A 72,089-nucleotide genomic window follows, 5' to 3' on the forward strand; every position below is an offset into this window, starting at 1 on the left:
CTCATAACCTAACTTGCATGATTTCAAATCAGAAAATCGAACAAGCATGTTAATCTAACTCTCATGTTGGTCAAAATTGTTTTAGTAGAAAGTCAAAACAAAAATGGTCAAAATAATGAACTAGGGGCACAGTTGAGTTAGGCTTCCTGCCTTTTTCCCGTTGTCGATATACTTGCCAGAAAGGGCACTCTACTTGTCAGAAAAGGCACTTTACCTGCCAGAAAATGGCACAACTGAAGCTAACAGCAAAGGGTCGAAAGATCTCTCATCCTCCGAGCAGCGAGGTATCAAGTCAAGTGTGAAGCACGAACTAGAAAGGGAGCAGGATATTCCACTTCCTTATCCGAAAAGGTCTAGTCACATCCAAACTGGCCAAGGGCATCATCAATCGATGTCAGCTACAGATTTGCTACACACCCAGTTGAAGCACAACCCTTCTGTGGGAAAGCTCACTGTTGTGAGCGGAAGAAGAAGAATCTAGTTAAATACTAGGGGCAAGAGCCTACAACTTCATATTTATCCATCAATCACCCAAGGGAGGGATAAAAAAAAAGAAGAGAGATTGAAGAATAGAGAGATGTGCGCTGAGAGAAAAAGTGAGAAAAGGTCTTTTCAAAAAAACAGAGCCTGAGGGCCGAGTGATGTGAGAATCGCAAATGAGAAAGGGTGGGAAACAATACCGAGAGAAATAGGCTCCCTGTGCACATTTGAGTCTTGTGTTTTGTTTTGTCTGTCTCGATTCTTGTTTTGAGTTACTTCGAGTGTCAATAGATGTGTTTAGGTTATTTTACCTTTGTTTTCCATTTTTGAGTCGTTTTGGCTGTGGTTAGTTGTAGGCTCAATACCCGGTTGAGAACCCTTTTCTCGATTTCAAAATAAAATCGTTTTGTGCTCAAAGTGCTGTGCCATTCTCCACATTTGTGCAAAACAAGATTTTTTCTTTCATAAAACTGTAGGGTTCAACCCAGGTCATGTGAGAACAGCAGAACAAGGACCTATCTGAAGCTATCAAGGTTCCAGACTGCAAAGCAAAAGAAAAGAGGGAAATGTAGACACCCCATTTTTGACCGACCTTAAGACTCAGACATCACCAGTTGAGCGCTTGGTGATACTGCATATGTGCTCGTTCAGAAGTTTCTGAGTTGCGGCCGTGAGCCCTGCCTCCGGACTTCCGAACCCTCTTTTGTGCTTTGCCTCGGTTTGCGAACCAGGCTCGGTTTTCTTTGTTTCTTTTCCTGAGGGGAGGGAGAGGTCCCGTAGACCATCTCTCAGTGGCCGTGGGATACATTTGGTGGCCGTAGGCCATTTTGCCCATTTCGGAGTCCGGTTCCCGGTTTTCGGGATCGTTGGCCATGTGCCTCCATTCGGGACCGCTTAACCATCTCCATTTGCTCTGATTTTTGGCATACTTCCTATTTTCTCCCTTTTGAGGGACACTGGGGTCTGAGAAACTCACTTCGTGGCCGAATGCCACTTTCGGTGCTTAACAGCCCATTTTCGGGACCTCGAACTGCGCGTTTTGGCCCCCGAACATTCGTTTTGCAACGGTTTTCGTTCATTTTTGGCAGGTACCTCTGTTTTATCACTGGGAAGGTCACTGAAGGGTGGGAGGCCAGTAATTGTTGCAGCAACCAGTTATATATCCTCTGACGCCCTCCGACGCCCGTTTTTCACACTTCCGGGCTAATGTTGAACACCTTGGGGCCATTTTCTTGAACTTTGAACCACATACTTGTGATGTACACACATGGGAGGATCCTAAAAGTTGGTGGCCGGCCACTAATGTTACTTGACCCTTTTGAACCCCTCCTTCCGGGCTGATGTTGAACACCTTGGGGCCACATTCTTGAACTTTCAACCACATATTTGTGATGTACACACTTGGGAGGACCCTAAAAGTTGATGGCCGGCCAGTAATTCCACCTGACCCTTTTGAACCCCTCTTTCCGAGCTAATGTTGAACACCCTTGAGCCACATTCTTGAACTTTCAACCACATATTTGTGATGTACACACATGGGAGGACACCATCATGTGGTGGCCGGCCACTAAACCAGCTTGACCCTTTTGACCCCTAGCCGGCCGGCTAGGGGGTGTGGCCGGCCGGCCACCTGCAACCAAAATACTTGGCCGGCCATGACCCTCACACTGTTCACTTTACAGCTGTATAGCTTTATCCCCCGGAAAATATCTGTATCCGGGGGATATTTTGTGGGGGAAAGTTTGCCTCCTTTTTCCCCCACCTTTACACCTTCTTTTGTTCCATATAACCAAGAGGCAACATTGGTAAGGGGGGTTAGAAAAAAATTGCTTCCAAGTCTTGCATTGCTTCCCCTCTCCTTCTCTCATTCCTACTCTAAAACATTCAAGTCCCACACTTCATTCCTTCATCACCACCAAGCACCACCATCACCACTTCATTTCCAGCAACAAGGAGGGCTTCTCAAAGGCTAAAGGTGCTGCAACTTGGTCTAAGAAGCAACAAAAGACTTGTCTCCAAGGGTGAGTTGCCATTTCTCCTTTTCTTGAGCTTTTCTTTGCAACATTTCTTAGCCATCTATGCTTTTTGCTTTGAGCTCCGGCCATAACTGAAAGTGGCCTTATTTTGAGCTCATTTTCATGTCTCATTAAGGGCTCAACCCTGTTTGAGCCCTCCATCTTGCACTTGCTTCATTATCCCTCTAAAATACCGTTTTCTTGCATGGTTTTTTTAGCTTGTGTGTGATCTGTTTTGGAGTTTTTACAGTTCTGTAAATAGGCTTATTTTGACCCCCTCTTCAACATTGAAGAAGGGATCAACACTGTTTGGGACCTCCATGCTATACTTGCCTTTATACTCCCTTTTTGGTCCCATTTTTGCATGCTTTGGCAGCCTATCATGCTTTTGTTTTTGGCCATTTTACAGTTCTGAAAATAGTCTCATTTTGGTTCATTCTTCATGTTTCATTTAGGGCCTTTCATTGTTTGGGACCTCCATATGCCACTTCATGTTATATCTCTCTTTTGGTCCCCATTCTTCCATGTTTTGTTAGCCTATCGTGATTTTGTTTTTGGCCATTTTAAAGTTCTGAAAATAGTCTTATTTTGGCCCATTCTTCATGTTTCATTAAGGGCCTTTGGCCGTTTGTGGAATATTTTGTATACCTCATGTTATAGCCTCTTTTGAGCCTTATTTTGCATTGCATTTCTATCATGTTTTTATACTGTTTTGGAGTTTTTACAGTTCTGTAAACATGCATATTTTTGCTCCCTCTTCAATGTTGTAGAAGGGAATTTTTCATTTTGGGCTTTTCATATACCACTTGCCTCTTTGGCCACCTTTTGGCCCTTTTTCTTGCATAGGGGTGCAGCCATACCTGTGTTTGTTTTTGGGGTTTTTACAGTTCTGGTAAACATCATATTTTGGGCCCCTCTTCAATGTTGTTGAAGGGTCCTAACTCATTTGGAGTTAGCAGTTGTGAGTTGCTTCATAATCTCATGTTAGGGCCATTTTCGCATGCTAATTTTGCCCTATCTTTGCTTGCTGTTTGGGCATGTTTTGTACCAGTAAAATGCTTATTTTGGGGCTTCCTTGCTTCTGTCTTTACATTCCATGTACCAATTTTGCATGTTTGGTATAGCTATAGGCCATTTCGGGTGCCAAAATTCGTGTTTCGGGACTATTCCGTGCATCGGGTGTATTTTCGCATCATTTTGGGGCTGTTTTCCCCCACATTTCATTGCTGAAAATCCATTAACATGTTTGCATGCCATTTCATGTCATTTGCATTGCGTATGCCATTGCCTCGGTTTGCGTGCCTGTGTGCACGCATTTCGAGGCACTTCATTTTCATCCATCGGCCTCTTATGTGAGTGTGGCTGAGGCTCTCTCATGTTAGTATAAGTCCATGTTGCATTCTACATGCCATTTCATGTCATTTGCATTGCATATGCCATTGCCTCGGTTTGCGTGCCCGTGTGCACGCATTTCGAGGCACTTCATTTTCATTCATCGGCATCCTATGTGAGTGTGGCTGAGGCTCTCTCATGTTGGTATAAGCCCATATCATATTTTCATGTCATTTGCATTGCGTCTGTCATTTTTTCGATTTGCGTGCCCGTGTGCACGCATTTCGAGGCATCTCATTTTTTACAGCATAGTGCATACTAGGTTGTATCATAGATCGCATTCTGTCATTTTCTCGGTTTGCGTGCCCGTATGCACGCATTTCGAGGCATCTCATTTTCATAGCATTGTGTATGTTAGGATTGTATCTTAGTTGCATTTCATGCATGTCATGCATATTGCATGGTGTTCGGAATAGGAGTTAGCCCGGGCACAGGAAACGAGGTACGTTTCGTACTCCGAGTGACGGAACGTGTCTCAATTCCCCAGTCACCGACACTCCGGATTACCCATGATGGAGTTAGGTTTAGTTGTGTTTTCATGTGCATCCATTCTATATTGAGTTGCACATATCGACCCCTTTGCCATCATGCATCGATATGCGTGATTGGTGGCACGAGGATCGAGGTGTGCATATATCTGTGAAAATACATTGCTATGCCCCTTTCCTGCTCTCTGTTGCAGCAAAGTGAAGAATCAGCAATTTTTCGGGACTTGGCGCGTTTTCCAAGGATAACTGCTAAACAGAGGCTAATTGGGGCATCCCGGTGGATTTCCGCACAAGGCAGCCCAAACATACATCATCCATCAGGAGCAAGGCAGTCCCTGGCTTGCACGCCAGTTTTACAGCTTTCTTAGTTAATTTGATTAATTAATTAGGAATTTGTATATTATTTGGACTGTAATATTTGGACTGTAATATTCTTTCAGTCGGGACTGTGTTATTTATTCGAACCCTCTGCGCGGGGGGCACAACTGTAATAAGTGTGCGTGAGTGTGATGTATGTCTTCCAGCCCCACGTCTTTCTCCCTTTTATTTATCCGCTTATGATGGTTAGATTAGGGCATGTTTCAATTAGCATACAGTATGACAGCATGTTTGCATCTTTCATCTGTATTGCATGCACCGGGCTCGGCGCATCATACTAACTGCATTGTACTTTCAATTCCAAATTGAATACATGATAGTTGTAGCATTTCATATGCCATCTTAGAATAGCCGAGCCTGCTATAGTTCGCATTTTTGAATGTGTTGCATTAGGCATTTCTGTATATTTAGGATCATACATGATTTCTAATGTAGTTTTTGTTTTAGCTTGGAGTACCCGGTGAGCTTTATGCTTTAGCATCCTTGCATGCGTGTGAGTGACTGCCATGAATAGCATGTTTAACATGAGGCTATTTGCTTACATGATATAACTGCCTGAATGCCTATGGGTGAAGGTTGGGTTACTTAAATTGGAATAAATCATCAAATGTTTTAAGCCTACCTGCGAGTAGCAAACCACCTTTCAGAAATAAACATGAAATGTTTTGTCCCAATTTGGGCGACCCAGTCTATACTTATATGCTGTGTGCATCACATAGTAACCTAGGCTAATAACCGGAATAAGAACACACAATGTTTTCAAAAATAGATATCATGGTTAGTAGAGGCCGATCTTTGATCGGGCGAGCGGGGGTGCTCACGAAGTGACCTTCCCCAATCGTACCCAAGTTCCCGAGCCGAGGCAACTTTGGTGATGACGGACACGTGGCCTTTGGCACCGAGTCAGGGTTTCCTAAATTTCCCATTAAAAAACATTTAGGTGGCGACTCTGTATCTGGCAAAGCAGTCCATGTTTGGCACTTCTTTCAAAAATCTGTTTTCTCAAAACAATTTGCCGGATTTGGACTCTTTGGTTCAGATTTAGAACCGTGACTACAAATCGAGTCCGAACTGTAGCGAGGTCCCCCCCGCGGACTTGTTACAGTTTCTGGCGACTCTGCTGGGGATTTAGAGAACTTGACTCGAACTCATGATATCTGTTTTTGACTACACTTGTATGTTTCTTTGCATTGCATTTGCATTGGTGCGCCTAGGACACCGTGTTTGCCATCTGCTATTCCTGAACGGTTTGCCGGAGGCTTGTCTTGTCAAGGCATGACCATAAGGCTGACCGGTTGTGGGCTCTGCCAGTATGGGAACACAAACCCCGGTTTTACCGGGGCACCCTCTTTGACCTTTCGACCTTTTGCATATTCGGATCCATAGTGACCATTCCAAATTAGGACAGGTTGCTTACCCGTTTATAGGTTGTTTGAAACCGCTCTGTGCGTAGTGAAACCCTAGTTCCTGACAAAATAGGACAGGGAAACCTTACCCCAACATAGGGGTGTTTTGGCTCTCACTTATCTGTTATGTGCTTTAGAGTGCGTCTCTACAGGAATGCATGTATCAGTATATGAGTTCGGGCATCAGGCCTGCGGGCATCAGTTCAGTATTGTCAGTATCAAGCCTGCGGGCATCAGTTCAGTACATGAGTTCGGGCATCAGGCCTGCGGGCATCAGTTCAGTATTGTCAGTATCAGGCCTGCGGGCATCAGCCAGTATTTGAGAATTAGTTATCTGCGGGTATCAGATTCTGCTTTAGGGGACAGTGATACAGGGATAATAATCAGTGTTTGAGGACAGTGTGTATTCAGCTTATCAACTGTGTGTTGTTATGCCCGGCTGTGTGTCATGCATTTTATTTTAAGCTGTTATGCTGTCCGTTTATCTGTTTATTTATTTCCTTTTCGCTTTATTTATCTTTTACTAGGTCAGTTCTAGCACAATTGCTTCCAACCCAACAGGCATTCCCCAAGCACTTTAGACACGGGGTCGTCGACTCAATCGATCTGAGGATCTAATCGACGGACAGCCAGTGTTCCATTCTCTACCCCCTGTTACCAGAAGAAAGCAGAAAAAGCGCAGTGTATCTGAACAGAGATCACCAGAACAGTGGTTTCCCCCATCAGTGGACAGTCGGATTGAGATCTCCATTGAGACAGATCTGCCAGTAGTTCAGATAGATCAAAACAGTATGGCAACGCCAACAGGAGTTGAGGAGATGGTGCGCCAAATACAAGAATCCATGCGGGCCATGCAGCAGGATGCCGTTCGCCGAGATGAACTCGCCAAGCAGCAAGCCGAGATTATGACCCAGCAGGCTGAGCTAATTACCCGATTGCAACAGCAGAATGCTGCATCTGCTTCACACCAAATTCCTCCTCCGGCAGGGGTTCCATTACCTGAGCAGGCACCTACTGTTCAGAACGCCCCATCAAATGCCCAGAATACCCTGCCGAATGTCCAAAACTTACAAGAGGACACGAATCTTCCAACGGGGCCAGCTCCGCCCCCGCTTCCACCACAACTGTCCAAGGTCCATGCACCCAATCGCCCCGACTCCCCCTTCGAGTTCGAGGTTAATCATATAGCTCTGAAGTTGAGCAAACTTGAGAAGCTCTTCAAGAAATCCCAAGGGGTCAAGGCTATGCCGGATATCGAAGATGGATATACCGAGGAGGCCGTGACACTCCCCGACAGGTTCAAAATGCCATAAATCGACCGCTTTGACGGGTCCGGCGACCCCATGGTCCATCTCCGACTGTTCGCAGACATTTTGCGGCCAATGGGCCTAACACGACCACAGAAGCTTTCACTATTCGGCCGAACCCTGTCGGGTGTGGCCGCCCACTGGTACGCAAAGTTACAAGATGAAGTGAAAAGGAATTGGGATGAAATGGCTGAGGCCTTTGTCGCGCAATATTCGTACAACACTCAGATCGAGATCACAACCCGTGATCTCGAAACGACAAGGCAAGAGCCCATGGAAACTTTCTCGGACTTTGTAATCCGATGGAGGGCGAAGGCGTCAATGATGACTTTAAGGCCCACTGACAAAGATCAAATCCGAATGATTGTGCGCAATCTCCACCCAAAGTTGATGCAGAGAATGATTGTAGTCCCCTTTCCTACTTTCGCAGATTTACATGAGATGGGGGTGCAAATCGAAGATGTAATGAAACAAGGTCTGTTTGACCACGACAGGGAACAACCGAGGAGGACTTTCAACCGTAACAACAATGCGGGCCCGAGTGGCGCTGCAAATACAAGAGCCTCGGAAGTTAGTATGGTCACCACCACTCCCCCTCCCCCTCCAAGGCCCATGGCTGCCACACCCTTCTCCGGTGCGTCCGGAAGCAACACACAAACCAACAGATTCCAACCGCGAGGCCAAAGAACCTTTACCCCACTATATATGCCCCTATCCAAAGCTCTAGGGGTATTGATCAGGAAAAGGCATTTGAAACCTCTAGAGCCAAAGCCACTACCGAATCCACTCCCTCCCTCTCATGACCCAGCAAAGTACTGCGCGTATCACCAACAACACGGTCACGACACCGACCGGTGTTACAGATTGCGTCATGAGATCCAGGATCTTATTGACAAACAGGTGATCGCGCCTCCTGATAAACCCAATGTCACAACCAACCCTCTCCCACCACATAACCAACCTCCCCCTCCCAACAGAATTAATTTTATCCAAACTGGGGTCGCATCTTACGATCCCAGTATCTATATCACCCCGTCCCACCTACCCAAGCCGGAGGTGTTCCTCCCCGATTGCACTGACTTCTTGTGCATGGTGGACATCTCCAAAACCCAACCAGAACCGACGGTGGTGACCGTCGAAGATAGGGCAGGGCAGATTTTGGGAGAGAATGAGACTGTTGAATCTGGGACTGGACAGAGTTTTGCTGGGGGAGCCTATGATCCAAGCGAGAATATCCTATCAACGAGCCGAATTGGGCTAGGTATAGAATTGCCAGAGACAGGAGAGCTATGCATGATCCGGGGGGATGGATCTGGGCTAGGGGCAGATGATCTGGCAGCCGTAGAGAAGGACTTTGCCAACCTACAATTTTTCGACAACCAGGAACCGGGGGATTCGGCAATCAACTGGTTCCACTATGAGGGATCGGCAGAAGCCACTGGATGGCTCGAGGATCAACCAGATGAAGTGGGGGAAGCCCAATCAGAACAGAGCCCGGCAGGGGCAGGAGTATCAGCTGTGGCCGGAATGGCCGAAAGTCAAGTTGTATCGCCGGAGAGCGCCGGTGCTAAGAATTCCGCTCGAGACATGGGTATTATGGATATGGGAATTGTTGAACAAACAGCTGTACTGATGCAGTTGGAACGAGAAAAATTTGAGGAGGCTGAGAGAATTAGGAAAGCTAAAGGCCCTGAGGGGACTGAAAGTGCTGTGTGCACGAAGATGGAGAATGCCGCGAGCATGTGGACAGGGAATACTGCGAGTGCAACTAAACCGGAGCCAGACAGGTGTCTGTTGGTTGCCGACGGAATGTGGTGGGAAGACGATGACTTATGTCTTGCCCACACGGATGAAGACTGGGGAATAATCAACCGGATGACACTTGGTACCTCGATGAGGTTGACCACATGACGAGAAGTGGGCGGTACTTCAAACCCCCACACCTGGACCAACCCGAGGCATCCGGGAAGGATAGAGAAGCGCAGAAACAGCAGGAGAAGCAGATTGAAGATGAAGCTGTGCTGAAACAGTTAAAAAAGATACAAGCAGACATCTCCATCTGGGGACTGCTAATGGCATCACGAGTACATAGGGAAGCTGTCCTATCTGCTATGGACAAGTCCAAACTCTCCATAGACACCACGCTTGAACAACTGGTTGGGCTGGTTTTTCCGGGAGGAGGTTTCCCGGCATTAACCTTTTCGGACAAGGAGCTACCGCCTGAGGGCACAAATCATAACAAACCTCTCTATATTTCTGTGGAATGTAGAGATAAGTGGATACCGGTGGTACTTGTTGATACCGGGTCTGCGATTAATGTCTGCTCGACCAGAACGGCATATGCAATCGGGTTGAAGCCCGTGGACTTCGTCCCAACTACCCAAGTGATCAGAGCATACGACAATACCAGCAGAGAAGTGATGGGGACTGTTAAAATTCAAACCAAGGTTGGTCCAGGACAACACAGCATTGAATTTCATATCTTGGACGTTCCCGCAACCTTTAACCTACTTTTGGGGCGACCGTGGTTGCACCAGGTCAAAGCAGTCTCTTCCACTCTACATCAGATGCTAAAGTACCCTCACGGGAAAGGGGTAGCAATCGTTTTTGGGAATTCATCAATCCATCCGCCGCCGGAAGTGTCCACACCTGTCTTGGAGATCGAGCACGGCACGAAGGATGTGTTTTTATCGGGGTTCACTTTGGCCGAGGCTCAAGTGGTGCAGAATGTCATGGCTGTGAATGAGGGTATGTACGTCAGTGCTCAATCTGTCTACCTCATGAACAAGCTACAACATATCCCCGGGATGGGATTAGGAAGGAGCGGCCGGAAGGGCGTCGCGGTATCGGCCGAAGTGCCACACAACCCTCACACCTTTGGACTGGGTTATCTGCCCACCAAAGAGGACTGGGTGAGGAAAGGGAAAGAAATGGCCGGAAGGGCCAGAGCAAAGAAGGCTGGGAAGCCATTTGAGTTAATGCATAGGCCCATCTGGGGTACCCTAAACGGACGCTTCGTCCGGGAGGGGGAAGACTTTCCATTCTGCGGCTTCCCAGAACCATGGCTGAACGCGGAGAAGAAGCGCGTGCCTGGTTTCGAAATCTTCTTCGATTTACAATTACCTGGGGATGACGTTGCCGAAGCGCAGACAGACCCACCAACTGAGATTGAGCAGTGCAGAGCAGTGGATCCTGAGAGCACAGAGCTTGAAATGGAGGTAGCACTGGCGAGTCTACTTTTAGATCCTCCGATCGACCAAGAGTGCTTGGGGGATAACTCTTCGGTTTCTATGATTGAAGATGAAATAGCTGCGGGCTTTCCAGCGCCAATCTTGGATGCATCTATCGCACCTTCTCTCATCTGGCAATATGAAGAAGGCTTTTTATCTAACAGCTCCGGGTCAGGTAGTGAGCCGGAATCTGATTCCACCGAATCTTGTGCGTCGGAATCAGATTCCAGCTCGACTGAGTCTGAGTCCGGTATTCCTGGGGGTGATAACCCGGATGCCACAGTCCTGTCTAGGTCGTCATTTTCATTTTCTTTTGAGTCTGTTGTAACAGAGGAATCTGACGGCTTGGAAATATCTAATGAGAATGATGTGGATGTGGTTTCTGAGTATTTTTCTGTGCCTTTGATTTATTGCTTAAATCAGGATTTTCAAAATTTTGATGAAAACAACGAGGAAGAGATTCCTCCAGTTTTGCAACGATTAATTGATCAAGAGCAGGAAAGATTTGTTAAACCTTTAATGGATGAAATCACTACTGTGAATGTTGGTACTGAGAAGGACCCGCGGCTGGTCCAGATCGGGTCCACGTTGTCTTCGGAGGAGCGCGAGCGCTTAGTCGCTTTATTAAAAGATTTCAAAGATGTTTTCGCGTGGTCTTACGAAGACATGCCTGGAATCGATCCTGAGATTGTACAGCACCGGATCCCTCTTGATCCCGAGGCCCGCCCTGTCAAACAAAAACTCAGAAGGATTCGCCCGGACTGGGCTCTCAAAATTAAGGAAGAAGTCACCAAGCAAATTGACGCAGGGTTCCTGCCGGTATCTAAATACCCAACTTGGTTGGCTAACATTGTTCCGGTGCCAAAGAAGGACGGCAGAATTCGGGTCTGTGTAGACTTCAGATATTTGAACAGGGCTAGTCCGAAGGACGACTTTCCCTTGCCACACATTGATGAATTGGTGGATTTCACGGCAGGACACGCTTTGCTTTCGTTTATGGATGGTTTCTCAGGCTATAATCAGATAGTAATGGCACCCGTAGACCGGGAGAAGACTGCATTCACTACCCCGTGGGGTACATATTGTTATAGAGTGATGCCATTCAGGTTGAAAAATGCTGGAGCTACTTATCAACGGGCAGCAACTACAATATTGCATGATATGATCCATAAAGAGGTCGAGGTGTATGTGGACGACATGATTGTCAAGTCCAAAGAAAGAGAAGGCCACTACACCGCCTTACAAAAATTCTTTCAAAGGATCAGAGAGTTTCGGCTGCGATTGAATCCCCAGAAGTGCACGTTTGGTGTTACAGCAGGGAAGATGCTAGGGTTTCTGATTACACAAAGGGGCATCGAGGTCGACCCTTCCAAAATCAAGGCCATCTTAGAAATGCCACCACCAAGGACTGAAAAGGAGGTGCGAGGCTTTCTAGGTAAAGTGCAATTCATAAGACGGTTTATCTCTAAATTAACCTTGACTTGTGAACCACTTTTTGGTCTCCTGAAGAAAGGAAAGAAATTCCAATGGGACGGCCGATGTCAAGCCGCTTTTGAGCAGATCAAAGAATATCTACAGAACCCGCCCGTGTTGTCACCACCTGAGCCAGGGAGACCGTTGATATTGTACCTTTCGGTAACTGAGACTACCATGGGCTGCATGCTCGCGCAGGAGTCAGAAGACAAAGTGGAAAGAGCCATCTACTATCTGAGCAAAAAGATGCTGGATTACGAGACCCGCTATACAGCGCTGGAGAAGGCTTGTTTGGCCTTGGTATGGGCAACCAGGAAGCTGCGGCACTACCTGTTAGCTCACTCTGTAATGTTGGTTTCACGATTGGATCCCATCAAATATCTTTTCGAGAAACCAGCACTTACGGGTAGGCTAGCTCGTTGGCTGCTGTTGCTCTCCGAATTTGATTTGAAGTATGTAACGTGCAAGTCAGTAAAAGGAAGAGCGGTAGCAGAGTTCCTTGCCGACCACCCGGTTGAGGGGGATGAAGCGGTTGAGTACCTATTCCGAGATGAAGCCATCCTACACGTCGAAGATGAAACTTGGACGATGTACTTTGATGGAGCGTCAAACCGGTATGGGTATGGGATAGGGGTGTTGCTGATAGCGCCTGACGATTCCCGTATCCCTTTAGCATTCAAGCTCCAGTTCAAAGTCTCGAACAACGAGGCAGAGTATGAGGCATGTATTGCTGGCCTGGAAGCAGCCCTAGAACTAGGGGCAAGACGATTGGACGTCATTGGGGACTCGAACCTTGTTGTGTCTCAAGCAAAAGGAGATTGGAAAGTCAAGGAGGAAAGAATGATAATTTACCACCAAACCTTGGATTTGTTAATTCCTCGGTTTGAGAAGCTAAATTTCACCCACCTCGTAAGGGAGAACAACAGGTTCGCAGATTCACTAGCAACTCTATCTCCTATGATAGACATCCCGTCCGGAGTCCGGATGCGTCCAGTCATTATTGATCAAAAGTTTACGCCAGCATACGAGTCGATTTCCGCCATAGATGAGGCTCAAGACGGCAACCCCTGGTATTACGACTTCTGGAACTTCTTGGAAAAGGAGACATATCCACTAGGGGCAAATGCCAAGGATAAGAGGGCCATCAGAAGAATGGCTGCTCAGTTCATTATCTGCGGGGGTAAGCTGTACAAAAGGGGTCATCTGGGAATGCATAAGCTCTGTGTAGAAGCTGAAGAGTCGAAGCGCCTGATGGAGGCCATCCATGGGGGGGAGTGCGGTGCACATATGAATGGAGTAATGCTGGCCAGAAAGATCCTCAGACAGGGCTACTACTGGTCAACCATGGAGGAGGATTGTATTAGTTTTGTTCGGTGATGCCACAAGTGTCAAATTCATGCAAACCGCATGAACATCCCGCCGTCAAAGCTGTACAACATGACTTCACCATGGCCTTTTTCGGTTTGGGGAATTGATGTGATCGGAGCTGTTACCCCGAAGGGGTCAAACGGGCATGAGTTTATCCTAGTAGCGATAGATTATTTCACAAAGTGGGTCGAGGCCCAATCATACGCGGTGTTGAAGGCGTCGCACGTCGCAAAGTTCATCAGAAACAACATCATCTGTCGCTACGGGGTGCCAAACGAGATAATTTCAGATAATGGTTCCCACTTCAAGAAAGAAGTGATAGACTTGTTGGAAAAATACAATGTGGCTTTCCATAAGTCATCTACATACCGGCCGCAGACCAACGGAGCGGTTGAGGCTGCCAACAAGAATATCAAGCATATACTGCAGAAGATGGTGGGAACCTATCAGGATTGGCCAGACAAGCTGCCATTTGCTCTGTGGGGCTACAGGACTTCAATCAGAACTTCTACTGGAGCAACTCCATATTCATTGGTCTATGGAATGGAGGCTGTTCTACCCATCGAGATTGAGGTTCCATCATTACGAGTATTGGCTGAATGCCAAATAGCCGAAGCAGATTGGCAGCAAAGCAGATTCGAAGAACTCATGCTCTTTGATGAAAGAAGACTGAAAGCACTATACCACATCCAAGGCTATCAACGCAGAATTGCCCGGGCTTTCAACAAGAAGGTTAAGTCCAGGAATCTGAAAGAAGGAGATTTGGTGCTCAAAGACAACCGAGCTCCCATCCACGACCCAAGGGGCAAGTTCAAACCCAATTGGACTGGTCCTTACATCATCAAAGCTATCTGGTCAGGTGGAGCTGTGGTTCTGATGGATCTAGATGGCTTGGAGTTCTCACAACCGATCAATATGGACAAGTTGAAGAAATATTACCCTTGAGAGGCTCGCTAGGCTGAAAACCCGAAAGGGTGACCTAGGCAAAGGTCAGAGCACAAAAAATTAGAAAATATAAAAACTGAGCTCGCAAGGTTGAAAACCCGCAAAGGGCGGCCTTGGCAAAAGTTAGAGCAAAAAAGGAGAGTGAAAATACTCGAGTGAACCTAGGCCTGAACTACGTAAGGCTTGATTCCCATCTTTGGGATACGTAGGCAACTTCACCCTGAAGTTCAGCCATAAACTTTTCCCCGATCAACTTTGTCCATTTTGATCATCTCAGTCATCTTTATCCATCAGCATTTATCGCGATCTCCGGTACAGTGTTGTTCGGACTAGGGGCAACTTTCCGTTGCCGCGACGGTGCAAAGTTACTCAAACTAGGGGCAACTTTCCGTTGCCATGAAGTGCCGCATTGTTCTTCAGACTAGGGGTAACTTTCCAGTTGCAGGGATCTGGGGTTGTGCATCTCAATGACAGATCTTCGACGTGTCCAGTTCTGATCCACATCGAAAATAGTTTTGAAAGGTTTTGATAAAAGTCGACTTTGTTCAAATTAATCTTTTTACGACTAAGACCATTTTTTGACCAAAAGCGAAAAATTTTCAGTACCACAACTTTCAATTTCACTGATTTCAAAACAGAGTTCTCCTGCTCTTGCATTACAATCGAGGTTGCTTTTTAGTACATTCATAAAGAAAACTTGAAAATGCTAAATAAGCAATAAATTTGGGGCATAGTTGAATCAAGTATCTCTGCGTCCCCTCCCAGAGCTGGACGAAGCATCTGATGCCAAGCTAGGCCCAACCTGTGCCTCCTCATTGAGCCAATCCAAGCACTCATCGGACAAAGTGCAACTGAAAGTGGAAGCAGGGGCCAGGAGCTCTCTAGTCCTCCATGCTGTGGCATATCGGGCAAGCTGTGCACCCCGGATCGGGAAAGCGGCTGGGTACTCAATCCCCTCCGGTGGGCAGGTCTGATCATGACCAAACTGGCGCAGGAACCGGAACGGAAAATAGAATATGCAGTGGGTTAGACCAATCAATTGGATCCCAATCAACCGGGACATACTATAGCTCATTGCCGGGAGGTTGAGCCAAGGACAACGCCAAGCAATGCCGTCTGCGAACAAATTGCACATCCAATCGAACCACCACCTTTCGTCAAGAGCATTGACTAGGCGCTGCCGAAAGAAGTAGCCTCGAGCTGAATAGGCCGGGCAAGAGTCCACAACCTGCAACTTGTCCATTAACCATACCTGGGGGAGGGATGGAAAATGAGAGAATAAAGAACAGAGAGATGTACGATGAGAGAAAAGTAAGACAAGGGTTTTGTGAGAAAAACCGAGCCCGAGGGTCGAGTGATGTGAGCAAATATATATGTAAGGTCGGGTGGGAAACATCACCTGCAGCAGCAGTGGACTCCCAGCAAACCTAGTCGCCTCCCGGCGATAGACAGAATCTAAGCCCATCAGTGTCTCGACCAAGGTCATGGCAATACAGCTCTTTCCTTCTCTCAAGCCTTGGGCAACTTCAATCAGGCAAATGCTAGCTCCGCCGAAGCCCGAAGAAAGCAGAAAGTGAGACAACAAACACAAGCAGAGGGCGTGTTGCCGGAAACCCTGCCAATAATGGTTGCTGCGGTCACCGGCGTCGGAAAAACGATGGATCAAGCCGAGGATGTCCAGTTCCCCACTGCAGATCAGAGATCGAGCGTCATGCACCGTGAGCCCACACATCCGCCCTAAAGCCTGAGCATGGCCAAAACGGAGCTGGGGCAAGATCACTTCAGAGCATTCAGACTCCATCAAAACCTGAAAATCTTCGAAAGTGGGACATATCTCTTGGCCGCCGAAGCTAAAAACGTGCGTCACTGGGTTCCAGAACCTTGCCGCGACATGGAGAAAAGGGAGCTGCAGCGAAGTACGGCTCAGCGTGAATAGTGCATTCAAGCCGAAACCCCGGAAGTTTAGCTTTTCCGAGCCATCTAGAGAAGAGATTCAAGATGTGAGATTTTCCGCGAGAAACGCCTCCATCTTTGTGTCAAACTAAGATGAAATGAATGTTCCCGAAGTTGAGGCTTTTATAGAGGGAAAAACACTATTCACGGGGACACGTGTCAAAAACCAGGTGGCTGCAGGAATAAGTGGCCGGCCGGCCACCTTTTCTGGCTGGCCGGCCATTTGCTTTTTACAAAACTGGCCGGCCGGCTCCCTCTCTCCACAAAATTGGCCGGCCGGCTCCCAAAGGTGGCCGGCAATGCTGCAGTGTATCCCCTTGGCCCTGTTTTACCCTTCGAGGGGAAGTTTCAGGCATTTCCATGCAACGGGAGAGTCAAAGGCCTTCATTTCCCTCTGTTTCGGATGCGTTCCGGTGCCCAGATCGTCAGAAGTACACTCTGTTGTTGCCAAGTTTTGTTTATCGAGTTGTTGTTTTGATTATCGAGTTGTTGTTTTGCTTATCGAGTTGTTTGTCGAGCGGACGTGTTTCGTGTTTTTTAGTCATTACGCTCTGTTTAAGCAATCTTTGTTTAAGTCTTGTTTATTTGCGTTGTCAACATTATTGCATTTTGTTTATTGAGTTGTAAGCTTCCTAAGGTTCTGTTATATCTTAGTAAGTTGAGTTGCTTAGTTTGTTGCGTTGGTTCACTACCTGACTTGGTGATTACACAATGCACATTACCATTCTATTTCATTTTTGTGCAAAATAAAATAATGCGATACGATGCTAAAAGTTTAAAATACAAACACCTTTTCAAAAGCTGTTTCATTCCATCATGTTTTACAACGAACAAAGGTACAAGTTTTACGAAAAATAAAACTACCTAACAATGTGCAAAGTGCTACAAACTACTAGCAAAAAGAAAAATAAAGCAGGAAACAGTAGCATCAATGTCCTCGGGAGCGAGAATGAGAAGCACTCCTCATCCTCTTCTGCGGGACAACCTCTGCACCATCATCATCATCTGAGTCGGAGCTGTCATCCTCAGGATCCCCCTCAGCCTCGCCTCTGTTCCCCGAACCAAGACCGGAGCCCCCCTCCTCAGCAGATGTCTCTGACTGACGGTCGGTAGCCTCCTCCTCCTCCTCAACATCCTCCTCCTCCTCATCAGGCTCCGCCTCTACAACGTGAGCCCTGCGTCTGGGGACAGGCCCTCCTCGAGCTCCTCGAAAAGGCCTAGATGGCCCGGCTCCTCGGAAAGGCCGGGATGGCCCAGCCCCCTGAAAAGGCCCGGATGACCCAACTCCGTGAAATGGCCCAGATGGCCCAGCTCCCCAAGGAGGCCCAGGTGGCCTGGCCTGCGACTGACCGGACCATGAAGGTATCTGAAAACAAAGGGTTCAATTCAAATACATCAGTCCAAATATATACATCAGATGCAGATACAGGCAAAGACTACGTGAGGTGGATGCATGTAAATACAGTATACAAGTGGGATGTGTGTCAGATGTGCTCTACACAAGTAGTCTATCGACGTAGTAGAAATCAGCATGTCATCAGAAGTATGATAAATGCCAGAAAACTGAAGGGTACCTGAATGCCCGCGATAGACAACTGTGCCTCCCTCCGCAGGACCATGCCCTCGAGTGTGGCCACCAGTCCAACCACCTCCTCCACGTACCCTCGCGATGGCTGCAAATATGAGCTCATAATCATTAGTGAATGAAAGAGTGTCTAAACGTCTGAATGATGAATGAAAAACAGTGGAGCATACCAGCAGTGAGTCAGGATCAATGGCGTATCGATCACTGGGCATCGGAGGCTCTAGCGGGATCGGAGTCGGAGAGATAGCCCCATACTGCCACGCCATCAACTCAGTTGGCATATCTGGCCATCCAGGATGAGGATAAGTCGGAGGAGTCGGAGGAACCGATCTACCCCTACCTCTAGATGTACCAGCTCTACTAGTAGAAGTGGCATCTGCAGCCCGAGCCCGGGCCTGGCCCGAGGATGACATACCAGCAGGCCTCATCATCGGGGTACGAGCTCCCGTCAATGGAGGCATCAAATATGTATGGCGGTAAGTGCCGTAATCCCCCTCCTCGAGATATAATAAAGCATCGCTACCCAGCATAGCGCCGACTACCTCCGACAAAGAGAGCCTGTCAGCAATCCGCATACTGACTAGGGGTGCTGAGGGAGGATCCTGAGAAAGATACCCCCATACCTGACGCAGAAAGCGTTCCCCCAGAAACCAGGCTCTACCAACAGGTCCTTCGAGCAGGAACCTGTATTGGGAGGTGCCCGATCCTCCGGGATACTGAAATCGGAGACCATCGCCCAAGGGTGTCCATGGCTGCCATGTGATATGCGGATAACAAACACATAAGTCAATCAGAAATCGGGAATACACAGAGCAAATCAAAGATGAAAATGAAAAGAACTGAAAGTTCTGAAGTACCTCCGATGGGCGCACAGTGTCAAAATACTGTCGCAGATAAATAAGAGTCTCTCGGGGTCTCGGCCGGTGCGGGCCCTCGAATACCAATGAATATGGGGTCATGGGAGGCCCTGCCACCTCCAACTCTGGGGCTAATGCTGGGAAGTATACATAGACCCATAGCTGAGAAAAGCAGTGCAGAATGTAAGTACAAAGTGCTGAGAACAGAATACAGACTGTAGAGTGCGCTGTGTGTGTGCAATGTACAAGTAATGAAGAGCAGAAATGTAAATCAAGGGGACAGAAAAGTACCTCCCAGGCTCGCCAGTAACCGCCAAGTAAGTCTCCCCGCCCGCGGGAAGTGGCGCTCATATAAAAGTAAAGGGTAGCCAGGCCGGCACCACCCCAGTCATATCGACTGACCTGTGATAGGTCAACCAGAGCGCTCAGCAGGTATAGCCCGACTGTGTTCCCTATATCGGCGAACAGGGTAGTCCCGAAGAGGAACATATGGAAACCACGGGCGTACTGCTCCGTCTCCTCAGGAGTCTCGGGCACCATCTCCGCCCGTCGGAAGTGGGAAGAGAACCAAGTATATCAGACTCTCCCAGAAACCCTGTCAACAGTCGCGCGAGCCCCCAACAGATATGTCCAAGCGGCCTCCCACTCGCCCATGTCCTCGTCATAGGGGATGGGCCAACCTCCTATGTCTAGGCCGGTCAACACAGCGAAGTCTAAAGGGGTCATAGTCATGTCCCCGGTAGCAGAGAAATGAAAGGAGCTGGTGGTGTCCCACCATCTCTCTACCAATGCTGCCATCAGAGTCCTCCTGGCAGAACAACGTGACAACCCAACGCAGAAGGCCCCGAACCCTGCCAAGTCTACTAAATCTCGGACACCCTCCGGGAGCTCAGCGTACCAATCCCGCGCGGCGGTGGAACCATACCCCCGTACACTACGAGAACCAACCTGCATTCAGAATGAATACATGTGTCAATAATGGAAAGATTAGGCTGTGTGCGGATGAAATGAAATGGGCTGTGTGCCGATGAAATGAAATGGGTTGTGTGCCAATGAAAGTTTAGGCTGTGTGCCAATGAAATGAAATGGGCTGTGTGCCGATGAAATGAAATGGGTTGCGTGCCAATGAAGTGAAATAAGCTGCATGCAAATTCTAATCTGGGCTGCGTGTTCAGAAAATTTGAAGTTTGGGCTGCGTGTTCAACTTTCAATCAGTGTGGGCTACGTGTTCACTATTCAACTGGGCTGCGTGTTCAGAAAATTTAAAGTCTGGGCTGCGTGTTCAGAAAATTTAAAGTCTGGGCTGCGTGTTCAGAAAATTTGAAGTTTGGGCTGCGTGTTCAACTTTCAATCAGTGTGGGCTGCGTGTTCACTATTCTAATCTGGGCTGCGTGTTCAGAAAATTTGAAGTTTGGGCTGCGTGTTCAACTTTCAATCAGTGTGGGCTGCGTGTTCACTATTCTAATCTGGGCTGTGTGTTCATAAAATTTGAAGTTTGGGCTGCGTGTTCAACTTTCAATCAGTGTGGGCTACGTGTTCACTATTCTAATCTGGGCTGCGTGTTCAGAAAATTTGAAGTTTGGGCTGCGTGTTCAACTTTCAATCAGTGTGGGCTGCGTGTTCACTATTCTAATCTGGGCTGCGTGTTCAGAAAATTTGAAGTTTGGGCTGCGTGTTCAACTTTCAATCAGTGTGGGCTGCGTGTTCACTATTCTAATCTGGGCTGCGTGTTCAGAAAAATTGAAGTTTGGGCTGCGTGTTCAACTTTCAATCAGTGTGGGCTGCGTGTTCACTATTCTAATCTGGGCTGCGTGTTCAGAAAATTTGAAGTTTGGGCTGCGTGTTCAACTTTCAATCAGTGTGGGCTGCGTGTTCACTATTCTAATCTGGGCTGCGTGTTCAGAAAATTTGAAGTTTAGGCTACGTGTTCAACTTTCAATCAGTGTGGGCTGCGTATTCACTATTCTAATCTGGGCTGCGTGTTTAGAAAATTTAAAGTCTGGGCTGCGTGTTCAGAAAATTTGAAGTTTGGGCTGTGTGTTCAACTTTTAATCAGTGTGGGCTGCGTGTTCACTATTCTAATCTGGGCTGTGTGTTCAAAAAATTTAAAGTGTGGGCTGTGTGTTCACCTTCGAATTCGGGCTGTGTGTTCGACAAATCAGTGTTTGAGCCGTGTGTTCACCGCTTAACTAATGTGTACTGTGCGTTCGCAATTAATTAATGAGCCAAGTGTTCAGAAATTCGAATGTTTAAACTACGTGTTCAGGATGCAAGCAAAGTACTATGTCATAAGCTAAACTGCGTGTTCAAGCATGGCAAAGGTGCTGAAATGTACGAAAAATACAGAAAATGAAGTAGATACCTCTCTGGCCTCATGGGAGAGGTGATGCTCTGGCTCTCGGAGAAGCAGATCCCCGGGTGCTCGCTCATCAAAATCAGTGAAATGACGGAAGACGGCACGAGGGAGGACATGTGCTGGCGGATTGTACCTCCCGGGAATAAAAGGTCGGACCCTCGGGGGCAAAGTCATAGGATCAAAATCGTCCCCGGCACCCGGAAAGCCTCCACCATGGGGAGAATTACTCGCCATTTTCAGAAAATCAGCTAAAATGAGCCAAAATTGGAAAAAGTCAACAAAAGTCAACTCCCGAGAAAATCTTCCAAATATTGAGACAAACTCACCTCAAGTGGCGAAAATGAGAAAAGAAGCTCCAAAACCAAAATTTAATCAGTTCAAAGTGCTTGAAACTGACTACTTTTGCGAAAACAACTTGCGTGGGGCGTTGGAAAACGCGTATGGAACTCAGATCTGGAGAAGAAAGTGTTGTAGGAGGCAAGAGAGGAGAAGATCTCGGCTGCATTATATAGGCTCCAAGTCTTGGGATGAAGTAGCATAAAGAAAGGAGGTGAAAAGACCAAAATGCCCTCGGAATTGGGCATATGGCCGGCCGGCCACCTTTTCTAGCCGGCCAGTCATTTCCTTTTTGGAAAACCGGCCGGCCAGCCATCCACTTTTTGTAAAACCAGCCGGCCACCTCCCCCTTCCCATAAAACTGGCCGGCCATGTCCCCCACAGGCTCACCTAGCTCCCTGCAAATTTTGAGGAAGATTGGAGTTCCCGGGACCTGAAAAAGTTCAAGAAAAGTACACTTCCGGTCGCGAAATTGCTCCGCCGGAACTTCAGCTTCAGGATATGACATGTGTCTCATCATCACTCATCAAAATCAAAGTGTATCCTTTTTGAATGAGTTGTGGCCTTTCCGGGAAGCGGATCGGAGGCTGTGATCGAGTTACCTTCGCCGAAACACGCATTTCCGTGCTCGTTATTTTATGCTCGTTTTGTACTGTCATGCACATAACTTGCATTCTCATGAGCATACTTACATTTTTATGCACATTTCTTGATATTGGCATACCTCTATGCTTGAGCATACGTTGTCACGCATGTTCCACGCTTGCATTGCGATGCATTCACTCACCGGCGCTGCGTGTGTCAAACTTTCAGAATCACATTAAATATATGTTATTAGCATATTGTGCTTGTTGAATTTCTCTCTTTTGCAGGCACGATATTGTATGTACGGTTCAATTGAGGCTGGTGCGACCAGACGAATCGCGCATGTATCGTATCTTCTCCGTGTGAGACGTGGCGGGGATTGAATAATCCTCCGCATTCTAAACTGCATGAAATGTAGTTGTTGCTTTGCATTCTTGCTTAAAACTGTTGCATCTATTTGCGAATACTTGCTTCATTACAGCCTGCTGCATTTGCATGATCATTGAGTTATGTTGGGCTGCTTGCATATCGCTTTGCATTTTGCCCCCCCTGCCTGCGGGCCTGCCTGCGGGCACATCTCTGTTTACTTTGTACGTTTGTCTAAGTCTTCGGCCTTGTCAAAAATGGGTCGTCTCTGGGCTTTGACATTCACTCCCGTCACTTGTGACTTCCGAGTTCTGTCAAAGAGGGGCAACTGTAGACACCCCATTTTTGAACGACCTTAAGACTCAGACATCACCAGTTGAGCGCTTGGTGATACTGCATATGTGCTCGTTCAGAAGTTTCAGAGTTGCGGCCGTGAGCCCTGCCTCCGGACTTCCGAACTCTCTTTTGTGCTTTTGCCTCGGTTTGCGAACCAGGCTCGGTTTTCTTTGTTTCTTTTCCTGAGGGGAGGGAGAGGTCCCGTAGACCATCTCTCAGTGGCCGTGGGATACATTTGGTGGCCGTAGGCCATTTTGCCCATTTCGGAGTCCGGTTCCCGGTTTTCGGGATCGTTGGCCATGTGCCTCCATTCGGGACCGCTTAACCATCTCCATTTGCTCTGATTTTTGGCATACTTCCTATTTTCTCCCTTTTGAGGGACACTGGGGTCTGAGAAACTCACTTCGTGGCCGAATGCCACTTTCGGTGCTTAACAGCCCATTTTCGGGACCTCGAACTGCGCGTTTTGGCCCCCGAACATTCGTTTTGCAACGGTTTTCGTTCATTTTTGGCAGGTACCTCTGTTTTATCACTGGGAAGGTCACTGATGGGTGGGAGGCCAGTAATTGTTGCAGCAACCAGTTATATATCCTCTGACGCCCTCCGACGCCCGTTTTTCACACTTCCGGGCTAATGTTGAACACCTTGGGGCCATTTTCTTGAACTTTGAACCACATACTTGTGATGTACACACATGGGAGGATCCTAAAAGTTGGTGGCCGGCCACTAATGTTACTTGACCCTTTTGAACCCCTCCTTCCGGGCTAATGTTGAACACCTTGGGGCCACATTCTTGAACTTTCAACCACATATTTGTGATGTACACACTTGGGAGGACCCTAAAAGTTGGTGGCCGGCCAGTAATTCCACCTGACCCTTTTGAACCCCTCTTTCCGAGCTAATGTTGAACACCCTTGAGCCACATTCTTGAACTTTCAACCACATATTTGTGATGTACACACATGGGAGGACACCATCATGTGGTGGCCGACAACTAAACCAGCTTGACCCTTTTGACCCCTAGCCGGACGGCTAGGGGGTGTGGCCGGCCGGCCACCTGCAACCAAAATACTTGGCCGGCCATGACCCTCACACTGTTCACTTTACAGCTGTATAGCTTTATCCCCCGGAAAATATCTGTATCCGGGGGATATTTTGTGGGGGAAAGTTTGCCTCCTTTTTCCCCCACCTTTACACCTTCTTTTGTTCCATATAACCAAGAGGCAACATTGGTAAGGGGGGTTAGAAAAAAATTGCTTCCAAGTCTTGCATTGCTTCCCCTCTCCTTCTCTCATTTCTACCCTAAAACATTCAAGTCCCACACTTCATTCCTTCATCACTACCAAGCACCACCATCACCACTTCATTTCCAGAAACAAGGAGGGCTTCTCAAAGGCTAAAGGTGCTGCAACTTGGTCCAAGAAGCAACAAAAGACTTGTCTCCAAGGGTGAGTTGCCATTTCCCCTTTTCTTGAGCTTTTCTTTGCAACATTTCTTAGCCATCTATGCTTTTTGATTTGAGCTCCGGCCATAACTGAAAGTGGCCTTATTTTCAGCTCATTTTCATGTCTCATTAAGGGCTCAGCCCTGTTTGAGCCCTCCATCTTGCACTTGCTTCATTATCCCTCTAAAATACCGTTTTCTTGCATGGTTTTTTTAGCTTGTGTGTGATCTGTTTTGGAGTTTTTACAGTTCTATAAATAGGCTTATTTTGACCCCCTCTTCAACATTGAAGAAGGGATAAACACTGTTTGGGACCTCCATGCTATACTTGCCTTTATACTCCCTTTTTGGTCCCATTTTTGCATGCTTTGGCAGCCTATCATGCTTTTGTTTTTGACCATTTTACAGTTCTGAAAATAGTCTCATTTTGGTCCATTATTCATGTTTCATTTAGGGCCTTTCATGGTTTGGGACCTCCATATGCCACTTCATGTTATATCTCACTTTTGGTCCCCATTCTTGCATGTTTTGTTAGCCTATCGTGCTTTTGTTTTTGGCCATTTTACAGTTCTGAAAATAGTCTTATTTTGGCCCATTCTTCATGTTTCATTAAGGGTCTTTGGCCGTTTGTGGAATATTTTGTATACCTCATGTTATAGCCTCTTTTGAGCCTTATTTTGCATTGCATTTCTAGCATGTTTTTATACTGTTTTGGAGTTTTTACAGTTCTGTAAACATGCATATTTTTGCTCCCTCTTCAATGTTGTAGAAGGGAATTTTTCAGTTTGGGCTTTTCATATACCACTTGCCTCTTTGGCCACCTTTTGGCCCTTTTTCTTGCATAGGGGTGCAGCCATACCTGTGTTTGTTTTTGGGGTTTTTACAGTTCTGGAAAACATCATATTTTGGGCCCCTATTCAATGTTGTTGAAGGGTCCTAACTCATTTGGAGTTAGCAGTTGTGAGTTGCTTCATAATCTCATGTTAGGACCATTTTCGCATGCTAATTTTGCCCTATCTTTGCTTGCTGTTTGGGCATGTTTTGTACCAGTAAAATGCTTATTTTGGGGCTGCCTTGCTTCTGTCTTTACATTCCATGTACCAATTTTGCATGTTTGGTATAGCTATAGGCCATTTCGGGTGCCAAAATTCGTGTTTCGGGACTATTCCGTGCATCGGGTGTATTTTCGCCTCATTTTGGGGCTGTTTTCCCCCACATTTCATTGCTGAAAATCCATTAACATGTTTGCATGCCATTTCATGTCATTTGCATTGCGTATGCCATTGCCTCGGTTTGCGTGCCTGTGTGCACGCATTTCGAGACACTTCATTTTCATCCATCGGCCTCTTATGTGAGTGTGGCTGAGGCTCTCTCATGTTAGTATAAGTCCATGTTGCATTCTACATGCCATTTCATGTCATTTGCATTGCATATGCCATTGCCTCGGTTTGCGTGCCCGTGTGCACGCATTTCGAGGCACTTCATTTTCATTCATCGGCATCCTATGTGAGTGTGGCTGAGGCTCTCTCATGTTGGTATAAGCCCATATCATATTTTCATGTCATTTGCATTGCGTCTGTCATTTTCTCGATTTGCGTGCCCGTGTGCACGCATTTCGAGGCATCTCATTTTTTACAGCATAGTGCATACTAGGTTGTATCTTAGATCGCATTCTGTCATTTTCTCGGTTTGCGTGCCCGTATGCACGCATTTCGAGGCATCTCATTTTCATAGCATTGTGTATGTTAGGATTGTATCTTAGTTGCATTTCATGCATGTCATGCATATTGCATCGTGTTCGGAATAGGAGTTGGCCCGGGCACGGGAAACGAGGTACGTTTCGTACTCCGAGTGACGGAACGTGTCTCAATTCCCCAGTCACCGTCACTCCGGATTACCCATGATGGAGTTAGGTTTAGTTGTGTTTTCATGTGCATCCATTCTATATTGAGTTGCACATTTCGACCCCTCTGCCATCATGCATCGATATGCGTGATTGGTGGCACGAGGATCGAGGCATGCATATATCTGTGAAAATACATTGCTATGCCCCTTTCCTGCTCTCTGTTGCAGCAAAGTGAAGAATCAGCAATTTTTCGGGACTTGGCGCGTTTTCCAAGGATAACTGCTAAACAGAGGCTAATTAGGGCATCCCGGTGGATTTTCGCACAAGGCAGCCCAAACAAACATCATCCATCAGGAGCAAGGCAGTCCCTAGCTTGCACGCCAGTTTTACAGCTTTCTTAGTTAATTTGATTAATTAATTAGGAATTTGTATATTATTTGGACTGTAATATTTGGACTGTAATATTCTTTCATTCGGGACTGTGTTATTTATTCGGACCCTCTGCGCGGGGGGCACAACTGTAATAAGTGTGCGTGAGTGTGATGTATGTCTTCCAGCCCCACGTCTTTCTCCCTTTTATTTATCCGCTTATGATGGTTAGATTAGGGCATGTTTCAATTAGCATACAGTATGACAGCATGTTTGCATCATTCATCTGTATTGCATGCACCGGGCTCGGCGCATCATACTAACTGCACTGTACTTTCAATTCCAAATTGAATACATGATAGTTGTAGCATTTCATATGCCATCTTAGAATAGCCGAGCCTGCTATAGTTCGCATTTTTGCATGTGTTGCATTAGGCATTTCTGTATATTTAGGATCATACATTATTTCTAATGTAGTTTTTGTTTTGGCTTGGAGTACCCGGTGAGCTTTATGCTTTAGCATCCTTGCATGCGTGTGAGTGACTGCCATGAATAGCATGTTTAACATGAGGCTATTTGCTTACATGATATAACTGCATGAATGCCTGTGGGTGAAGGTTGGGTTACTTAAATTGGAATAAATCATCAAATGTTTTAAGCATACCTGCGAGTAGCAAACCACCTTTCAAAAATAAACATGAAATGTTTTGTCCCAATTTGGGCGACCCAGTCTATACTTATATGCTGTGTGCATCACATAGTAACCTAGGCTAATAACCGGAATAAGAACACACAATGCTTTCAAAAATCGATATCATGGTTAGTAGAGGCCGATCTTTGATCGAGCGAGCGGGGGTGCTCACGAAGTGACCTTCCCCAATCGTACCCAAGTTCCTGAGCCGAGGCAAATTTGGTGATGACGGACACGTGGCCTTTGGCACCGAGTCAGGGTTTCCTAAATTTCCCATTAAAAAACATTTAGGTGGCGACTCTGTATCTGGCAAAGCAGTCCATGTTTGGCACTTCTTTCAAAAATCTGTTTTCTCAAAACAATTTGCCGGATTTGGACTCTTTGGTTCAGATTTAGAACCGTGACTACAAATCGAGTCCGAACTGTAGCGAGGTCCCCCCCGCGGACTTGTTACAGGAAAATTTGGAGCATCTGAGTTTGTTTCAACTTTAGAAAGTTCCGAGATTGCATTTCAGATGTACCTCTTCAGGCCTTGTCAATGCTCCGAAGTATGAGTGTGCCTCTACTCCAAGCTCAAGCCTGTTTCGAGCCAGAATGGCGATCAGAAGTGATCTCCCTGAATACCAGTACCTGCCAGGGGCATCTTGGTCGTGTTTGCAATGAGTTCCTAGGAGACCAACTGCGACGGTGGAAACTAGAGTTCGAATGGATGATGCCTAGAACGTAAAGGTTCGGGATTTCCGAGACTAAAGTCTGGTTTAAATACCCAGTGGCTTGTCCCTGGCTTGAAATCTATATGGAAGTCCCATAGGTTGAGATAGCACGTGTGCACCTTAATTCTGGATACTGAACCAACCTAGTCTGTCACCCCGTTGGAGAATAGGAAAAGTTGTGAATATGAACGGGAAGGAAAGCGGCATTTGTGGTTTCTATAAGCAGAAGTTACCCCTTGTCAACGTTTCATTACCTTTGTACTGTGAGTTGAAGGTAAGTGTTCGAAGAACACATGGGGAGATCCCCATCAAGTAGAGCGGTTCATCGCTACTCACCCCGTGAGGTGCTTTCTAAAGCGCCACTATGTCTGTTTATTTCATTCCTTAACATCATACATTGTATTTGCATTGTGTCTATCAAGTTTCTTTCTCATCCATGCACGATGTTGTAAGTACGGTTCATTTGAAGCTAGCGCAACGTTGTGATATTGGATGTGCGGTTCATTCAGAAAAGTTTCGTTAAGATTGATTATGTTTTGTGTATGTATCGCTCATATTCTCACTTAGTCTATCTATCACACTTTGTTCGAACTTTGTGTATCTATCACACACATTCTCATTTTGTGTATCTATTGCACATATTCACCTTTTGTGTATCTATCGCACATATTCACCTCTTGTGTATCTATCGCACATATTCACCTTTTGTGTATCTATCGCACATACTCTTCACTTAGTGTATCTATCACACTTTTCTCATATAGTGTATCTATCACACTCTCTTCACTTAGTGTATCTATCACACTTTGTTCATTTTGTATACCTATCGCACATGCTCACTTAGTGTATCTAGCACACTTTGTTCATGTAGTGTATCTATCACACTCTCTTCACTTTGTGTATCTATCACACGTTCGCTTTGTGTATCTATCACACGCTCGCTTCATGTATCTATCACATGTTTTCTTAGTGTATCTATCACACTCCGTTTGCTTCATGTATCTATCGCTTTGTTCACTTAGTGCGTCTATCACACTTTGTGTTCACCTTGTGTATCTATCACATTTTGCTCACTTTGTGTATCTATCACACCTTGTTTACTTAGTGTATCTATCACACTTCGTTCACCTTTAGTGTATCTATCACACTTTGTTCACTTAGTGCATCTATCACACTTTGTGTTCACCTTGTGTCTCTATCACACGCTCGCTTTGTGTATCTATCACACTCTGCTCACTTTGTATATCTATCACACTCCGTTTGCTTCATGTATCTATCACTTTGTTCACTTAGTGCATCTATCACACTTTGTGTTCACCTTGTGTATCTATCACAATCTGCTTACTTTGTATATCTATCACACTCTGTTTGCTTCATGTATTTATCACTTTGTTCACTTAGTGCATCTATCACACTTTGTGTTCACCTTGTGTATCTATCACACCTTGCTCACTTTGTGTATCTATCACACCTTGTTTACTTAGTGTATCTATCGTACTTCGTTCACCCCATTTTTGACCGTCCTCAAGACTTGGACGTCACCGCTCGAACACTCGGTGATTACTCATGTTTGTGTTACGTTTTGAGTTCCTGGAGGTCTCAGCTATGTGCCTTGCCTCAGGATCTCTCAACTCGACTGTTCTGTGTTTGGTTTTGCACCAAACACTTGTGTTTTTGCTTCTGAAGGTAGAAAGTAGCCTGTTAGCTACCCCTGACACCCACCGGCCTTGGTTTGAGGCCACCGGCCATGTTTTAAGGCTACCGGCCATTGGTGAATTATGTCATTGGTCGGTCAGCACTCAGTACGGCCAGCCGGCCATCTGTTTGGCCGGTGACCTCCTTTTCTGGCCGGTATCACCTTTTTACCTTTTTCAGGCATGGTGCATGCTAGCTGTGCCAGCTGGAATGCACCAAACCTGCCCCGGGGCATACATGTGGTTGTTTTGCCCTTTTTGCACCCTTTTGGTCAAAGCTTCTTGAGGAAGCTTGACCCTTTGTCTAAGCTTCCTCAAGAAGCTTGCCAGCTGTCCTAGCTTCCTGAGGAAGCCTTGCCCCCTTTGTTCCCTTTTTTTGTTTAGCTTCTTTGAGAAGCTTCAAACCTTTGTTTTGTCTATATATAGAGCCCCCTTCCTCCATTGTTGGGGGTTGAATGAAAAAAACCAGAGCTTATACATATATTCTGATATACATCACACTCTCTCTCTATATATATATTTTCGTCTCTCTCCTCTTTTGTGTGTGTTTTGTGGCCTAAAAGTGTGTTTTGACCTTAGTTTTGCACTAAGACACACACACCATTACACCACACTTTGACCTTGAGAGGCTTAGAGGGTTTGTTCTTGAGTTTTGGGACTGGTTTTGATCATAGGAAGGTGGCTGATCTTGCTGTTCCTCAAGGGTTCTTCAAGGGTAACATTCTTACTTTAGATTCTCCAATCTTGCACTAGATTTTTGCCTACCTTGCTTGCTGTTTTAGACTTTGTGTATAACTGAAAAAAGTCTTGTATTTTCATGCTTGAGATCTTTCATTAAGGTCATTTGGTTTTTTGGGGCTGACCTCCCTATCTTAGGCCTCTTTTGGCCTCTTTTGGTGCTCTTTTGTTAGGCTTTGGTTACTCTTATGTATTGGCTTTCTCACCACTGAAATCCAGTGGATTTTCAGTGGTGAAGAAGAGGTTTTGAGGTTTTTCTTAGGGGAGGGACACCCCTCTCCCTTGGTCTCTCTTTTGTTTGCATATTTGGCTCATTTGCCATGTCATTTCAGTCCCCAAACCATACTTGTATGCTTGCATTCATCACCTCTTTCATGCTTTGAAGATGCGTCCTTTTATGCCTTGAAATGAGCATTGTGCATGCCTAAGTATTTAAGCCTTCGGGGCTGCCATATCAGAGGCTTTTAGGACTTATTTCAATGCATCCAAACTCTGTTTTTGGTTGTATAGCTCATGCCATGTTGGCTTGGGGTAGTGGTAGTAGAATACCCCTTGGTTATGCCTTAATCTTGGGCCTATTGGTGTGTATGCTTACATGAGTATTTGTTCATCATTTTAGGCATCTTTTGTCACTGTGTTGGGGTGGGCTGAGGTTTGCCCCTTCGCATTGCGTTATTCATGTTGCATCTTTGAGCCAAATTTGTATACATGCATTGCATTGTTTGGTTTGGGGTGTCAAGCCAAACTTGAGGGCTGAGGAGTGTTTGCACTTCAAGTGACAAAACACGTCTCAACCCTCGGTCGCCAAGCCCCTTGACCCTAACATGATAGGGTGTTGGCATTCATCTCCTTTTTGTTACATGTATTTTTACATTAAGTTGCAAACATGGCTTATTAGGCCATCATGCATAATTGATGGCCCGAGGGTCGAGGACCACGTTCCCTTGAGTCCATAACATGATTGGGAGAGTGGCCATGCACACATTTGCTTGAAATGCATTGCCACACTATGTTTTTCCCTCTGCTGCTGTCAAAAACAGATTCTGCAAGAAGATTTGGCCGACCGGTCATCTGCAGTGCCGACCGGCCATCCATAAGTGGCCGATGGATTAATTTATGGCCGATGACCATTCCCCATGGCCAGTGACTATTTCTGCAGGAAGATTTGGCCGACCGGTCATCTGCAGTGCCGACCGGCCATCCATAAGTGGCCGATGGATTAATTTATGGCCGATGACCATTCCCCATGGCCAGTGACTATTCCTCATGGCCGGTGGTGCTCCACAGCACCCAGAAAAGCAACCCTGGGACTTGTGCAGTCTTCAGAGAAGCACAACAGTCAAAGCAGAGGCAGCTTGTGCATGGCAGTGACATCCGAGCGGAATCGAGCATGCATCGCATTGGACCCTCTTCCCGAGGCTGTTTATTGCTTAAATTAGATTAATTAATTTGTTTAATTAATTAGGTGGTCTGTAATATTTAATTAGCTTGTTAGTTAGTTAAATTGTATTATTCTTTCGGTCCCTCCGAGTGAGGGCTAACTTGTAATAAGTGTGGGTGCGTGTGTGCATGTCTTCCAACCCCCACTTCTTTCTCCCTTTTACTTATCTGCTTTTGATGGTTAGTATTAGGTCATATTTGATTTAGCATACCTTATGCTATGCATGCGTGCATCCATACATTTGTCTTGCATGCACCGGGCTCGGCGCATCATGCTAACTGCATTGTATTTCAATTCCAAGTTGAATACGTTTTAGTTGTAGCATCATCATATGTCATCCATAGATTAGCCGAGCCTATTGTAACTGCATCTTGCATGTGTTGCATTTGCCATCTTAACATGAACTAGGATCATGCATATGATTACTAACTAGTTTCTGTTTTGGCTTGGAGTACTCGGTGAGCATTTATGTTTTAGCATCCTTGCATGCGTGTGAGTGTTGCCATGACAGCATGCTTACCATGAGGCTACTTGCTTATGTGATATAACTGCTTGAATGCCTGTGGGTGGAGGTTGAATTACCTAAATTGGAATAATGTATTGAAACTGTGAGTTTTAAGCCCACTAGATAGTGGCAAAACCATCTTTTCTAAAGCCCACTTGAGGGTGGCAAAACTTGCATTTTAGCTTACTTGCGAGTAGCAAACCATTTTCAAAACAAACATGCAATATTTTGTTCCAATTTAGGCGATTTGGTCTATACTTGTTTGCTGTGCGCATAACATAGTAATTCTAAGCTAATAATCGGAATAGGAACTCATAATGCTTTCAAAACAAGATATCACGGTTAATAGAGGTCGATCTTTGATCGGGCGAGAGGGGGTGCTCATAGTTGACCTTCCCCAATCGTACCCAAGTTCCCGAGCCGAGGCAACTTTGGTGATGACAGACACATGGCCTTTGGCACCGAGTCAGGGTTTCCTAAATTTCCCAAAATAAAATATTTAGGTGGCGACTCTGTATTTGGCAAAGCAGTCCATGTTTGGCACTTCTTTTCTACAAATCTGTCTTCCAAAATGATTTTCTGGATTTGGACTCTTTGGTTCAGATTAAGAACCGTGACAATTTGAGAGTCCTGAACTGTAGCGAGCCCAAAACGAACAGAACGGGACTCGTCCTCCCGGGGCGTTCGGGAACGTCTACAGTTTCTGGCGACTCTGTTGGGGATTTAGAGAGCTTGACTCGAACTCGTAATATCCTGTTTTGATTTCATTTATGTGTCTCTTTGCATTGCATGTGCATTGGTGTGCCTAGGACACCGTGTGTGCCATCTGCCATTCCTGAACGGTTTGCCGGAGGCTTAACTTTGTCAAAGCATGCCATAAGGCTGACCGGTTGTGGGCTGTAACAGTATGGGAACACAAACCCCGGTAAAAACCGGGGCACCCTTTTCGACCATTCGACCTAATACATATCGAAATCCATAGTGACTATTCCAAACTAGAACAGTTTGCTTACCCGATGTTAGGTTGTTTGAAAACTGCTGCATGCGTAGTGAAACCCTAGCTCCTGACAAAATAGGACAGGGAAACCCTACCCCAACTTAGGGGTGTTTTGGCTCTTTTTTACTTGCTATGTGTTTTTAGAGTGTATCTATGCAGGGAACACACATATCAGTTCGCAAGTCTGAGTGTCAGGCCTGCGGGCATCGGTGTTTTTGGGAATCAGTCATCTACGGGTATCAGATTCAGACTTAGGGGCAACGATTTGGAAACAGTGATTAGTGATTAAGGAACAGTGCATTCAGCTTGTTGGCAATTTGTTGTGATACCCAACTGTGTGTTGTGTTTATTTTACGTTGTTACGCTGTCCAATTGTCTGTTTATTTATACGCTTTATTTATCTTTTTACTAGGTAGTCGAACACAATTGCTTCTGACCCAGTAGATATTCCCTAAGCACTCTGGACTAGAGGTCGTCGACTCCATCGATCTGAGGATCTGGTCGATGGACAACCAGTATACCACTCTCTACCCCCGGTTACTAGACGGAGGACAGCTAGGCAGAGGGCATCAGTTCAACAGTCAGTACAGAGGGCTTTGTCTACCCCACCTGTGTACAGCAGGGATCAGGATTTTGCTTCTCCCACAGAAAGGGAAAATATACCGATAATTCAGTCAGAGCAGAACAGTATGGCCAATTTAGAGGAGATGGTGCGCCAGCTCCAAGAGAGTATGAAAATGATGCAGCAGGATGCTGTCCGACAGGCAGAGTTTGCCAAGCAGCAGGCCACGGTTATGAATGAACAAGCAGAGTTAATCGTGAGGTTATAGCAGCAAACCGGAGCATCTGCTTCGCAGCAAGCTCCTCCCCCGCCAGGAATTCCAACCCCCGGGGAGACAACTAATGTTCAGAATGATACGGACATTCCCACGGGACCACCTCTACCCCCGATCCTATCCCAAATCCAACCCCAGTTATCCAAAACACCCACCAACCTACCGGGCTCTCCCTTTGAGTTCGAGACAGACCCCACAGCATTGAAGTTGAGCAAGCTCGAAAAGCTGTTCAAGAGATCCCAAGGAGTCAAGACCATGCCTGACATCGAAGATGGATATACCGACACAGCTGTGACGCTGCCTGACAGATTCAAAATGCCGCACATTGATCGATTTGATGGGTCCGGGGACCCCATGGTGCACCTGAGACTGTTTTCAGACATCTGAAGGCCAATGGGCCTCAGCAGACTTCAGAAGCTGTCTCTGTTCGGCCGAACCCTGTCGGGTGTGGCGGCCATATGGTATGCCAAATTAGAAGATGATGTCAAGAGAAATTGGGAAGAGATGGCCGAGGCCTTCATTACGCAATACTCATATAATACACAAATCGAGATTACAACACGTGATCTCGAGATAACAAGGCAAGAGCCTAAAGAGAGTTTCTCAGAATTTGTGACCAGATGGAGGGCGGAGGCTTCGATGATGACCTTAAGGCCTACAGACAAAGACCAGATTTGGATGATTGTGCGCAATCTTCAGCCGAAGTTGATGCAAAAGATGATTGTACTCCCCTTCCCTACCTTTTCTGATCTACATGAAATGGGGGTGCAAATTGAGGATGCCTTAAGGCAAGGCTTAATTGATAATGACCGGGAGCAACCCCGAAGAACTTTCAACCGCAACACTAATGTAGGCCCGAGCGGTACTACAACTACAAGAGCCTCCGAAGTGAGCATGGTCACCACCACCCCCCCTCCAAGAACCATGGCAGCTGCGCTATTCTCCGGCGCGTCCGGAAGCCATACCCAAACAGCCAAATACCCACCCAAAAACACAAGAACCTTCGCTCCACTGTATATTCCCCTATCCAAAACTCTGGGGGTTTTAATTAGAAAAGGGCATTTGAAGCCCCTAGAACCGCGGCCCTTACCAGAAAGACTTCCCCCTACCCACAACCTAGCCAAATATTGCGTATTTCACCAACAGTACGGTCATGACACCGATCTGTGCTTCCGATTACGTCATGAGATTCAAGATCTCATCGATAACGGGGTGATTCTGCCTCCCGAGAAACCCAATGTTACAACAAACCCTTTCCCCACACATAACCAAGCTCCACCACCTAAAAGGATCAACTTCATCCAAACTGGGTCGTGCCTTACGATCCTAGCATCTATATCACTCCTTCCCACCTGCCTAAGCCGGAGGTATTCCTTCCTGACTGCACCAACTTGTGCATGATGGACATCTCCATGACCCGACCTAAGCCAACGGTGGTGACTATCGAGAACAGGAGAGAGGAGATCCCAAAGGAGAAGAAGGTTATTGAGTCAGAGTCTGCAGAATCTGGGAGTCGTGTTGAGAAGACATATAGTCCGGGTGACTACATTTCATCAATAGGCCAGGATGGGCCAGATGTGGAATTGCCAACAGGGGGAGAACTGTGTGTGATCCAAGGGGATAGTCTGGGACAGGGAACAGATGATTTAACGGCTGTGGAAGAGGACCTTGCCAATCTCCAGTTTTACAGTGACCAAGATCCAGGGGGCGCAGCAGTCAACTAGTTTGATTATGAGGAATCAGCAGAGGCTACTGGGTCGTTGGATGATCAACCGGATGTGGTGGAAGAGTTCCAACCAGGACAGGGTCCGGCAGGGGCACGAATGTCGGTGACAGTCGAGAGAGTCGGAGAACAGAATACATCGCCGGAGAACGCCAGTGTCAAGAATTTCGCTCGGGATTGGAGCATTCTGAATACAGGAATTATTGAGCAGCCAGTTGTGTTGATACGGTCGGAACATGAAAGATTTGAAGATCCCGCGAGAATCAGAAAGGCAAAGGCCCATGTGGGGACTGAAACTGTTGTGTGCACAGGAACAGAGAATGCTATGAGCATAGGGATGAAAAGTACCACGAGTATGAGAACAGTCATACCAGAGCCGGACAGGTGTCTGTCGGCTGCTGATGGAATGTGGTGGGAAGATGAGGATTTATGTCTTGCCCATACGGACGAAGATTGGGGGAGCAACCAACCCGATGACACCTGGTACCTTGGAGAAGTCGACCATATGACACGGAGCGGGTGGTACTTCAAACCCCCACGTCTAGATCAACCAGAGGCTCCTGGGAAGGATAGGAAGGCTGAGAAGCAAAAAGATAAACAACTTGAAGAGGAGGCTGTGCTCAAACAGTTAAAAAAGATACAAGCAGACATCTCCATCTAGGGACTGCTTATGGCATCACAAGTGCACAGACAGGCTGTCCTATCAGCTATGGACAAGGCAAAGCTTTCGATAGAAACTACGCCAGAACAGCTAGTAGGATTAGTTTTTCTGGGAGGGGCTACCCCGACGCTGACTTTCTCTAACAAGGAACTGCCACCTGAGGGAGCAAACCATAACAAACCACTCTACATCTCTGTGGAGTGTAAGAATAAATGGATACCGGTGGTTCTTGTCGATACCAGATCCGCCATCAACGTCTGCCCGGCAAGGACAGCGTATGCGATCGGCTTGCAAACCGCGGACTTTTTACCAACAGCCCAAGTAATTCGGGCATACGATAACACAAGTAGAGAGGTCATGGGGACGGTGAAAATTCAGACTAAAGTTGGGCCAGGACAGCATGAGATAGATTTCCATGTCTTAGAAGTTCCGGCAACTTTCAACCTGCTTTTGGGGAGGCCGTGGCTGCATCGAGTGAAGGTCGTCTCGTCCACTCTGCATCAGATGGTGAAATACCCCTATGAAAAGGGAGTAGTCATTGTTTTCGGAAATTCATTGATCCACCCACCTCCAGAGGTATCTACACCAGTCTTAGAAATTGAGCACGGCATGGAGGACGTGTTTATATCAGGTTTCACCCTTGTTGAGGCTCGGGTTGTACAAAACATCATGGCAGCTAACGAGGGGATATATGTCAGTGCTCAAGCGGTATACCTCATGAACAAACTCCAACACATCCCCGGGATGGGGCTAGGAAGGAGCGGCCAGAAGGGCGTCGCAGCATTGGCCGAAGTGCCACACAACCCTCATACCTTTGGCTTGGGTTATCTGCCCACCAAGGAGGATTGGGTAAGGAAAGGAAAGGAAATGGCTGGAAGAGCCAGAGTGAAACAGATGTGGAAGCCTTTTGAGTTGATGCACCATCCCATCCAAGGTACCCTAAACGGACGCTTCGTCCAGGAGGGGGAAGATTTTCCATTCTGTGGTTTTTCGGAGCCGTGGCTAAACGCGAAGAGGAAGCGCGTACTGTGGTTCAAGATTTTCTTTGACCTACAATTATCTGGGGACGATGTTGCCGAAGAGCAGACAGACCCGACAGTCGAGGCTGAGCATAGTGGGGAAATGGAGTCTGAGGACATCGAACTTAAAATGGGGGTAGCACTGGCATGTCTAGTTTCAGATCTTTCGATCGAACGGAAGTGCTTGGGGGATGACTTCTCAGTGTCCATGATCGGGAATGAAACGGCTGTGGGCCTACCATCAACCATTTTGGATGCATCCATCGCACCCTCTCTCGTTTGGCAATACGAAGAGGGATTTTTGTCGAACAGCGTCGGGTCAGGTCGTGAGCCGGAATCTGATTCCACCGAGTCTTGTGAGTCGAAATCAGGTTCCAGCTCAACTGAGTCTGAGTCTTGTATTCCTGAGGGTGATAACCCGGATGCCACAGTCGTCTTTTTCTTTCTCCTTTGAGTCTGTTGTAACAGAAGAATCAAACGGTTTGGAAGTACTTAATGAGAATAATGTGGATGTGGTTTCCGAGTACTTTTCTGTGCCTTTGATATATTGCTTAAATCAGGACTTTCAAAATTTTGACGAAAACGACGAGGGGGAAATTCCTCCGGTTTTGCAACGATTAATTGATCAAGAGCAGGAAAGATTTGTTAAACCTTTAGTTGATGAAATCACTACTGTGAATATTGGTACTAAGAAGGACCCGCGGCTGGTCCAGATCGGGTCCACGTTGTCTTCGGAGGAACACGAGTGCTTAGTCGCTTTATTAAAAGATTTCAATGATGTTTTCGCCTGGTCCTATGAAGACATGCCTGGAATCGATCCTGAGATTGTACAGCACCGGATCCCTCTTGACCCCGAGGCCCGACCTATCAAACTGAAACTCAGAAGGATTCATCCAGACTGGGCCATCAAGATTAAGGAAGAGGTCACCAAGCAAATCGATGTAGGCTTCCTGCTGGTATCCGAATACCCGACTTGGTTGGCCAACATTGTTCCAGTGCCGAAGAAAGATGGCAGAATTCGAGTATGCATGGATTTCAGGGATTTGAATAGAGCTAGTCCAAAGGACGACTTCCCCTTGCCCCATATTGATGAGTTGGTGGATTTCACGGCAGGGCATGCTTTGCTTTCGTTTATGGATGGCTTCTCAGGTTACAATCAGATAGTGATGGCACCCGAAGATCGGGAGAAGACTACTTTCACCACCCCGTGGGGGACATATTGCTATAGAGTGATGCCATTTGGCTTGAAGAACGCTGGTGCTACATATCAACGGACCGCGACCACGATATTGCATGATATGATCCACAAAGAAGTGGAGGTGTACGTGGACGACATGATTGTCAAGTCCAAAGAAAGAGAAGGCCACTACACCGCCTTGCAAAAGTTCTTCCAAAGGATCAGAGAATTCCGGCTGCGGCTGAATCCTCAGAAGTGTACATTCGGTGTTACAGCGGGAAAAATGCTAGGGTTTCTGATTACACAAAGAGGCATCGAAGTCGACCCTTCCAAAATCAAGGCCATCTTAGAAATGCCACCACTAATGACTGAAAAGGAGGTGCGAGGCTTTCTGGGTAAAGTGCAATTCATAAGACGGTTTATCTCAAAACTAACCCTGACTTGTGAACCACTTTTTCGTCTCCTGAAGAAAGGAAAGAAATTCCAATGGGACGGCCGATGCCAAGTTACTTTTGAACAAGTCAAGAAATACTTACAGAACCCACCCGTGTTGTCACCGCCAGAACCGGGAAGACCGTTGATATTGTACCTGTCAGTAACTGAGACTACAATGGGCTGCATGCTCGCACAAGAATCGGAGGATAAGGTGGAGAAGGCCATCTACTATCTGAGCAAAAAGATGCTGGATTACGAGACTCGTTGAACTCCGCTAGAGAAGGCTTGTTTGGCTTTGGTATGGGCTACCAGGAAGTTGCGGCACTACCTGTTAGCTCACTCCGTAATGTTGGTTTCACGACTCGATCCCATCAAATATCTTTTCGAGAAACCGACACCTACGGGAGGCTAGCTCGTTGGTTGCTATTGCTTTCCGAATTTGATCTAACATGTGTGACACGTAAGTCAGTCAAGGGAAGAGCAGTGGCAGAGTTCTTAGCCGATCATCCAGTGGAAGGGGGTGAAGCAGTTTAGTACTTATTTCCATATGAGGCCATTTTGCACATCGAAGATGAAATTTGGACGATGTATTTTGACGGAGCGTCAAACTAGTACGGGTATGGAATAGGAGTGTTGTTGATAGCGCTCGACAACTCCCGTATTCCTCTAGCCTTCAAACTCCGGTTCAAAGTCTCGAACAACGAAGCAGAATATGAGGCATGCATTGCCGGTCTAGAAGCAACCCTGGAACTAGGGGCAAGACGGTTGGACGTCATCGGGGACTCGAACCTTGTTGTGTCTCAAGCAAAAGGAGACTGGAAAGTCAAAGAAGAAAAGATGATGATGTACCACCGGACCTTGGACTTGTTAATTCCTCGGTTTGAGAAGCTAAATTTTGCTCATCTACTAAGAGAGAACAACAAGTTCGCAGATTCTTTAGCAACTCTATCTTCCATGATAGACATCCCGTCCGGAGTCCGGATGCGTCCAGTCATCATTGACCAGAAATTTGCCCCAGCCTACGAGTCGATCGCCGCTATAGATGAGGTTCAGGACAAAAACCTGGTATTACGACATTTGGAACTTCTTGGATAAGGAAATGTATCCACCGGAGGCAAACGCCAAGGATAAAAGGGCAATCAGAAGAATGGCCGTTCAATTCATCATCTGTGGGGGTAAGCTGTATAAGAAAGGTCATCTGGGAATGCATAAGCTATGTGTAGAAGCTGAGGAATCAAAACGCCTGATGGAGGCTATCCACGGAGGAGAATGTGGGGCACATATGAATGGGGTAATGCTAGCGCGGAAGATCCTCAGACAGGGTTACTACTGGTCCACCATAGAGGAGGATTGTATCAACTTTGTTCGGCGATGCCAAAAATGCCAGATCCACGCAAATCGCATGAACATTCTGCCGTCGAAGCTGTACAATATGACTTCATCGTGGCCATTTTCAGTTTGCGGAATCGATGTGATCGGGGCTGTTACTCCAAAGGGGTCGAATGGGCATGAGTTCATCCTGGTCGTGATAGATTACTTTACGAAGTGGGTCGAGGCCCAATCTTATGCGGTGTTGAAGGCTTCACATGTTGGGAAATTCATCAAAAACAACATCATCTGCCGCTATGGGGTCCAAAATGAGATTATTTCAGACAATGGTTCCCATTTCAAGAAGGAGGTGATTAATTTGTTAAAGAAATACAATGTGGCTTTTCATAAGTCGTCCACATACCGGCCGCAGACCAACAGAGCAGTTGAGGCCGCCAACAAGAACATCAAGCACATACTGCAAAAGATGGTGGAAACCTACCGGGACTGGCCAGATAAGTTGCCATTTGCTCTGTGGGGCTACCGGACTTCAATTAGAACTTCTATTGGGGCGACTCCGTATTCATTAGTCTATGGGATGGAGGCCGTTCTACCTATCGAAATTGAGGTTCCGTCATTACGAGTATTGGTTGAGTGTCAAATAGCTGAAGCAGATTGGCAGCAGAGCAGATTCGAGGAACTCATGCTCTTTGATGAGAGAAGACTGAAAGCATTGTACCATGTTCAAGGTTATCAGCGCAGAATTGCCCAGGCTTTTAACAAGAAGGTTAAGTCCAGGAATTTGAAAGAAGGAGATTTGGTATACAAGGATAACCGAGCTCCCATCCATGACCCAAGGGTCAAGTTCAGACCCAATTGGACTAGTCCCTACATCATTAAGTCTATTTGTTCGGGTGGAGCTGTCGTTCTGATGGACCTAGATGGCCTAGAGTTCTCCCAATTGATCAACATGGACAAATTGAAGAAATATTACCCCTGAGAGGCTCGCTAGGCCCAAAACCCGAAAGGGCGACCTAGGCAAAAGTTAGAGCACAAAAAATTAGAAAATATAAAAACTAAGCTCGCAAGGTTGAAAACCCGCAAAGGGCGGCTTTGGAAAAAAGTTAGAACGCAAAAGGAGAGTGAAAATACTCGAGTGAACCCAAGCCTGAACTACGTAAGGCTTGATTCCCATCTTTGGGATACGTAGACAGCTTCATCCTGAAGTTCAGCCATAAACACTTCCCTGATCAACTTTGTCCATTTGATCGTCTTAGGCCATCTTTGTCTATTCAACATCCAAGAGCTCAGTTATGATCTCCGGTGCAGTGCTTGCCAGACTAGGGGCAACTTTCCAGTTGCTGGGATCTGGGGTTTGTGCATCTCAGTGACAGATCTCAGGCGTGCCGAGTTCTGATCCATATCGAAAATAGTTTTGAAAAGTTTTCATAAAAGTTGACTTTGTTCAAATTAATCTTTTTACAACTAAGACCATCTCTGGACCAAAACGGGAAATTTTCAGTACCATAACCTTCAAGTTCATTGATTTCAGTACAGAGTCCTCCTGTTCTTGCATACAAATTGAAGTTGCTTTTTATTACATTCATAAGGAAAACTTGAAAGTACTAATAAAGCAATAAATCCGAGGCATAGTCAAGTCAGGTGTTCCTGCGCCCCTTCCCAGAGTTGGTCGAAGCCCCCAGTGCCAAGCTGGGCCCGATCTGTGCCTCCTCATTAAGCCAATCTATGCACTCATCAGACAAAGTACAACTGAAAGTAGGAGCGGAGGCCAAGAGTTCTCTTGTCCTCCACACTGTGGCCTGCCGAACAAGCCACGCACCTCGAAACGGAAAGGAAGCAAGATATTCTATCCCCTCTGTAGGGCAAATCTGGTCATGGCCGAACTGGCGTCGGAACCAGAATGGGAAATAGAACACACAGTGATTAAAGCCAATCAACTGAATCCCAATCTGTCAGGACATGCTGTAGCCCATTGCCAGTAGATTGAGCCAAGAGCACCGCCAAGCAATGACGTCGGAAGATAAATTGCACATCTAGTCGAACCACCAACCCTCATCAAGGGCGTCGACCAGACATTGCTTGAAGAAGTAGCCGCGAGCTGAGTATGCTGGGCAAGAGTCCACAACCTGCAACTTGTCCATCAACCACACCTGGGAAGGGATGAAAAATGAGAGAATAAAGAATAGAGAGATGTACGATGAGAAAAAAAGTGAGAAAAAGGTTTTGTGAGAAAACGAGTTTGAGGGCCGAGCGGCGTGAGTAGTACACATGTGAGATTGGGTGGGAAACTTTACCTGCAGCAATAATGGACTCCCCGCAAATCCAGTCGTCTCTCGACGATAAAAGGCGTCTAACCCCATCAACGTCTTAGCCAGAGTCATGACAACGCAACTCTTGCCCTCTTTCAAGCCCTGGGTAACCTCGATCAATCGAACGGAGCTTGAGACAAACAGAAAATGAGATAGCATGCACAAACAGAGGGCGTGTCACTGGAAGCCTTGTCAATGATGGTTGTTGAGATCGCTGGCATTGGAAAACCGATAGATCAAACTGGGAATGTCCAGCATTCCGTCATAAATCAGAGACCGAGCGTCATGCATAGTGAGTCCACCCATTCACCCTAAGGTTTGGGCACGGCCAAAATTAAGATGGGGCAGTATCTCCTCGTCACGCTCAGATTCCAGTAAAACTCAGAAATCTTCAAAGGTAGGACACACTTCTTGCCCGCTAAAGCTAAAGACATGTGTCACCGGATTCCAAAACCTTGCCGCCGCATGGAGAAACGAGAGGTGTAACGGGGTACGACCCAGAGTGAATAGTGCGTTTATGCCGAAACCCTGGAAATTCAGCTTTTCCGAGCCATCCAAGTTGTTAATCCAAGTTGTGAGATTTTGGGCAAGAAGTGCTTCCATTTGGGGCAAATCAGTGTTGAATTGGGAAGAACCAGGAAGCTGAGGCCTTTTTGTAGAAAATAAGGTTGAGTGAAGGACAGATGTCAGCATTCTGCTAATTCTGACAATTCATGGCCGGCCGGCCAAATATAGTGCTGACCGGCCACCACTTTTGACCGATTGATCAAAGTTTCTGGCCGATGGCCATTTCTCATGGCCGATGGCCTTTATCTCTGGCCGGTGGTCTTCCTCCTTGTTCTTTGAGCTATTTATGCTAAGGATTGGGGAATTCCACCACCTCCAATGCCCTCCGGTGATCGATTCTTGCAGAGTCACGCCTATTTGCTTATCGAGTTGTTGTACATTTGCTTATTGAGTTGTATGTCACTCTCTTCAAGTCTTTAATTTGCTTATCGAGTTGTACTCACGCTTGGTTGGTTATATCGAGTCTCTCTATTTTGCTTATCGAGTTGTAAATTGGCTCACTACCTGATTATTACGATGCGAATGCTCTATTTTCAAAACGAATCTCATTCACATTGTTATGTGATGCCATGCGATGCAATGCATAGAATGTACAAATGCAACACCTTTTTGAACAAAATAACAGTTTTATTCCCATCACATGCTTTGCAAAAATATGCAGTTTTGAGAAAAAGTAAAACCTGCCTGAGGCAGTGAAATGTGCTTAGACTACCAGTAAAAAGGAAAATAAAGCAAAAAGAAGGAGCAAGGCAGCAAAGTATCAGGATTGATGCCGGTAACCCCTCCCTTGTGGTCAATACATCTTTCGCGTCCTTGTTTGGATCAATTGTATGGTTCGGCACCTTCATTTCTCGAGGCAGTGCAAGGAAGTACGCCTTCAAAACATTCATAGATCTCCGAGTTGAGCTCAAGTTGTGTTTTCTATGAACGATGCTCTGTACATACGAGAAACATCCCTTCCCGTATCCTTTATGTGTCTTGTGAACTTCACGAATCCTTTCAATCATACTGTGTTGCAGTACTTTGCATTTCAGCATCATGAATAGCTCGTCTTTGTTCAATTTCAAGTTCCTATACACATTGCGTGCATACGTGCATTGCTATACTTACATGTGTTCAATTTCAGGTTTCTATACACATTGCGTGCATACGTGCATTGCTTTACTTACATGTGTTCAATTTCAAGTTCCTATACACATTGCGTGCATACGTGCATTGCTTTACTTACATGTGTTCAATTTCAAGTTCCTATACACATTGCGTGCATACGTGCATTGCTTCACTTACATGTGTTTAATTTCAAGTTCCTATACACATTGCGTGCATACGTGCATTGCTTTACTTACATGTGTTCAATTTCAAGTTCCTATACACATTGCGTGCATACGTGCATTGCTTTACTTACATGTGTTCAATTTCAAGTTTCTATACACATTGCGTGCATACGTGCATTGCTTTACTTACACGTGTTCAATTTCAAGTTTCTATACACATTGTGTGCATGCGTGCATTGCTTTACTTACATGTGTTCAATTTCAAGTTTCTATACACATTGCGTGCATGTGTGCATTGCTTTACTTGTGTTCAATTTCAAGTTTCTATACACATTGCGTGCATGCGTGCATTGCTTTACTTACATGTGTTCAATTTCAAGTTTTTATACACATTGTGTGCATACGTGCATTGCTTTACTTACATGTGTCCAAATTCCTTTTATACACATTGCATGCGTTGTCGCGTTATGCTTTACTTACATCTGTTCAGTGTCCATTTATACACATTGTACACGTTATTGTATATACTTTACTTACATGTGTCTACATCCTCACACGTTGCGCGCGTTGCCTCGTGTTCTTTACTCACATGTGTTTGCACTTTCACAACATTGTTATGTATCCCGCTTGTTTTGCGTTGTCACGCACTTTCAATTGCATAGATGCGCATGTTACTAACAATATTGTATCTGTTAAGTTGTTTTCTTTCGCAGGCACGATATTGTATGTATAGTTCCTTTGAGGCTGGCGCAACCAGACGAACCGCACAGGTATTGTACTCTCAGCGTGAAACGTAGCGAGAATTGCATAATTCTCTTACATCCTTTCTGCATTGTAGTGTAGTTTGGTCTATGATTGCTTAAAACTGTCGCATGTTATGCTTCGTTACAGCTTTCTTTGCATGAGTATAAGTTATGCTCGGCTTGGTGCGTTGTCTTGCATTCTGCCCCTGTCCTCGGGCACATATCTTTATCTGCAGCTTGTATGCCTTGTCTAAGTCTTCGGCCTGATCAAAAATGGGTCGTCTCTGGGCTTTGACAATCACTCCCATCATTTTTATGACTTTCGAGTTCTGTCAAAGAGGGACAACTGTAGACACCCCATTTTTGACCATCCTCAAGACTTAGACGTCACCGCTCGAACACTCGGTGATTACTCATGTTTGTGTTTCGTTTTGAGTTCCCGGAGGTCTCGGCTACGTGCTTTGCCTCAGGATCTCTCAACTCGACTGTTCTGTGTTTGGTTTTGCACCAAACACTTGTGTTTTTGCTTCTGAGGGTAGAAAGTAGCCTGTTAGCTACCTCTGACACCCGCCGGCCTTGGTTTGAGGCTACCGGCCATGTTTTGAGGCTACTGTCCATTGGTGAATTATACCATTGGCCGGTCGGCACTCAGTATGGCCGGCCGGCCATCTGTTTGGCCGGTGACCTCCTTTTCTGGCCGGTAGCACCTTTTTACCTTGTTCAGGCATGGTGCATGCCAGCTGTGCCAGCTGGAATGCACCAAACCTGCCCCGGGGCATAGATATGGCTGTTTTGCCCTTTTTGCACCCTTTTGGTCAAAGCTTCTTGAGGAAGCTTGACCCTTTGTCTAAGCTTCCTTAAGAAGCTTGCCAGCTGTCCTAGCTTCCTCAGGAAGCCTTGCCCCCTTTGCTCCCTTTTTTTGTTTAACTTCTTTGAGAAGCTTCAAACCTTTGTTTTGTCTATATATAGAGCCCCCCTCCTCCATTGTTGGGGGTTGAACGAAAAAAACCAGAGCTTATACATATATTCTAATATACATCACTCTCTCTCTATATATTTCCCTCTCTCTCCTCTTTTGTGTGTGTTTTGTGGCCTAAAAGTGTGTTTTGACCTTAGTTTTGCACTAACACACACACCATTACACCATACTTCAACTTTGAGAGGCTTAGAGGGTTTGTTCTTGAGTTTTTGGACTGGTTTTGATCATAAGAAGGTGGCTGATCTTGCTGTTCCTCAAGGGTTCTTCAAGGGTAACATTCTTACTTTAGATTCCCCAATCTTGCACTAGATTTTTGCCTACCTTGCTTGCTGTTTTAGACTTTGTGTATAACTGAAAAATTCTTGTATTTTCATGCTTGAGATCTTTCATTAAGGTCATTTGGTTGTTTGTGGCCGACCTCCCCTTCTTAGGCCTCTTTTGGCCTCTTTTTGTGCTCTTTTGTTAGGCTTTGGTTACTCTTATGTATTGGCTTTCGCACCACTGAAATCCAGTGGATTTTTAGTGGTGAAGAAGAGGTTTTGAGGTTTTGCTTAGGGGAGGGACACCCATCTCCCTTGGTCTCTCTTTTGTTTACATATTTGGCTCAATATGGTAGCATGCATGCCTAGTCTTGTTTGGCTTTATTTCAGAGCTTATTTGGTGCTCATTGAGCATGTATTGTCTCTGCCTAATATTGGTTTTTTTGGCCTTTTGCATGTATAATACACTTGCTTTGAAATCCCACCATTTGGCTTAAAGTGTATCATGTTGTAGCATATCATTTGAGCATGTTTTTGGCTTGGTCCTATGAAGGTTTTAGCATTATTTTTCCATGCTTAAGGTCTACTGGTTACTGATTTGGTCATGCTTGACATGTTTGATGTGGTTGCTATGCATTTTGGCTTGTGAGCCCAAAGTGTATGAGTCATAAACATGCCCTAGTTGGCCTATTTCAATGAGTTGGAGTCATTTGCCATGTCATTTCAGTCCCCAAACCATGCTTGTATGCTTGTATTCATCACCTATTTCATGCTTTGAAGATGCATCCTTTTATGCCTTGAAATGAGCATTGTGCATGCCTAAGTATTTAAGCCTTCGGGGCTGCAATATCAGAGGCTTTTAGGACTTATTTCAATGCATCCAAACTCTGTTTTTGGTTGTATAGCTCATGCCATGTTGGCTTGGGGTAGTGGTAGTAGAATACCCCTTGGTTATGCCTTAATCTTGGGCCTATTGGTGTGTATGCTTACATGAGTATTTGTTCATCATTTTAGGCATCTTTTGTCACTGTTTTGGGGTGGGCTGAGGTTTGCCCCTTCGCATTGCATTATTCATGTTGCATCTTTGAGCCAAATTTGTATACATGCATTGCATTGTTTGGTTTGGGGTGTCAAGCCAAACTTGAGGGCTGAGGAGTGTTTGCACTTCAAGTGACAAAACACGTCACAACCCTCGGTCGCCAAGCCCCTTGACCCTAACATGATAGGGTGTTGACATTCATCTCCTCTTTGTTACATGCATTTTTACATTAAGTTGCAAACATGGCTTATTAGGCCATCATGCATAATTGATGGCCCCAGGGTCGAGGACCACGCTCCCTTGAGTCCATAACATGATTGGGTGAGTGGCCATGCACACATTTGCTTGAAATGCATTGCCATGCTATGTTTTGCCCTCTGCTGCTGTCAAAAACAGATTCTGCAGGAAGATTTGGCCGACCGGTCATCTGCAGTGCCGACTGGCCATCCATAAGTGGCCGATGGATTAATTTATGGCTGATGACCATTCCCCATGGCCGGTGACTATTCCTCCCGGCCGGTGGTGCTCCACAGCACTCAGAGAAGCAACCCTGGGACTTGTGCAGTCTTCAAAGAAGCAGAACAGTCAAAGCAGACGCAGCTTGTGCATGGCAGTGACATCCGAGCGGAATCGAGCACGCATCGCATTGGACCCTTTTCCCAAGGCTGTTTATTGCTTAAATTAGATTAATTAATTTTCTTAATTAATTATGTGGTCTGTAATATTTAATTAGCTTGTTAGTTAGTTAAATTGTATTATTCTTTCGATCCCTCCGAATGAGGGCTAACATGTAATAAGTGTGGGTGCGTTTGTGCATGTCTTCCAACCCCCACTTCTTTCTCCCTTTTACTTACCTGCTTTTGATGGTTAGTATTAGGTCATATTTGATTTAGCATACCTTATGCTATGCATGCGTGCATCCATACATTTGTCTTGCATGCACCGGCCTCGGCGCATCATACTAACTGCATTGTATTTCAATTCCAAGTTGAATACGTGTTAGTTGTAGCATCATCATATGTCATCCATAGATTAGCCGAGCCTATTGTAGCTGCATCTTGCATGTGTTGCATTAGCCATCTTAACATGAACTAGGATCATGCATATGATTACTAACTAGTTTCTGTTTTGGCTTGGAGTACTCGGTGAGCATTTATGTTTTAGCATCCTTGCATGCGTGTGAGTGTTGCCATGATAGCATGCTTACCATGAGGCTACTTGCTTATGTGATATAACTGCTTGAATGCCTGTGGGTGGAGGTTGAATTACCTAAATTGGAATAATGTATTAAAACTGTGAGTTTTAAGCCCACTAGATAGTGGCAAAACCATCTTTTCTAAAGCCCACTTGAGGGTGGCAAAACTTGCATTTTAGCCTACTTGCGAGTAGCAAACAATTTTCAAAACAAACATGCAATATTTTGTTCCAATTTAGGCGATTTGGTCTATACTTGTTTGCTGTGCGCATAACATAGTAATTCTAAGCTAATAATCAGAATAGGAACTCATAATGCTTTCAAAACAAGATATCACGATTAGTAGAGGCCGATCTTTGATCGGGCGAGAGGGGGTGCTCATAGCTGACCTTCCCCAATCGTACCCAAGTTCCCGAGCCGAGGCAAATTTGGTGATGATGGACACGTGGCCTTTGGCACCGAGTCAGGGTGTCCTAAATTTCCCAAAATAAAATATTTAGGTGGCGACTCTGTTTCTGGCAAAACAGTCCATGTTTGACACTTCTTTTCTACAAATCTGTTTTCCAAAACGATTTGCCGGATTTGGACTCTTTGGTTCAGATTAAGAACCGTGACAATTTGAGAGTCCTGAACTGTAGCGAGCCCAAAACGAACAGAATGGGACTCGTCCTCCCGGGGCGTTTGGGAACGTCTACAATCTATCATTTTGTTCACTTAGTGCATCTATCACACTTTGTGTTCACCTTGTGTATCTATCGCACTCTGCTCACTTTGTATATCTATCACACTCTGTTTGCTTCATGTATCTATCATTTTGTTCACTTAGTGCATCTATCACACTTTGTGTTCACCTTGTGTATCTATCGCACTTTGCTCACTTTGTGTATCTATCACACCTTGTTTACTTAGTGTATCTATCATACTTCGTTCACCTTTAGTCTATCTATCACACTCTGTTCACTTAGTGCATCTATCACACTTTATGTTCACCTTGTGTATCTATCACACGCTCGCTTTGTGTATCTATCACACTCTGCTCACTTTGTATATCTATCACACTCCGTTTGCTTCATGTATCTATTACTTTGTTCACTTAGTGCATCTATCACACTTTGTGTTCACCTTGTGTATCTATCACACTCTGCTCACTTTGTATATCTATCACACTCTGTTTGCTTCATGTATCTATCACTTTGTTCACTTAGTGCATCTATCACACTTTGTGTTTACCTTGTGTTTCTATCACACTTTGCTCACTTTGTGTATCTATCACACCTTGTTTACTCAGTGTATCTATCACACTTTGTTCACCTTTAGTCTATCTATTACACTCTGTTCACTTAGTGCATCTATCACACGCTCGCTTTGTGTATCTATCACACGCTCGCTTTGTGTATCTATCACACTTTGCTCACTTTGTATATCTATCACACTATGCTTACTTTGTGTATTTATCACACGCTCGTTTTGTGTATCTATCTCACTAGGTTCGCTTTGTGTATCTATCGCACATGCTTACTCACTTTGTGTATCTATTGCACACTTCGTTCACCTTTTATGTATCTGTTACACATGTTTGCGAAGATTGCATAGTTTTCCTACATCATTCCTGCATGAAATGCAGTTTGGTTCATATTTACTTGCTTGCATAGCATTCGCTTAAACTGTTGCATTTATTGTGTATAATTGCTTCATTACAGCTCCCTTTGCATGATCATAAGTTATGTTCGGCATTGTGCATGTCCTTTGCATCTTGCCACTGCCTGCGGGTGCATCTCTTTATCATCTTGCCTGTTTGTCTAAGTCTTCGGCCTTGTCAAAAATGGGTTGTCTCAGGACTTTGACATTCACCCCCGTCACTTCTTGACTTCCGAGTTCTGTCAAAGAGGGACAACTGTAGACACCCCATTTTTGACTGCCCTTAAGACTTGGGCGCTACTAATGGTTTACTTGGTGGTGAAAGGTGTGCAGGGCAAAGGTTCGATTTCTTCAGCAAGAGGAGAGTTAAATCCTAACCTCACACCCCATTTTGGACCAAAGCTAATTTGGATGGTTTTTACACCTTAAAACCCTCTCTTTCAAAATATTTTTGAAATAAAGTTCCTACGATGTTCCGAGGCTCGCATTTCGTTAAATGTTGTGCTTTTCGGTAAACCGAGTCAGGACAGAGTGGAAATGAATGAAAGAGAGATGAAATCTTGGAAAAATCTTTCCAAACACCTTGTTTAGGGGTTTGGAGTTGAGGAAAATTGGAGAAGAGGGAAGAAACCAAGTTGAAGAAGAAGATGGGCATGAACCGTTAAGAGAGAGTCGGGCAACCCTCGCTAAATCAGGCCTATCCTTTTGAATACTTAGATTTCATCTATGAGGCCACCACCATTGGAAATCTTACTTCCGGGGCTTCATTTTTCACTTAAGAATCTCCTAAAGCCGAGTCCAGATGGGGGCGATATGATTGGTTGAAGTTGGGCATCATTCCGGTTGGACCGAAACTGAACAGCCTTCACAAAAAGAAGGATATCTCTTAGAACACATGGAATTTTGAGGTGAAGCTTCCAAATTTGGAAAGAAGACTTCCGGGGCTACTGTTTAGGCTCAACAATGACCTAAAAAGGGATCCAGATGAAGGAGTTAGACTTGCTTCAAGTCATGGACTAGGACTGATTTTTCCCTTCGGCCTCTATGGCACTGCATCGGCCACAATTTGACCTCAGCAACTATATGTCGGCCAATACTGAACCTTATAGGCCACAAATGGTGGCCGGTCGGCACCAAAGATGACTGGTTCGCCAGAAGTGTCCAGAAAGCCCAGAATTGAGAGATATTTCTCCTCCAGCTATTGCCAGCTTGCTCCAGCTGTCCCAAATCAGGTATTTTCGAGCCAGCTCTCATTTTTGCTATATATGAGACTATATCTCTCATTTTCAAAGGGGACAACCTTCTTGGACAAGCTTGGGAGCTTCTCTCACTAACCTCCCTCTCTCTCTACAAAACTTCCAGGGCAAGATTTCTGCCTCTCTCCCTAGATCCTCCTTCTCTTGCCTTTGTGTGCATAACAAGAGCTATACTTGGAGATATACCTCACCTTTGCCTAGGCATCCTTCATCAAAGTTAACCACCATTGGGCTGAGGTTCTTTGAGGATCATTTTGAGCTCCAAAATCTGGTCTTAGCTCAGATTTTGGGCTGGTTTTGCAACTGTGCATCAAGGGTAACATCTCTCTCCCTTTGAGCTTGTTTTACACATTTGCTTGGCCATCTTTTCACACTACTTTGGGATTGTTTTGGGGGAGGTGTTTCAGTTTGCTTCGCCCGAAAAATGCATTGCCTTGCCATAAGTTGTCTTTGTTTGCACTCGCAGTGACCTCAGAACATCGAACACACTTCCAGGTTGCATCTGCCTCAAAACAGGAGCATTCTGGACAAATTTGCTGTAAGTGGCCAGCAGGCCACTTTAACTGGTCGGCAGGCTGCCTCAACTGGCTGGCCGGCCATTTCAAGTGGTCGACACGCTAGTGTAAGTGGCCAGCCGGCCACTTTCCTTGCCAGAACCTCAGCTTTGCTGCAACAAAGATCCACAAAGGCACAACAATGCATTTACAAGGAAATGTGTGTACAACTACTCTCCTTATCATTTCCAAAGCTCAAAGGAGTGTAGTAAACGACTTTCAAGCCACCAATCATGCATCTCAATGCACGATGGCCAAAGAGCCAAGCTTGCATAACGTTATTGAATGCACAAACAACACATAAGAGCCTCCACCTCTATCATGCATGATCAAAAGGATTGGCGACCAAGAAATGCAACATGTTTCATCCTTTTAGTATGAAACGTGCCACATTCCTCGTGTTTGGATTAACATCCGATCCAAACACAATGCAATGCAAACAACATGCTCATCTTTCAATGCTAAAGTGACATGCACAAGACTCTAACAATTAAACAATGCATGCATGGCATGTTTAGAAGCTAAGGCATCAAAGCAACTAAAGTGTATTGCACATGAGGCATGCACTACATTGCTCAAATGGTCAAACCACATATGGACAGTCCTAAGATGCTCCAAAACAAAGGCCAATATACACCAAAACCTAGGCACAAAAAGCAAGGAACGCATGCTCATCCATTTGCTCGCAAGCAAGGCACAAAGCTTAATTTTCAAACACATCGAAAGAATGACATATATGAGAGCATGACAGAGGTATAAGCACTAAAATCATATGCCAAATGATGACATATCATGCAAACAACACATGTATGGCATGCTAGAGTCCTTAAGCATTAAAGCTAGTAAAGTACACAACACTAGGGCTATACAATGCAATGCTCATTGGACTAAACCAACCGTAAACAAACCTCATGCATGCCAAAACAATGGCCGAAATGCTCTAAAATGATAGCATGAAAGGCTAACAAATGATGTTCATGCATTGGCTCATCAATAAAGGCATGAGGCACAACTCTTAAACAAAATCAAAGAGTGATAAACATGAGAGTATGGCAAGGCTATATGCTCTGAAATTACATGTTAGATGATGCCATATCATGCAAATAACACAAATAGGGCATGCTAGAAGGCCTAAAGCACAAGCCTAGTAAAGAACACTACATAAGAAGCATGCAATACATGGCCTAAATAACCAAACCAGCTCTGGACAGAGCTCAAGAATGCTAAAACAAAGGGTAAAGTATGCTGAAATGGTAGCCCAAAAACTTAGACAAGCATGCATAGAGATTGGCTCATAAGCGAGGCATAAGGCACAACTCACAAAAGCTATGAAGGAGTGGAATATGTGAGAGTATGACTACACCATATACACTGAAATCATGTGAGAAATGAGACCAAGGCATGCAATCATCACATACACAACATGTTAGGGACTTTGAAACTCAAAACAGCCAAAGCCACTTTCACTACAACCCTACAAGGCAAGCCTCACATGGCCAAGACCACTCAAAATAGAGTTAAGGCATGCTAAAATAATAGTCAAAACATACTGAGATAGAGCTAACACAAGCTAGGATTAGAGGCATAAAGCATGATGCATGTTAGGCCTACAAGTAGGATTACACTACAAGTGTAAGATGCAAGTAAGAGGTGACCCCACCAACCAAAATTAGAGTTAAAGAATATTAAAATGACACCAAATACATACTAGAGTAGGACCAAAATAGGCTAGAATAATGGACCAAAGCATTAAGCATACAAGGCTAATTAGCAAGAATTACACTACAAGTGTGAGAAGCAAACAACCAAAGACCAAACCAGCCAAAAACAGCGCTATGGAAGGTCCCAAAAGTCACAAAAATATGCGTGAGCTAAGTCACAAAAGAGTAGAAAAGCATACTCAAGTAGGAGCCAACAAGGCCTACAAGCATGACAAAAGGAGAGGGGGACCACCCCTCTTATTTTGGACCACAAGACCAACTTTTTACCTCTAAAATTCCACTAAGTTTCAATGGTAAAAAGGCCAAGCAAGGGGAGAATCAAAAGCTTAGAGAGTTGGCTCAAGAGGCTTAACAAGCCAAAGCGTAAAAGAGGGGGATCACCTCCCTAACCCCACAAGGTTCAAACCAACACTTTAAAGCCTTAAAAATAGAGTTTTTGAGAGGCCAAAACTAGCCTTTAAATAGCATGCAAAGATGGTTAAGCTCTTAATCAAAACAAAGCTTTTAAAGGGACAAGTGCCTTACCTTGGAGCACAGCAGCAAGAAGGCAACTTCAGCAACAATTCTGAACCAAATGCACTCCAAAGACCTCAAATAAAACTCCAATGGACTTCAGCTCCAAAATAAATGTGTTTAACTAGGTGTTTGTGTGCAAAAGTATGAGAAAACAACACTTCTAAGCACAATAGCACAATATATATATATATATATATATAGAGAGAGAGAGAGAGAGAGAGAGAGAGAATTCTAGAGAGGAAGATTTATAGCTTTGAAAAATCTAAACCCCTCTCAAGGAGGAGTAAGCTCCCCTTTTATAGAGCAAACAAGCCAAAAAGCTTGCTCAATCTCCACATACACATGTATGGAGGATGAGTTCAGTGAGCCACAGCTGGCTCAAAATATCTGAAAATATCTAAAAAGGAAAAAAAGTGGTTGCCGGCCAGTTAAGGTGGCCTGCCGGCCACTTTACTAGCCGACCGGCCACTTGAAGTGGCCTACAAGGGATAAAAGTGGCCGGCAAGTGCCATAAGTGGCCGGCAAGGCCCTCTTCCCCCCTTGGCAAGAGGCAACAAGGTATAGTCTGTAAACAAACCAAAAGGAAGGGATCCAAGAGGCCCCAAGACAAGGCACTCAGCTGAAAGCTCTCGAAACTAGCCTACCGGCCACCGCAAGTGGCCTACAAGAGAGAAAAGTAGCCTACAGCTACAAAAAGTGGCCTACAGGCCTCTCTCCCCCTCCAGGCAAAGGCACCAAGGTTCGGTCCAAAAACAAGGCCAAAAAGAAGAGATTGTATTTCAAGCAAATGTGTGCACCAATACACCCCTTATCATGTTTATGACTCAAAGGGGGATAGTACTCGATTCTCGGATCACCAATCGCGCATTTCAATGTGTGATGGCCCAAGAAACCAAGTTGTGCACTTTCATGTCAAATGAAATGCAAACCAAATAAGCACATAAAGCCCAACCTCAATCATGGTGATTTCAAGAGGCAAGGCATGCATGCAAAATGGAATGCAACTTAGGCATGCAAGCTAAGTATGCAACATGAATATGAGGGCAAGCAATGCAAACATGCAACATGGACAACACACAAACATGTAACAACATGTTAAGTGGCTAAAAGAGAGAATACATGCCCAATGCATTACAACCTAAGCATCACAACCTAAGCATGCAACAACATGTCACATAGCTTAAGCAATGCAACAAAATGCAATATGGCTAAGCATTTGTCAACAATGCAAATAATGAGCATGCAAAACATCATGCGACCAAAGCATGCAAACATGAAGCAATGTAACAACATTTGGGCATCATGCAAAAGGTGAACTTAAACTAATATGGACAAGCCTCAGCCATGTTTAAAATCAGTAGCCAAAGGCTATGGAAATGAGGCCAAATGCACATACAAACATGTATGCATACATGATCCAATTCTTAAGCATCAAAAGGCAACTTTTAAGAACACTAAAAGGGAGGACAATCATGGGCTAATGGCATGCATACTAAGCTCTGAAATCATGTTATAAAATGTGCCAAACCAAGTAAACAAGACAAGCCAAGCATACAACTAAGGTCCAAGGCCTAAGGCTCGCCAAAGGGGTATTGAACTACACTTAGCAAAACCAAATATGACATGATTTGAACAACCAAAATCAGAGTTTTAGCATGTTAAAACAAAGCCAAAAACACATTGATATGGCATCCTAGAGGCCTAAACATGATGGCATACGCAATGGCACATTCATGGAGCATGAAACACAAACCCTCTAAGGCCTTAAAGGAAAATTAAATACAAGCATACGAGCATGCCACAAGGACTGAAATGCCATGGTAAGTGGTTCCAAACCAGTAAAACAAAGCAAGTAAAGCATGCTCAACATTCACACACCCAAGGCTAGCAAGCCAAAATGCAAGGTGGCTATACAAGGCATGTCACGGATGGCCAAAACAACCACAAACAGACCTTAGGCATGCTAAAACATGCATAAAATCTTCACAAAGCTAGGCCAAAAACATGCTAGAAACGAGGCTCAAAGCACAAACCATGTTAAGGCAATTCATGGCATTACAAGACAAATATGCAAAGCAAGCATGGTGTGTCCAAACCAACTTAAAATAGAGGTAAAACATGGCAAAATACTACCAAATACCCACTAAGACATGGCCAACATGGTCTTAACAAGATGCTCACACATGAGGCTAAAATAGCCAATATTTAAGGCAACAAGGAGAGGGGATGGCCCTCTCCTTCTTAGGACCTTAAAGCACCATCCCCACCACTGAAATCCCACAAGATTTCAGTGGTGAGGAGGCCCAAGCAAGGTGGTCCTGGAGCTCACCAAAATAGTACAAAATGGGGGCCAAACAAGACCTAGGAGGGGTCAAACAACCCTAAAGCTCAAAAAAACCTTAAACAACTATTTTAAGCAAGTAAAAATAAGACTTTTATATGTCATACACTAAGCTCAAAAATAGATGCAAGGTAGGCAAAAAGACTACGCAAAAATGGGGTATTTAAAGGTAAAGTTCTTACCCTTGTAGACCCCTTCAAGAACAGCACTCCAGCTGCTTTCCTTAGCTCAAAACTAGCTCAAAAACTTCAAGAACAACCTATTGGCTCCTCAACAACCAAGGTAAGGTGTAAAACTAGGTGTTTGTGCACAAAAGTAAGGACAAACACACACTTATACACAAAGAGAGGGAGATATAGAGATAGAATAGATACACTATGGCTAACCCTAATCCAGACCTCTAGAACTCAACCCTCTAACCTCTGAGGAGGGAGGAGAAGCCCTCCTCATATAGAGGATCACTCTTGCAAAGCTTACAAGACAAGCTACGCAAGAGTGAAATCCCTCCATACACGTGTATGGAGGGGGTGCAAAGTGTATGCCAGCTAACACAGCTGGCATAAAAATATCTGCAAAAGCAGATGCACAGTGATCGGCCAGCCAAAAATGACAAATTGGCAAAAACAATGGTCGGCCGACCATCAATAGTGCCGACCGGCCAAATATATGGCTGATGGCAACAAAACAATGGCTAGTGGCCTCAAGCCATGGCCGGTGAGGTGTGGGGGTGGCCAACAAGCCATTCCCTATCCTCCAAAGCAAAAACACAAGTGTTTGGTGCAAAACCAAGCACAAAACAGTCGAGTCGAGCAATCCTGAGGCAAGGCGCGTGGCCGAGACCTCCGAGAACTCAAGACGAACACGAACATGGATGATCATCAAGTGTTCAAATGGTGACGCCCAAGTCTTGAGGACGGTCAAAAATGGGGTGTCTACAATGTGCTTGGCGACCGAGTAATGAGGTGAGAGAATGGATCCCTGTTTTCTCACCGTGTGAGTCTTACGTGTCATTATTGATATGACTTTCATTTATGTACCCTTTTGTGAATTTTGACTATGTCATAAGGTAAGGGATTGATGTTCTGTAATTGGTATATTGCCTGCGGTCATGTATGATTCGGCCTTAAGGAACATCACAGGGAAAGCAGTCAATCCTAAACTAAATGGCATGAGGGCAAAGGGAAGATCATCTAGTATTACACTACTGTTGTATATTCATTGCCGGCAACTCACATCGCTCTGTATGAGAGGCGTATTGTGTGTGAATATATTGGAAGAATTGAGAGAGTCAAACATGCTCTTTTGAGGGATTAGAGATTTTTTTGGACCAGTGTAATTAGATGGGTCTGGGGTATATGAGACATTATTTCTATTCCTTTTGGGTTGATGTCTCTATGTTGGCTCATTTTGAGTTTCTAGTATAGAGCTCCCACATGCAGGTGTTTCTCAGTGGTCGCACGGTTCATTGGCTAGTATGTGATTGTTTAATATTTGGGGAGATTGAGATAGAGATGTGGTTGTGTCATGCCAACTCATGTGCGAGTGGTAGATGTTAGAAACTGGGCGGCCATGTGGCATGACCCATGACCCTTTTGAACCTCATCAATGTAAGTTTGAATTTGAATTCAAAACTTATTTGGATAACCACTCATGATATCTATATCTATCATATCAACTGATATGGATAGATTGATATATATGGTTATATATCTGATTATGTATTTATCTAATACATTGAATCAGATACGTTATGTGGTTTTTACCCATAACCTTTTTTCCCAAACTCTCTCTTTAACTCTCTCCCATATGAGAACGATCCAACCTCTGTACTGTGACTTGTGTGGGTGATACTCATATTGTAGTATCACTCCACTGCTAGGAGTTCGTTGTCTACATTTATAGAAGCACGTGATTTACCCACAAGATTCTTTGCTTCAGGTTCTATCACCTCAAGTATGATCTGATAATTTTTATCCACTACGTTATACTTTGATTTACATTAACAATAAGAATTGACTGTATACCAGCATAAATAAGGACTAAAAAAACTAATGAACCTAGAATAAGTGAAGGTATTCAAATTTTCAAAAAAAATAAAAATAAAATGAAAAGGGATTTATTTATCTTCTTACTTAGCACAACCACAAGTAGCACAAAGAAGACAATCATAGACCAAACTCTAGGATTGAAATTCTGGCGTCGCACAAAGAGGTGTTCGATAATTTCAGACCCCAATGCTCTCACAGCTGTTTTCACAATGTACTTAATGAAAACTTCCTTCGCAGAACTGGCTTGAGCTTCCAAGTTGAAGGGGGAGAATACCCTGGCCTATATATAGACGAATTACTAGAAGTTGTTGAAGGAAGAGAGTACATTGGCCTATATATAGATGAATTAATACTTTATTACTACTTTCCCCTTGATTTTTTTTTTCCAGTGTTACTACTTTCCCATTTGATTATGTTTTTCCAGTGGCCACTATATAGACAAATTAGTAGAAGTTGTTGAAGGGGGAGAATACACTAGCCTATATGTAGGCGAATTACTACTTTCCCATTTGATTTTATTTTTCCAGTTGATTTTGTTTTTTCAGTGTTACTAGTTTCAAAGTGTTACTACTTTCCTGTAACGCCTGCCATCCTACTTAGCTGTTCATTTTGTGGTTTACCCTAATTATGTATCTATATGTGCATTCTATGTTTACCTGTGTGTGAAGTGTATACTATGTGTTATGTGCATTCTACTCTGCTTGACAAATATGTTAATTTAAGAAAAAAACTGTCTGATTCGTTAAATTGTAAGGTTACAAATTAAATAATAAACTAGGCGGTTAAAGCCTAATTCACCTAAATTAGACAAGGCAGATTAAGGTAACTTGGGTTGTAGTAAGAAAATTAATTGAAGTGATTGTAATTTGGTTTGACTTAAGTCAAAGTAACTTAGATATTTTATATATAGATATTTGAATTATAACCTGGGGAGAGAAAGAAAATTCTAGAGTTTTAGAGAAGAAGGAAAAGAGGAAGAGAAGAGTAGCAAGAGAGTTAAAGTCAAGAGTAGCAAGAGAGTTAAAGTCAATCTTCCACAAATCCACAAACTAAGGTAAGAATTTTTGTCTCAACCTTGGGAATTAACATATGAGATGGGAGAATTTGCATTGATTTAAGAATTAGGGTAGTGTAGGTTATGTCAAGAACCTAAATTCAAGACTTCATGTTTGTATATGGCATACATATCATTATTCATGTTCAATTCCGTAACGCCCCCAAAATATAATACAATTAATCCATTCCATAAGATCTATGAACATAATAAAATGGTATACTTCATTCATCAGAGTTTATATTACAAAAGGGGGATTACATGCATTATATATTCATAAATGTTCACCCTGAATCTATAGCATGTAATAGTAGATTAACAACAACAAAATAAATGCCCTACGGGCTTACATCTTTCCAAGTTATCACTTAGTTACAACAAAAGGAAGAGTCCTAAGCTCTATACATGTAAAGTCCTTGGATGAATAAACATTTAAACATATCATAACAAAAATAAAGTATTCAGCCCCTAGTCCTTCGAAGCTACGCCCATTGCAGGAGGCATGTCACCTGTACCTGAAAATGGTTTCCCAAGTAGGGTGAGCCAAAGCCTAGTAGAGATAAACTAACACAATATATGAGATTCAACTAAGATATAAATGCCATGTATAATTGTATTCAATGTTCATGACCAACTTATATTTTTTCCAAGACCATTCAACGTAAATTTTCACATCTCAATCCGTTTCCATCCATCCATTTTAATTCAATTTATGAGTCAAGTTCATTGTCATCTAAACACACCAAATGAAATTGCAATTCATTGGTTCACACTTTAACAACATCTATTATTCAAAACACTTCAACATGCCATTTTACAGAATTCACATCCGAGGGAATTGACACCCATAATTATAAGATTTTGGGACTTTTACCCTGGACACTCTGGCCAACTTAATTTTAAAATGGAGTCCATCCCTATCTCCTCTCAAACAATGGAGTACATCTTCTATCTCCTCCTAAACAAAGATACATGTACAATGTATTAAAACATCGTCATATACAATGACTATCCACGACACATTTTCAATATCTCGATCATACCATCATATTCAATGAGGTAAATTGAAAGATAAGTTTCAATTCACCTAATCCACATGCAGTTTCTACAACAATCATAGCTATCTTCCACCGATAGCCCAAAACAGATATTTCTAAATAGATATACAATCTTTTAAACAGATAATTTATCAAATTCCCATAAGTGAGTGATTTAACAAATCCAACTACACCATTCATTCATATAACCCCCAATTTCATATTTCCCACATAAATTTCATTATTTATACAAAATAATTATTGAACACAAATTAGGGTAATTTTCCCCCCCTTTTCAAATATCAATCTCAAGTCCAAATTTCATCATTTTAACCCATATAACCTCATATTCAATACCCCATATATTTTCATGGAGCCCAATATGAAAACCCTTCTTTCAATTTTGAATCCAAACCCTAACTTCACTAAAACCTTCCCAAATCCCACCATTTATACAAAATAATAAATACCTAGGTTAAAAACCATATAAATGTGTAGAACATCCCTACCTCAAGTGTAGAAGCTCAAAGGAGAAGCAGGAGATCTTCAAAAGTGCACAAAACCTAGCTTTGTTCGGATGGAAGCCCATAAGATGCTTCACCTTTTTCTCAAAGGAAGTAGGGTAGAGGTGCTTGGATCAAGGAGTATTTGTAGAGACAGAGAGAGAGAGAGAGAGTGTGTGTGTGTGTGTGTGTGTGTGTGTGTGTGTGTGTGTTTTAGAGAAAGAGGATGCCGGATTAGGGTTTTCGGTGAAAAGAGATACAAAAAGTGATACAAAAAGCTCTGCTGTGAACTGATATACGCGATCCTCGCTCGAGCGAAGGAGTGGTCGCTTGAGTGACCAGACACAACAAGTGACCTCGCTCGAGTGTAGAATATATACCTTTAGGTATTTCACAAACACACACCTTCGCTCGAGCGCAAGAAGCCTCGCCCGAGCAAAGAACTTCATCTTTCCAGAAATGTTGTGTCTGGGAAGGAAACCTAAGGACCCTCAAAACTTGCTCGAGCGCAAGAAACCTCGCTCGAGCGAATAAGCAAATTTCACAAGGCTTGCTCGAGCGAACAAACCTCGTCAAGCAAAGAAGCAAAATTCTAGGCAACAACAATCAAGACCAACTAACAACCAACCTGTTCCAAACATGCCCAAAACATTCTAATACTCAAAGCCAAAGACAAAAGAGGGAAACAAGACACAGATAACAATACTAAACCACGGAACCCGAGTTCAAAATTTAACAAAGGCCGGGTCAAAACCGGGATTGATATAACCTCCCCCCTTAAAGAATTTCGTCCCCGAAATTTTAGTATAAGTTTCAAAACCATGATCATCCATTTTTTTTTTTCAAAATGATTACAATTTAACTCTCATCATCATGACCCACCCACCGGTCATTCAATCTTCTCATAAGAGAACAAATCCACAATATAAATACAGCCCAACATATTTTACCAATATGCATCTTCTGACATTTAACTAATTTCAATACATATATCTCATGTTTCCAAAATATATTCAACATTTATGACAAGTTTACATTTCCAAAACTTAAACAACATATACAATGTTCAAATTAAACTTGCATTTCTGAAACATATTCAACATTTACAATGCTTTCATAATCCAGAACATATGCCATGTTTTTATAGTTCATAAACGAAATTTAAAATCTTAACGTATGCTCAAACATCAACAAATAAGTTCGGATATTTCTCACGGACTTCTAATTCACGCTCCCAAGTTGCTTCCTCAACCCCGTGATGTTTCCACAATACTTTGACCAAGGGAATTGTCTTGTCTCGCAAGACTTGGTCCCGTTTATCCAAGACTCTTACCGGTCACTCCTCATATGAGGCATTCTCGTCTACCTCTAGGTCGGTCCAATCCAATACATGCGATGGATCCGGCTCATACTTCCGAAGCTACTAATATGAAATATGTCATGAACTCCAGAAAGTTGTGGTGGTAACGCTAAACGATAGGCAACCTCCCCAATCCGCTCAAGGATTGCAAAAGCGCCTATGAACCGAGGGGATAACTTCCTGCTCTTCCCGAATCTCATCAAACCCCGCCTAGGTGATATTTTCAGAAAGACGTGATCACCCACTTCAAAGGACAAAGGTCGTCTCCTACAGTCGGCATGACTTTTCTGATGACTCTAGGCTGTAACCAACCTCTTCTGGATAAGTGCCACTTTCTCCGTCGTTTCCCGAACCAACTTTGGACCCAAGAAAGGTGCATCACCCACCTCGGCCCAACACACTGGAGATCTACACGGTCGGCTATACAAGGCCCGAAACGGTGCCATACTGATACTCGACTAGAAACTGTTGTTATCGGAAAACTCCACCAAGGGTAAGTGTCTCTCCCATGAACCCTTAAAATCAAGGACACAGCCTCAAAACATATCCTCAAGGATCTGAATAGTACGCTCGGACTCCCCGTATGTCACACCCCAAATTTTAATTACATGAAAACGTTACCAAAGCCTTTAATTTAGGTCCCATTTTTTTTTTTCCAAATATCTATTACCCTTGAGTAATAGAAATACAATGATACATGTTCTCTCTCTCTCTCAAAGAACACAACAATAACAATAATAAATGCCGAGCTTCCACTACGGAGCTGCAAATAAATAATTACAAGCATCCATGTACAATATTTATTTCTTTCACAACTACAATGAAATTACATATAAAGACACATGGACTTCTTAACTCTTCAATCAAAGAATCCAAACTTTCTTCCTGTAAAAAGATAAAACAACAAGGGGTGAGCACTAATGCCCAGTAGGAATCTCATAGTTCTACAACAATAGCTAACACACAGATAGAAATAATCATGCATGCAGAGTGATACCATATAGTAAGGTGACATTTTATAATTTCAAAATATCTTAAGTAAGGTACCTTTTTCTCAAAAACTATGTGAATGCTTTTAAGAAAATCCTTCAGTCATTAAAAATTATCCATTAACCTCAGAAAACCATAGATCCTTGTGAAACAAACATGTTTGAGAAACAACATAATTTACAAACTATAAACCAATTCCCAAAATATTTCTTATTTAATTTCCATTTTTAATATTCCTCTTTTTCTTTCATTCTTCTTTTCTACTCATTATTTTTATTTAGAACCCCATAATTTCAATTTCAAGGTCCCTTTAGACTCACTAACAATTCTTTTATACTCAATTCACACCGTTAATTATACTCTCAAAATTTCTTTTCAAAATAACGCAAGATTAATGAACCCCTTTCAATTCAATCCCTCATTTATTTACAGAACAACACTCATAATTTACTTTTATTGTCATAACTAATTCATTAAATTCACCATCACTATCCACAATCCCATTTTTTACAAATAATCTCTATGTACATTTCCTCTTTATACTAAATTACACATCAACTTGCAATTTCACAGATTCATCACAAGTCACAGATAACATCATCAACTCAACACACTTGTCAGCACATATCTTATCACAATCCACCTTTGCCGACTTACTATGGCGGGATAGCAGACACCCAATTCATAACACTTTCCACCTTTCGCTAGCTACTATACGGCGGGAAGTGAACTCCCAAAAACATTTTCTCAAAAGCCATTTTCTTCCAAAAACCATATTTCTCTAAAACCATTTTTTTTAACTTCTTAAAACCATCCCTCACAACTATACGGCGGAATGTAGGCACCCAAAACATTTTTGAAAACCATTCATTTTTTCACTTTTGCCAGCTACAATACAGCAGGACTGTGTAGACACCCAAAAATCATTTTTCCACTTTCGCCGGCTACTATACGGCGGGACTGTGTGGACACCCAAAAATCATTTTTCCCACATTCGTCCAGCGATAAGCCTAGACAGGGCAATTGGGCACCTTTAATTTGAAACCACCCCCACATTTGTCGGCTACTATACGGCGGGACGTGGGCCCCCAAAAACCTATTTCAACTCCCCGTGTAGGTACCAACGCAACACCACCCAACACAACTCAACCCAACTCGACACAACCCAACACAACTCAACTTAAACTCGACAAGATCCAACACAACTCAACTCAAACTCAACACACCCAACACAACTCAACTCAACAAAATTCAACATGATTCAAACACAATTCATCGTAGTCCAACACAATTCGATTCAACATTATTCAACACAACTCAACATAATCAACACTATTCAACAAAATCAACACAATTCAACATAATTCAAGGTGAACTCTTTGACCTTTATTTCATCATTTCACCCCAAGGCCCATGTCATCCATATCATTAATAAATCATTTCCTCAATCTTCCTTTCACATTATAGCATGATTTACAATGTCCATTATAAAGGTTCATTCGCTAATTTTTAACATAATTTTCAAACACTTCCAAAATTCAATTAAACTTGTATATATATAATTCAATACCTCAATTTCATGATTCTACTTTCAATTTGGGCAAAATCATTAATTATCATCACGAATCAACTTAGGGTTTTCAAGAAAAATTAAGAATTTCAAGGAAATTTCAAAATTCTCACACCACTACTTTTAATTCCAATTTTTCCCGTTGATTATATACCTAAGGTTCATAATCTACAATCTTAACCCAACAATTGAACCCCAACATTTCAAACCCTAAACCTCCAAATTCCATGATATAACACTATATGCTCAAAAATGCTCAAAAATGAAGATTTTGTATTTATATAATCAAAATACCATAAATCTATCTGTAAATGCAAGTACTGAAGAAGAACTAGGACCCCTACCTCAAGATTGGAAGCTATGGGTGAAGACCCATCTTCAAACATCAATGGAATCACAAAATAATCGGTCAAAATCTTGATCCTTGATTGTTCTTCAACCTTGGTACAAGATCCATGGTGGATTGTTGGCAAGAATGGATAAAATCAAAGTTTTGGGGGCTAGATTTTCGGACATGGAGGAGAGGAGAAGAAGAGAGGATGAAAAAGTATAGTTTTCGGGCCAAAATGTCACTTTATAATGTTCGTTAGCGACTTGGTCGCTCGAGCAAAGGAAGCTTGGCTTGAGCGTGGAAAAGAAGCTCTCAGATTTTCTAAAAAACGCACTCTTTCCTCGAGCGAAGAAAAGCTCGCTCAAGAGAGCAGGCTTCCAACACAGAAACTCAAAATTCAAACAGGTGTAACTTTCTCGTTCGGACTCCGTTTTAGGTCGTTCTTGTGTTCAAATTGAAGCCCCAGAAACAAGCTTTCCAATAGTTCTAGCCTCACATTTAAATTCAAAGTATGGAAGGAGAAAAGGGAAAAAGAGTGAAGGTTGGTCAAAAACTCAAACTCAAACTTGGGGCTTTTGATCTAATCTTACCTAAGTATCTTGTTAAGGCTTCCATCAAGGTTCCAAACATCACCCAAGGGTCCTCAATTATAATATTTAAAGTTCACTTGCCAACCCCTCAATATCAAGAGTCCAACAACCATACAAGTTTTAAGGTGACGGGCACCACTTTACATCAATTCAATGTGAATTAAAATCCGAGTCATTACACCGTCAGTCTGAGGATGGTAAGCTATGCTAAAAGTCAGTCTAGTGCCAAAGTGCAGACACCCCATTTTTGATGGCCCCTTTAAGACTTGGAGGTTCTTGCAAGTACATGGATGTTCTTGCAGGTACATCCGGTAATGAGTTTGATTGCTTACCGAACGCTCGAAGTCCGCGGCAGAACGCGACATGTTTGAGTTTTCTAAACCCAGCATCCATTTTGCCTCATCTTTGGACCATGCTTGGGTCTTTTCAGAGTGAAGTTGTTGATGGTTTGCCAGCCATCCTTGAAGGATGCCGGCCATGGCTTTTGGCTTGCCGGCCATTGACGAGCCTTGCCGGCCATTGACGAGCCTTGCCGGCCATCAATGAAGCCTTGTCGGCCATCATTGATGGCCAGCCGGCCACTAGTGTTTCCTGTAGATATTTTGTGATATTTTGTGCCAGTTGTTTGCACAGGTTCATACATCTTCCAACACGCGTGTGGCTGGATCTTTATGAGGGGATTTTGTATTTTCTATATATAGGGCCCATCTCTTGCATGTGGGGGGGCTAGAAAAATTTGAAGACAAAAAAATTCTCTCTCTCTCTCTAGATTTCTCTCTCTCTTATAATTTTGTGCCTTGAAACTTGTTTTCTCTATACTTTTGCATATACTTCCTTGATAGAAGTTACTTTCTCTTTGAGTTGAGGTTCATTGAGACTTGGTTTGAGCTCTAACAAGTGGTTTGGGCTTGGATTGTTGCCTATTTTGTGCCTTCGCTTCAAGTGGTATAACACTTGTTACTTAAGCTTGCTTTCAATACTTGCTTTGTTATCTTTTCTACTATTTTGGGGCTGGTTTTGGTATGTAAAAGGTTCTATTTTTGATGCCTAAAAGTGGTGGCTTGAGCTCTTTTGAGTTTGGGGGTTGTCCACCCTTTTTTCTTTTTAGCTTGTTACGCTTTTGTGCCATCTTTTTATCACTTTCAAACCAACTTTTTTGGGCCTTTTAACCACTGAATTTCAGAGGTTTTTCAATGGTAAAAATCAATTTTTGAAGTCCAAAATTGGATGGGTTAGCCTCCCCTCCGTGTGCCTTGTTTGCATGCCTAGTTAGTTTCATGTGCTAGTGTAACAACCCTCACCTTGTCTTAGTCATGCTAGCACGCATTTGCATGATCCTTGTCTTGAATAAGCTTGCCTATTTGCAGACTTGATTTTTTTTATCTAAATGTTGTTTGCATGTTTTGTTCCTTGTTTGCGTGTGTTAGGCGAAGGTCATCTTAAGCCTAGGTCGCCCCTTTGAACCCCTTACACCTAGGACCATCTTGGAACCACTTTGGTTGACCTCCACTTTCGCCCTGGCATATTGGCCAAGATGCCATCATCTAGGACGAGGTGCGCATCACCCAGGCCGAGATGTGCATCATTTAGGCCGAGATGCTATCATCTAGGCATCCGATATCCTTGAACCTTTCACCTAGTGACCTTGTGCCAGGACTGGTATAACCAAGACCGAGGTGTGGCACATCTAGGCCGAGGTGTGGCACAGCTGGGCCAAGTGTTATCTTTCCAAGCCAAGATCATTGAGACCTTACTTGCCGAAGCCTTTATCCTAACCCAAGCTCATTACCTGCCGGAGTGCCCATGCTACCTTACTTGTTGTATACACTTTGTCATGCACTTGTCTTGTCAGTCAGCCACCTTTTTGAGGTGAACCAACCGGCCGTCGCCACATGTCCCAGCAAAGGGTTAAGTCTGCTGGTAGTAGAGAAACCTACATCATTTTGTTATATCTTGTTCTAGGAAGAGAGGAAGAAGAGTTCTTAGAGTGAGAATATATTTCCAAGCTTGATCTTCACACCTTGAACCGTTAGATCCGTGCTTTGAGGTTAGAATCTTGATGTGCTCTTGTCATTCTTTATGTTCATCTAACTGCATTGCATGATCTAGCATGATTCATGAGCCATGCATTGATTTGAAGTTTGTTTTAGAAAGGGAAAATGATGTTCTTGTGTTCTTAAAGAAAAACCCTGTTTTGATCCGAAAGTTTGTATCAAGATCCGTGTTTTCGTCTTTGTTTTCATGAAACCTCCAAGTATGGGTACCCAGGTCCATGTTTTCGAACTTATCTCATGAAATCTCCGATTTTGTAATAACAAGCTAAGATTTTAGCATTCCTGTTCTTTGTGTTCTTCATGTTCATGTTCTTTATGTTCCTCGAAGGGAAACCCAGATTTTCTCGACTTCATTTCCTTGAATGTGGTCATCGGGACCACACCTCGGCCAAGAAGTATGGGACCTCGGCCAAGACCTGATTGGTACACAGCATGTTTTCCGAGATGAGGAATAGTGATTTAACTCCCAACATATGTTTTGCTTTGCCTTGACTTAGTTTTAAAAGAGGTGCCGAGATCATTTGCACACATGTAAAGCTTGTCTTAGGGATGCATTCCATATCCATCTTTGAGCATCTCTTCTTGTCTTCTTGAAATGCATTCAATGGAATTTATTATGTACTTGTAGGCCTTGGACCCTTGCCTTAACCCTGACGTCCGAAGAGCTATGTGAGTGGTATTTTTAATAAAGCTATGTTATAAAGTTTTGATAAAGCTTTGCTTCGTTTTGGAAAAGTATTTGTTCAAGTATTATATTTGTTTTAATGACATTCTTGGAAAGTTCTTAGTGCTAGGGGACTATAATGCAACTAGTACCCTTGTTTTGAAAGTCCTTAGTGCTATAATGCAACTAGTACCCTTGTTTTGAAAGTGCTTAGTGCTAGGGGACTATAATGCAATGAGCACCCTTGTTGAGATATCTCCCTTGTTTTGCCACTGACGGTTTACCGCGTGGGTTTGTCCGGAATGTCATCCATTTTATTATATTGATGCTAGTAAGCATCCCTTGAAGCTTTGAAAGATTTGATGGATGAACTTGGTTCATCCCTTGATTTTGTACAAGTTATGATATGTATCGTTTTGATAAAAATCTCGGATATCATTCATTCAAACCTTTATTAATTATATTATTCATTGAGTATCCAAGCTCACCCTCTCTATATATATGTAGGTGACGAGCAAGAAGGCGGCGATGCCTAGATGATCATTTGCAAGTTGTTTGGATTCATATTTTGTAGCATCTTGAAGATTATGCTTCTTGGCTTGGTCATTGTAGTTCATTTTGTATATGTCGGCTTGAGAAGCCTTTTGATCAAGATGTAATATGTATTTATTTTATTTGTACTCAAGTTGTAAAACCACGTTATGTATGATATTTCATTTGCTCTATGCACAGCTCTTATGGACTACTTAGATTTATGTTTATTGCATCTGCACATGTAAGCCCCATATGTATACTCTGATTGTGTGTGAGTCTTTGTAAGTTGGCCTTTGGTAATCTCGGATTACTGGCCATCACGGCACCATTCTACTACGGGCGGAATGGGGTCGTGACAGATTGGTATCAGAGCATCGGTTCCTTATAGTACGTTATTCACATAGTTTGAGTCGTAAAGAGCATAGGATGTCCCTTAGAATGATGTTAGGACTGCATCATATTGCTTGCTATTTGACAAGGTGTGCTTCATCTCGGCATAATCGTTTGTTACTTGCATACATGTCTATTTTCTTATTTTGTTTTAAAGTCATATTTTGCATACTCTTAGCATCATGAGAAGGGGTAGACCTCCAGTTGGCCGAGATCATTTCGAGGACAGATTCGACAGGACAGATTCGACAGATTAGAAAGATTGATCGAAGGTTTGGTCTGTGAGTTGAGACAACCTTGGCTGCAAGACACTAGCACCACCTTTACTTAGGCCGAGCAGACCAATGGCCGAAATGCAATTCCGCCTCCACCTCCTCCAGTACCACAAGTGCCTCCATAGCCAGCTTTATATGGGAACGGCATGATAACTTTGATCAAAGAGTTCAAGAAAATGAACCCGCCGAGATTCCAAGGGGGTATAGAGCTGATGAAAGCCGAAGTATGGGTTTTGAAAATGGAGAAGTTGTTCGAGATTTTTCCCAGCACCGACGCCCAGAAGGTCTCATTAGCAGCATTCACGTTGGACGACGATGCTCAAAGATGGTGGATGATGATCCGAGAAGGTAATCCGAGTTTGACTTGGGCCAGATTTTTGGAATTGTTTTATAATAAGCATTTTCCCCTTAGTGTCTGAGATTGCAAGACCACAGAGTTCCAGACTCTGACACAAGGCAACAAGACAATGGCAGAATACGACCGTGCTTTTACCGAATTGGCGAGGTATGTGCCTCACATGGTCGATGACGATTATAGAAAACCTAGGAAGTTTGAAAGTGGGTTGCGTGGACCGATACAGGATCGAGTTAACATGCTCAACATGCCAACTTATGCCAGAGTGTTAGACAAGGCCATCTTAGCAGAAGCTAACTTGAACCGATACCAGAGTTCAGCAGAGAGCCAGAGGAAGAGACAAAACTATGAGAATCGTCGAGTACCGTTTAATGCCAATAAGAAGGAGAATATGGGCAGTTCCAACACCTCAAATCAGGAAGGTGATACTAAGCTGACGTGTGCAAGTTGTGGGAAGCCACATTTTGGGGTCTGTCGTTGGGTGTCAAGAGCTTGCTTTGAATGTGGCGAGATAGGTCATCGTGTGAAGGACTGCCCGAAGACAAAGGCCGACGATGGTAAGAAGAATGGGAACACTTCGGGCTCTGCATAGAAGAACAACGTAGGAAGGGCGCAGGCGAGACAGGGCAGAGTTTTTGCATTAGTGCTAGGAGACACCCAGAGTGCCGAGATAGTAGTGTCAGGTACCCTTCCAATTTGCTCTCAAGATGCATATATATTGATTGATTTGGGTTCTACACATTCATTTGTATCAGCTAAATTTGCCGAGAAGTTGAATAGGGAACTAGAACCCTTTGGTTATGTGTTATTTGTGTCTACTCTATCTGGGAGAACTATGACTGTTGCATCCATTTATAGGGCATGTATTGTTGTGATTGAGGGTGTAGAGTTATTAGTTGATTTGATGTCGTTGAACATAACTCATTTTGATGTCATATTGGGAATGGAGTAGGGAATCATGCATCCATTAACTATGTTTCCAAAAGTGTCACATTGAAACCCCCAAACAAAGCCAAGGTTACGTTTCAGGGCAAGGAAGTAGTATCTCCACCTTACTTGATCTCATCCATGAAGGCCTATAAGTTGATTCAAAAAAGGTGTCAAGGTTATTTGTGTAGTATACTAAGCAATCTGAGTGGACGCGTTGAATTGGCCGACATCCCAGTTGTTAAGGAATTCCCCGACGTCTTTCCAAATGACTTCCTTGGCTGCTTAGTCAATAAAGAAATAGAGTTTACTGTTGACGTCATGTCGGGAATCCAACCTATCTCCAAAACACCCTATAGAATGGACCTAGCCGAGCTTAAGGAGTTGAAGCTGCAATTACAAGAGTTGTTAGATAAGGGCTTTAAGGTAGTGCCCATGCTACCTTACTTGTTGCATACACTTTGTTATGCACTTGTCTTGTCAGTCAGCCACCTTTTTGAGGTGAACCAACCGGTCGTCGCCACGTGTCCCAGCAGAGGGTT

The 72,089-nt window shown here is 44.1% G+C and overlaps 1 protein-coding gene across 1 annotated transcript; it reads right to left on the reverse strand.

Moving 5' to 3' along the window:
• Positions 1-17,363: 17,363 nt before the first annotated feature.
• Positions 17,364-22,189, reverse strand: LOC145791442 (uncharacterized). Its single transcript, XM_082871796.1, has 3 exons — positions 22,172-22,189; positions 18,010-18,108; positions 17,364-17,801 (listed from the first exon to the last, which is right to left on the reverse strand). The coding sequence occupies exons 1-3, from the start codon at positions 22,187-22,189 to the stop codon at positions 17,364-17,366; spliced, it is 555 nt and encodes a 184-aa protein (XP_082727922.1).
• Positions 22,190-72,089: the final 49,900 nt, after the last annotated feature.

The sequence above is a fragment of the Camellia sinensis genome, chromosome 5 (genome assembly GCF_055761805.1).
Source record: "Camellia sinensis isolate YWXY chromosome 5, ASM5576180v1, whole genome shotgun sequence".
NCBI classification, from domain to species: Eukaryota; Viridiplantae; Streptophyta; class Magnoliopsida; order Ericales; family Theaceae; genus Camellia; species Camellia sinensis.

What these genes read in the sequence shown, in the direction of transcription:
- LOC145791442 (XM_082871796.1), bottom strand. An exon ending in TGTCTATCGCGGGCATTCAG is followed by an intron (nt 17,802 to 18,009) that starts GTACCCTTCAGT and finishes CTTTGTTTTCAG; the next exon opens with ATACCTTCATGGTCCGGTCA.